This window comes from Diorhabda carinulata, chromosome 3 (genome assembly GCF_026250575.1).
Source record: "Diorhabda carinulata isolate Delta chromosome 3, icDioCari1.1, whole genome shotgun sequence".
Classification (NCBI taxonomy): Eukaryota; Metazoa; Arthropoda; class Insecta; order Coleoptera; family Chrysomelidae; genus Diorhabda; species Diorhabda carinulata.
Window position 1 is genome coordinate 12,935,218 of NC_079462.1, and position 72,089 is coordinate 13,007,306.

At 31.1% G+C, this 72,089-nt stretch overlaps 4 protein-coding genes across 5 annotated transcripts; 1 reads left to right on the plus strand and 3 right to left on the minus strand.

Moving 5' to 3' along the window:
- Positions 1 to 635: 635 nt before the first annotated feature.
- On the minus strand, positions 636 to 57,723 carry LOC130891080 (sodium- and chloride-dependent GABA transporter ine). 2 transcript variants are annotated; one of them, XM_057795607.1, is made up of 10 exons: positions 56,956 to 57,723; positions 21,429 to 21,622; positions 20,434 to 20,568; positions 19,572 to 19,794; positions 16,665 to 16,932; positions 14,021 to 14,249; positions 12,692 to 12,804; positions 12,489 to 12,629; positions 1,478 to 1,855; positions 636 to 963 (listed from the first exon to the last, which is right to left on the minus strand). In XM_057795607.1, exons 1-10 carry the CDS (start codon positions 57,501 to 57,503, stop codon positions 664 to 666), a joined length of 2,529 nt encoding a protein of 842 aa, XP_057651590.1. In that variant the 5' UTR covers positions 57,504 to 57,723; the 3' UTR covers positions 636 to 663. The 2 variants fall into 2 exon arrangements, with proteins under 2 accessions (XP_057651590.1, XP_057651591.1); XM_057795608.1 differs by lacking the exon at positions 56,956 to 57,723 and adding an exon at positions 32,023 to 32,142.
- Positions 57,724 to 65,507: 7,784 nt separating this feature from the next.
- LOC130891517 (zinc finger BED domain-containing protein 4-like) lies at positions 65,508 to 68,967 on the minus strand. Its single transcript, XM_057796327.1, has 6 exons — positions 68,952 to 68,967; positions 66,939 to 67,168; positions 66,442 to 66,832; positions 66,189 to 66,368; positions 65,872 to 66,144; positions 65,508 to 65,725 (listed from the first exon to the last, which is right to left on the minus strand). The coding sequence occupies exons 1-6, from the start codon at positions 68,965 to 68,967 to the stop codon at positions 65,508 to 65,510; spliced, it is 1,308 nt and encodes a 435-aa protein (XP_057652310.1).
- LOC130891594 (uncharacterized) lies at positions 68,625 to 71,241 on the plus strand. The gene is made up of 4 exons (XM_057796425.1): positions 68,625 to 68,759; positions 69,189 to 69,433; positions 69,557 to 69,689; positions 70,664 to 71,241. Exons 2-4 carry the CDS (start codon positions 69,189 to 69,191, stop codon positions 71,177 to 71,179), a joined length of 894 nt encoding a protein of 297 aa, XP_057652408.1. The 5' UTR covers positions 68,625 to 68,759; the 3' UTR covers positions 71,180 to 71,241.
- On the minus strand, positions 69,684 to 71,864 carry LOC130891593 (putative nuclease HARBI1). The gene is made up of 2 exons (XM_057796424.1): positions 71,260 to 71,864; positions 69,684 to 70,509 (listed from the first exon to the last, which is right to left on the minus strand). Exons 1-2 carry the CDS (start codon positions 71,671 to 71,673, stop codon positions 69,784 to 69,786), a joined length of 1,140 nt encoding a protein of 379 aa, XP_057652407.1. The 5' UTR covers positions 71,674 to 71,864; the 3' UTR covers positions 69,684 to 69,783.
- Between the last annotated feature and the right edge of the window lie 225 nt (positions 71,865 to 72,089).

Below are 72,089 nucleotides of genomic sequence, written 5' to 3' on the forward strand. Positions count from 1 at the left end.
TTTTTCGGTGAGCTACTGTTGGTTAACATGATATACTTAATGGAATACGAAATAAGGTATTGAATTTAATCGATAAGTAATTATTGCTGAGGCGAATTTGGTGAAAATATAGAACATTTCAGTGCCTCCTAACATTAAATGTTGCTTATACTATTTTTTTAACACTCTAAATCATTTTTATTTTTTATTTTCTCACTATAATAGAATGAGAAAAAAAAAATATATATATATATATATATATAAGCGTTTTCTTATTGGCAACGTGGCAATGAAACACCAAAGTAGACTAACTTTAATATATTTTCCGAGCTTTCGAATACTTATTTGTACATCGTCTGGGACTGACATTATGGTCAAGTACAATATAAAAAATATGTATAAAGGTATAACAATAATAAAATTTACTTACAATAATTAATTAAGATTTGCGGTGCTTTAAATTGTATTAATTTTTGTAAAAACAAAATGACGTATGATAGGAATATTTATTGATCATACCAAGTTTCAATAAAAGTTGATAATTTTAACTTGTAATCACCACTTTTTCGTAATCATAGTTTATTTGAAGAGATCAACTTGAAGCCAGAAATATATTTTCTACGATTGAATATAAGAAGGTAAAAGAAGAAGAGAAATTTTTATTTATACTTTATTAACACAATATCATTCATTTTTTACATCATTTTCAGTTTTTTTCTCATGTTCTGCAACATTATCATATTCGCTGATTGTTTCACTTGGTTCTACATGCTCAGTTTCGACATGATTTTGAAGAATTGTACTACTATCGATAGTAGGAAATAATGGTTCTGCAGTCTTTTCTTCTTTAATATTCTTCATCTCAACTACTGGTTTTACAATAAGCATAGGTCCTTCATCTTCATCTAAGGTACAATCGCAATCCATCTCACTACACTTAGGACATTTTTCCAAAATATCTGATTTGATTGAGTTTTTCAATTTCTAAAAAAAATATTTTTTTCTATTAGTTCTACAGTTATGCTATTTAAATTTAAAATAATCACTCCTCAACTTTATGTTGGAAAGTGTTAATTGAATCTGTTTAATTTAGTTGTCTTCTTCAAACTACAAACTTATCATCAATAGAATTTTGACCCCGCCCAGAAAATTTTAGAGTATATTTTCCTACTCTCTGTATACGATTGAATTGACCACACTATTTACACCACCTCTACACCAAAACTCATAATTACACTGTCTGTGTGTAAACTGTTTACCTTCAGTCTCTGAAGACGATAACTTGGTTATCGAAACGCGCGTCAGACAGTGTAATTGTGGGTGTTGGTAAAGTGCTGGTGTATACAGTGTGTTTAGTAAGAATCTCCAGAAATTCCAGCTTAGTTACGATTGAATTGATCAAATAAATTGAGACCTCAATATTTTGATATTTGAGTAAATACACATTCTTTACTATTAGTCTTTTGTAAATTTCTATCACATGAACAAATATACTAACCTCCTTAAATGTGGATCCAGGAGATTTTAAAAACACAATCATCATTGTAACAGGAATGCACAGAATAGACATTGCAGCTATGATCCATCCTAGTACCACTGCCCAAACGGGATAATGATATACTCCATTGTTGTAAGTTGGTGGTTCGTAGTCAATTATTAGAAACACCCATAAAGCAAAAATCATTAGTGGTGTTGCTATCAACCAGCAAAATTTTATGAAGTAACCAGGATGCCTTCCAGTCATAGTTTTCACATTTTTGCTAAGCTTCCAAGCTCCATAAAACCATGTTATAGCTATTACTTCGAAAAATGCGAGGTACATAATGGAAATAGATGCTGCATAGTGGTCTATTAGTTGGAAAAAGTATATTCCACCCTAAAACAGCGTAGACATGATTTCCTCCAAAAAACATGAATATAAAATTCATGTGACTATATATTAGATATGGTATTTTTTATAGGTTTATAGGTATACGATACGATATGTTCCACTCAAGTAATACTTGTAGTGAAAGACTAGATAGGGAGATTGTCAGTTTAAATATGACACGTTTGCAGTGTGCATTATTGTGTATTATTCAACGAAAAATACTGGCAATCTTTTTTCACACATGATGGAACCATTAATCTACATAACTAGATAACAAGAAACTGGGATTTTCATTTTGATTCATTTTGAAAGTAGTAGTTATACAGCTTACTGATAGAAGTGACTAAGTCATAATTTTTGGATTTTGTGTTTAAGTTAATACATAGATGTATATAGGGAATAGTGTCAAAATCTCTTCCTCCATTAAGTGCGAAGCTGCTATTGATGAACAATGTCTATGTCAATAACTACATTGAACAAACAGAAAATATGCCTAAGTAACATGGTCACTTCTTTGTAGTAAGTGAGAATTGAGTATTGCAAGTAAAACTGACTATGTGCCTGGGTCAATTTCTAAAGTAGGTAAAATATTTGTTTACTCTAGTTGACAGTTTGTATACCTGACTTGATCAAAAATTGTAATTCAACCCTTGCTGGTAATTGTTGTTTTTATCATTTACACTGTGTTATTTTCAGTTTCTGTGGAAAAATAATTGATAATAATAACAAATAGGTATTTGTTGGTACTGTACAATAATATTTGTTTGACCGATTAATAATTTTTAATATGATTTTAAGAGACAAAATACTTGTTCAAGTCAAATGAAATTTACCATACGTCACAAAATATTGTAAATAATGTGAAATTAATTTAAGATGTGAAAGTGAATTTTAATACTACTTTACTAGACACAATATTTTTAATTAATTCTCTAGGGGTTGTTAAACCAGATTTGTTGTAGGTGCATTGTCACTACTAATTACATAGATGTCAGACTTCTTCAAACAATGAAGTAGTATTCCATTATATTTATGAAGAAGTCGGAATTAATGTAATTAGGGATAAACCCAACCAGATCTGTTATGAAACTTGAATGTATATACCTACTATAGCTTTCTCATAAACTACGTTTATGTTTAATAAGCCCTTTTTATATTAATATATCTACTGTAATGAGTATTCTACATGATGTTAGTCGTAAATTTAAAGATTCTTATTTTTTTAATGAAAGTTTTATGTAGGAGAAAAGAATTATAGAAAAAACCGAGCGAAACGCTCCAGCAAATGATCTTCCATAAGTGTTGAGAAGCATACTACTTCTTAAGTGAGAAGAACACGTTGGTCAAAACGTAGTGAAGAAAGTTGGATATCAAATCAAAGACAACAATAATTAACAGAAAACAATTAATAAAATGCCAGTTCCAAATGTGTCAGGAGCAAGATGTATAAGTATAATGTAACATTTATTAAGAATATTAGTAAAGCAGGGAAGAAAATAATTTGGTAATCTGACAAGGATGTTACAATATTTCCTCACATACACACGCTGTGTGCATAGCTTTCACCAATTTCATACTTGGTACCACTCATTACTGTCAATTAATAGAAAGGAATTAAATCTTGAAATTGAAATTGACAATTTCAACGGTTCTGAGAATGACGAATAGATTCTCTTTACTTAAAAATAATTTTTCTGTTTTGTGATACTTTCTCTCTTAATTTTAGGCAAATGTACCATTTTTAGCATAATTATATTATAATGTGGCTAGTATCTACCTGTAATAAATATATTAATAAATTACTTCTCAAATGAGGTCGATGTTTATTTTATATTATTATAATGAGTGATTTCATCACATTCATATTATGACTCATTTCGCCGAACCTTGACCAAATGATGCCTATTGAATAACCTCATAGTTATGGTCTATGGTATGGTCTCAAATTACTTATTATACTAATCGAATGAAAAAGAGATGCCTTATCGTCTGAGAAAAACGGTTACTTCAAATCAAGACAGAACGTATGAAAATGTGTGATGAGTAAAACCACTGAATCCGTACTATTCAAACTTCTCGACTAAATCCAGCGCCACTGTCATTTTGTACTTGTCTTTGTTGCTGTCCCTCAGTGCTCTCAATAATTGAGAGTTTCTTTGTTTACTTCGAGTTGTATACACAATTCGTGATAATTATTAAATAAAGGTAAGTACCTTTAATATCTGTGCAGTTTAATTTTTGTAAGGTTACATAGATATTTAAATAAAAAATGTATTTTTGAATCATAACTATGTATGTATGTATAAATTTGGGGTCTCGTATGCACTGCGACCTAAAGTATCTATTGATATTAACTATGAAAGTTCGTACACACACACACACACACACACACACACACACACACACACACACACACACAACGCTGAAGAAGTCATGGGCCTTGACGAATGGGTAAACAAAGATGAGGTAATCAAACTTCTGAAAGACCATATCCCAGACCTAAAGAATCTCACCACCGACGCACTACCAAAGATAAAGCTGGTCCTCGTCGCAAATTGCGGTGGTCTGCCGGCCGTCCACGCGAGGAAAGCGGCAATGCTCGGTAAGATCAGAGTAGGTTGGGGCACAGTCCGCATCCGTGAGAAAGTCTCACCGAGCAGATGCTTCAAGTGCTGGCATTTCGGCCATAAAGCCCTTCACTGCTGAAAGAAAGTAGACCGCAGTAAAACCTGCTTTAAGTGCGGGCAAGACGGGCATAACGCAACAGTGTGCAAAAATCCTCCTAGCTGCATTCTCTGCAGGGAGAAGGAGTCACAGAGTGACTGTGGGCATACGGCCAAGGGATGGAGATGTCCTATCTTCCAAAACGCCAGAAGAGCTGTGTTGAGTACGGAAAATGAGAGTGCTCCAACTTAACCTCAATCACTGCAGGGCAGCCCAGGACTTACTCACACAGCGAGTTAGAGAACTGGGCATTGATGTAGCAATGATAATGAGGGGACTACGAGTACCTTTCGTAAAGGCGCCGCGAGCTCCATCATTGACCTGACGTTCTCGCAGCGCCCTTGCGAGAGGGGGATGTGAATGGAAGGTGGATGAGGAGTTCACAAATAGCGACCATCAGGCTATAATCTGGGAAATCAACATCAACTCCAGAAACGGGCAGCGCCAAAGAGGTATAAGGAGGCAGACAGTGGGCTGGAATAGCAAATACTTGGACGTAGAGACCTTCAACCTCGTGATGAGGGGATCTGCAGCGCATCAGTCAACAACTGCTGAAGGCATCACAGAGGAGATAGCAGCGGCCATTGAGGAAGCTAGCGACGCGTCAATACCAAGGTGTCGCCCAAGTAACGGCCGAACACCAGTCCACTGGTGGAACTCGACCATCGCACAACATCGGCGAGAATGCCAGGGGGGAAGAAGGCAACACCAGAGGGCCCGTAAGAGAGACAGGGAAACGACTGAGGAACTGAGAAGAAACCATGCATAGGATCAAAAGCCTACCCACAACAACACCAACATGTCCCGACACCACCCAGAGGATGGAGATATGGATATCCCAGGAGTGACCATGGAAGAACTCATGAAGGCCTGCAGCAGATTGCAGAACGGCAAGGCACCAGGTCCAAGCGGCACGCCCAACATCGCACTCAAGATTACAATTGCCGCGAGACCGGACATGTTCATAGACATGTACAACGCCTGCCTCCGACAAGGTGTATTCCCATCCCGATGGAGGCAGCAAAGGTTGGTTCTTCTCCCAAAAGGGAAGAAACCACCGGAAGACCCATCATCCTTTCGTCCACTCTGCATGCTGGACTCAGAAGGAAAGAACATGGAGCGGATGGTGGCTGACAAATTAGAGCAGTACATCAACCCTCAACTCTCCGAATTCCAATTCGGATTTAGGAAGGGCAAATCTACCAACGACGCACTGGAGCTCGTCACGAACATCGCGAAGGAAGTCATCTCAGGAAAGAGATGGGAAGGCAGTTCCAAAAAGTATTGTCTCATCGTCACCCTCGACTTCAAGAACGCGTTCAACTCGGCCCGCTGGGATCGAGTCTTGGAGGCTCTTGATAAAATGGGCGTACCCTACTATCTACAAAGGATGGTCAGATCGTATTTCAGCGATCGACTACTACACTACGAGACGGAACAGGGACCAGTGGTGCATCTATATCTATGTATACACCCTGTACACTAACTGTTAATTATTTATAACCATGTCACCTATGTTATTATGTTCAGTTTGCTAGTTATAGTAGGACTAGAGCTTAGAAAGGGTTACCACAGAGGTTTAAAACGAGACATTTCGCGAAGTATGGTTTTAAGATCACAGGCCACTACCGCTGATGTTTAACGGAAGTGTCAGATGGAGAGTGTGGACCAGTAGCAACCGGGGTGGCAATACATCGTACAAGGAGTAGTAGTATACTTAGGTAATAATCCCAGGCAAAAAAAAGAGACCCTACACAACGCAACGCTGGAGCTGGGATGTGATTTTAGTATTTTTTATGGAACGTTGACGGATGGACAATTTATCACATTTCAGAATTCTTTTTGAACAAATATAGACTATATATAATTAATTAAAGTTTATGATGTAATATTAGTGCCTGAGCTACATATTTAATAACGCTCTGTTTTAAAATAAATTTAGGTATTTTTTTAAAAATTAGTTACGTTTGTTAGTCGTGCTAGGTTATTTTATTGGGCTTTAGTAGTATTTATATAATTATTTTAATTTATGCCTCCTGATTGGGAGTCGGTCTTTACAAGGTTATCCGATATAAAAACAATCATAATTAATGAAAGAGAATTTTAAAGACATTAGTCCCCAAATCAAGTAGAGTAAGAAACGAAGTTTTAAAAAAATTTGATTTATAACTATAATAAATTCATTGAGATAGTAAAGAAAATATTCCCCTCATTAAATTAAATGTGAGCAAATAGTCAATAGAACAAATAACATCCGAATAAAAGGGGTTACCAAAGGCTATACAAGTTCCATTGCATCCACCAGTACAAAAGTTTTTCTTAACGGTATATCATATTTTTCATGTAGTTAAAAATGAATTTCCAATCCCTGTAGATGGTATACTAGGAAGGGACTTCTTATTAAATATAAATGTATACTAGATTACGAAAATTGAGCTATTTCAGTGCAGATTCATAATAACCAAATAGTTTTGCCAATTTTTAATAGCCCATATGACGATACTTTTATTATTCCACCTCGTTGCGAAGTTATAAGAAAAGCAGAGCAATTATGTAATCTAAAATCGGACGTAGTTATCTCAAACCAAGAATTGGTCCCTGGAGTTTTTATAGCCAGCAGTATTGCGTCCCCGAATAGCCCATTTGTTAAAGTCTTAAATACGACATTGGAAAATGAGACAATTAAAAACTTTAAAATCGAAACTGAAAATCTGCAAAATTTTAACATATTATATATTTTAACATATTATATATATATATATATATATATATATATATATATATATATATATATATATATATATATATATATTATAAAAGAAAAAATTGTCACAGAGTACCATGATCATCCACTCCTTGGTGGTGGTCATTGCGGGCAGAAGCGACTCTCAAAGAAAATTGGAGCTAAGTTTCGTTGGAAAAATATATAGGACATAGCCAACTAAGTCAAATCATGCCAAAAGTGTCACATGAATAAAAGTAAAATTGGCCATAGGGAACCGATGGTACTCACACCGACGCCCCAACGGCCATTCGATATTACGTGTATAGACACCATAGTACCATTTCCTAAGAGATCGGACGGAAATTGTTACGCGGTTACAGCTCAATGCGAATTGACAAAATATGTTGTCATAACACCGGTACCCAATAAAGATGCCTTAACTATCGCAAGGGCCATAGTTGAAAACTTGATTTTAATTTACGGTCCTTTGCGCGAGATAAGAAATGATATGGGAACGGAATACAAAAACGAAGTGTTAAAACAAGTTTGCAGACGAACAAAAATTCTCCACCGCGAACCATCCCCAGAGTATAGGTGGCTGTGAAAGAAATCATCGGGTACTCAACGAGTATGTTAGGATGTACGTTAACGATACACACACTGACTGGGATAAATGGATAAAATTTTATAGTTTCTGTTACAATACGACCCCCAGTATATATCATGACTATACACCCTTTGAACTTGTTTTCGGGAGGAGAGCTGAGCTGCCAAACGCCCTGACTGACAAAATTGACCCGTTGTACAACCCCGACAACTACTACCTAGAACTTAGACACCGCTTACAAAATTCTCATCAGAGAGCTAAAGATTTTCTAATTATGGCAAAAGAGAAACGTAAAATAGAGTACGATCAAAATTCAAAATATCTTAACCCAAATCATGGAGATTTTGTGACGATAACAAACGAAAATAGATCAAAATTCGATCCTTGGTATAAAGGCCCATTCTCAATCGTTAGCTGCGACAATGTGAACTGTGATCTAAGAAACCTTAAGGACAATAAGATTAATACAGTGCATAAAAACAGAGTGCAGTTATATAGTGAACAAATTAATATATAAATAGTGTGCGATTCGGAAGTAATTTAAGATTAAGTACTATTTATTAAGTAGGAATAGGAAACATATTTTTGGGTAACAATTATTTTTGGGATTTAATATTTAGTTTTAGAAAAAGGGATCCCTATATCATAAGTAAATATTTCAAAAAAAACGAGCTTTTCTTTTTTGTTTTGTTGTTTTAGATGTGGAATATGAATTGTATTTCTAATGTTATCAGCAACACATTTCTCTTATTTCTTTTTTCCGTGAAACTGAATGTTTTTCATTTACCGACCGAAATGAAGTCCATTCTTCCAAAAGGGGGAGATGTGGTGCCCTTTAAGTCAATTATTTTATTCTTTTATATCTATATCTATGTATACACCCTGTACACTAACTGTTAATTATTTATAACCAGGCCACCTATGTTTTGGTGATATTGCAATTTACTGTCTACGTAGGTAAACTATATCGTACTTATGAACCAATATTATGTGTCATCAATTCATTGTAAAAGATAATTCCAATCTATTAAGACAATAGACAAATGGTGAAGTTCAATCGCTGTTTAATTTCTACCCCTCGTTATGGCCCAACATTACAACGGGAGGGGTACCTCAGGGTTCTGTCCTGGGGCCACTCTTGTGGAACGTGATGTACGACGGTCTTCTCCACCTAGAATTACCAGAGAACACAACACTCGTTGCATTCGTGACGAAACATCTGGAGGAGCTACAAGCAGCATTCTCCACAACCATCAAGAGGATAAGACAGTGGATGCGTTCAGCTGACCTGTCTTTGGCGGAGCACCATTAGAGTAGGCGAAAACGACATCCAGTCAGTACCCAATATTAGGTACCTTGGAGTAGTCTTGGATGCCCGACTAAAATACAAGGAGCATATAGCTAGCGTCAGCAGGAAGGCGTCAGCAGTCCAGAGCGCGCTTTCACGGATTATGCCCAACATCGGAGGCCCCAGACAAACCCAGAGACGACTACTGGCAACTGTAGTCAGCTCCGTACTGCTGTATGGAGCACCAGTGTGGGCAAAATCGCTGGAGATAACATCATACCGCTAGACAATGTCATCAGTCCAGCGGCTCTCAGCGATCAAAGTAGCGTCAGCATCAGCATACCGCCTATTGACATCTTGGCAGGAGAACGACAACGGCAACATAGGAGGAAGAAGGAAGAGCAGCGGAAGGTCCTCTGCGACGAGGAGAGGCCTGAGAGTCTTTGTCTCTGGCAAGAGAGATGGGACTGCTCAACGAAAGGTCGGTGGACACATCGACTTATCCCAGACAAGTCGGGTACTACATCACCCAGCTCTTGACTGGACATGGGTGCTTCCGGGCATACCTACACAGATTCAAGAGAAGTGACTCCCCAAACTGTCATCATTGCGGCGATGGGACCGAGGATGCGGAGCACGTGTTCTTCCAGTGCCCCTTTTATGAAGAGACACGGGTGGAACTAGAGAGGAACCTGGACCACACCATCAGTCCAGAAAATTTAGTGGAGCACATGCTGAAGAGTCAAGCAGCATGGAACAAGGTAGCGGAGTACTCAGAGACCATCATCAAGGACCTCCGCACCACGTACGAAGAGTAACAGTAACATCATATAAGAACGCCCCGGCGAATTAGTATTTACAAAGAGTGCCGCCGGGGAACCACCGTTCCAGGAGCATGGTCAGAGGTGTTAGGGAAGGTTTAGTGCGGTAAGAAAGGTTCATCCAAGCGAGTACCTTTTGAAGGTTCCCCACTGCACCTCATTAATCTAAACACAAACACACACACACACAGTCAAAAAAACCCTGCTAAATCACAAAATAGATTATAAAAAGTAGAAATTTTTATTTAAAGTTTTGTTAAATACACCAACTACTTTCTTTTTTTTTATGAATTTTTCTCTCTTTCCTCTAAAAACACACTTATTTATACTCTAAGGCGACGATATATCAATACTACAAAAATAATTTTTCTGTAAAAAAAAACTACATAGGCCATCCTACCATAGGATGCGCTTATGCGACAACCATAGTTGGGGTTTCGCCCCTTTTTCATGTCCTTATCGAAAAATGTTGATTCAAAGATTTTATCGATTGAACACATGTATCAGTGAATTGTAGTGAAAACTGACTCAGGTGGTATGGTAAGACCCTGATAACTTTTTCCTTTTGCAGGTAGCTACGCTTAGACACCGCCTTTCATTATATTATGAATAAAAATGCGTAGAAACAGTGCAGATTTATCCATTTTTAGAAATAGCATCGAAATTTTTAACAGCTTGCTAGAAACAATTCAATGGATGGAGGCCAACCTGGCAAAACTTCTAAGTAAAAATATGGAAAAATCGCAAGAAAAAGAGGAGAAAACACTCCGTCCTACCTCCAATAAAATTGAAGTCTCCACTCATGTGTATTGCAATACGGAAGCAGCTAGTGCAAAGGAAAATCGATGTCCAGTGTAAAATTGGAATTCACACTGCGAAAAGAACCACAACGACAAAAGAGGATTTCAACAAAATGAAGATTCTCCTGAGCGAGCATAAAGATATTGTATACTATCCGTACCTATTAAACAAAGAGAAGGAAAGGAAGCTAGTCGTAAAAGTACTAGCAGTAAACCCCTCCGCGTCAGAAACAGCTTAGGTATCTATGCCACACAAAAATAAGTGTGGTTGAGCGGAAAAGGCACGACATACCTCTACAATGTTACTGATGCCAAGGATTTCACCAAGGGCAAAACACGTGCAATATGGATGTGCACTGCACACTACACTACACCCTCAGCAGGACAGGGCCAAAGCGTAAGAACTGCGGAACAAAGCACTCGGTCAACTACAGAGGGTACCTAAATGAACACCAATCAAGCTGGAGGCAGCTACGCACTAGCTGCTAAGAAAACAGGTAAAGTAAAACGGAGAACAGCAGGATCACAAGGTTAAGTTTGGTTAGTAAAAAATTTACAAAAAAAAACAAAAAATTAAAAAAAAAACACGAAAAATTTTTTTCCCAAGAGGGACAAGAGAACACATCATAAGCCAGTTATACATCGGGCACAATTGTAAAGAAGGGGAATAGATCTTTTCTTGCCGAAGAAGGTTGGAAAGTGTGCAGCGAAAACACACACGCACACATTAAGACGTAATAAGGAGACAAGAGTGTATAGCTAACAGGCTATAGATTATAGTTCCCAGAATCTTCCATAGATCTCAGGGGATAGGGAGGAGCCCAGGCGCGAAGCTGTGACGTGAAAGAGGAGGAGGATCTGTCGAAATGACAGGAAATGATGAAATGTTATTCTTCGCATCCATCCGCGGATTTATCCGGGGGTGGATGCTTAGAGGGACGGGACTAATCTCGCGCACGTGTGTGTATTGCTAGAACATCTGCCCTCTCCTTTTCGTAGCATACAGGTTAGTTTTTAGGACCGATATTGCAAACACAATTTCACAAAAGGGGGTCTACTGAGAGACTTTAAAAAAACTTGCATTCATTTTAGGACTGTAATGATTATATTACCAAATTATTTCAATTATTTCATGCACAAAAGTATTGAATATCAAAGGAAATAAGTAATGAAAAATTTCACCTCACTAGATAGGAAAAGATACCTATAATACCATTACTTAGTAATTGATAATTGTACAAAGCTGGTTATGAGAGTCATTTAATTTGAAGAGTCGCATCAATGTACTGGATGTTTGAAATTCGGTTGCTGCTAAGATCTCACTTTAACAAGAAAAATATTTTATCAATATACTATAACATACAACAGTATGCTTATTCTACATATTTATTTGAAACGTGTTTCATGTTGCATGTTTCAGCTCTTACTCTGATTCCTTCAACATCATCCTTAACAGTTATGTGCTAAAATTATGAGTATTATTTGAAAGAGATCTGGATCATTATATTATAATTTTTTTTGTTTACTCTGTAGACAAATTAATGGTTAATTCTGAGATGAAATGACCTCAGAATAGATTCTAAATTGATATTGAATAATTCATCAAATTGGCCTTCAACTTGAATCATGTGCGTACATTTAGTTTCATTAATATAAATATTAAGAATTACTCACTCTAGTGACATTAGGAATCCCGCATAGTAAGGAAACAACACAGATAATCAGAACCAGAATTTCATGACACATCAGGTTCCTAGATATCCAACCAGGAAAACCATCTTGTATGGATGTCACTACAACTTCCACTATGGCAAACTACAAAAAATCTTAATGAAACTTTATACAGCTAATTTATCTAGAATCATTTGATCAATTACTTGGCTATTTAGAGCTAAACATATCAGCATAAAGAAGAAGAACACTGCCCATAATTGAGCTGCTGGCATCTTAGCTATAGCTTGCGGATACACGACGAATATGAGTCCTGGTCCTATATGTATGAAATATAAAAATACTAATTTTAGAAAGCTCTAACAAATTTGGAAAGTTTCAAAACATTCATTAACCTCCAACTATGAGTATAATTCAAAGAAAAGCCACTTATAATATTATAAAAGATTATCTTCTCGTTAAAACAAATGAATAATTATTGAAAGAGTTGATTTTTAATTTTAAGTACTATTTAAAATGGAATCATTTTTACATAATCGCTAATTGTATATCTCCTAAATAAGTTTTTACACCCATACATGGTTAATTGATTATTTTAATTATCTCATTGAACAGATTCCCAAGACTTCACAATTGTTTTTTTTTTGTTTGAAGGAGACAAATTTATTACATAGCAACATTATTCTGGAGCTCATGTTAATTCATGAACTTATAAAATAAACAAAGTACTCCAATTGAAACAAACTATTTTTTCATCATATGAAGTTTAAATAGTTTTCTAACTATTTATCGTTTTTGAACATTGATATAATAGATGGTAGGTTACTATTTTGACTTTAACCGTCATTTCCATTAATAATCGGATATTCAATCTACTGTTATAATTGTTTTAAGCAGGATAAACTTTATCACACAATGAACAATAGTTATGGTTTATGGCGTGCTATTGTATTAATATTACGGTAAACTTTCAACTTTACTGTTTAATAGATTAGAATTAACACTGTTTTGTATTCTGTCGATGTGAAAAGTGAATACAAGCAATAGATTTCAGAGGATCACGTATTTCTTCACAGCGAAAGAATGGATAAAGTTTCAACACAACTGATCTCAGGAGATGCGATTTCAAATTATAGCTTAGAGCAGACCTTTGTTTCGATGCTGTATGGATTCTCCACTGCACAAGCACAAGCAAGAAAATTTCACTTTTAATGTTATTCTTTACAAATCATGAATATAGACAAATGAATAACTGAAGATATTATGAGTATATTATGTCGTAGAGTGATTATAAGGTTGCTCCAAATAATTATATTTATCTAGGATATGTGGTGATTTTTACCATCTCAAATACCGCTCTTATAATCTCTTTATAATATTTCGTTCTTAATTGACCATAGAAACACCAGTAATGAATAATACCTATAGTTTTAAAAATCATAGCAATGTCAGCTTATGAATAGAACCAAATGATTGAGTATTACTGTTCTTAAGGAAGATTTGTTAGGTATCATACAAAAATATTCATTTCATACCGTCATCTACAACATCTTCGATGGATGTTCCTTGTTCTGTAGCTATATTTCCAATTGTTGCGAAGGCAAAAATGCCCACAATTAAACTAGTTATACTATTTACAACCCACACTGCTACTGTATCTGGTAAAATACTATTATTGTACTTATTATAACTTGCGAAACAGATCATTGATCCAAAGGCACAACCCATAGAGTTGAAAGTTTGACTAGCGGCGTTCACCCAAACCTGAAAGTAAAAAAAAAGACGATTCAAATTTGTTCATATTTTACAATATTTTCATAAGTAATAGAGTAACATGAATAGAGATTAGTTTGATTTTTACTATAAATATTCTATAAATACTATATATATATATATATATATATATTCAAAATGTCTTATTATTTTTTGAAATAAATAATTGAATCACAGAACACCGACAGGTAAGAATTGTTACTTTATATTATTTCGAATATTGTTTCTTCAATTAGTAAATCTTAAAATGTCATTCCAACTGATACCATCCTCATCTTTTTCTCTCTATTTCAATAGCTCACACCTTACCAATAGAAGTCAGCTTGTAAGGGTTGATACAACGATGTCTTCTTGTAAGCCAATAGAATGTGGAGTGCCCCAAAGCTCAATACTAGGCCTTATTTTGTTTCTTCTGTTTATAAACGACATTGCCTATCTAGACATCAGTGGTAAAATATGTCTATGTGCAGACGATACTTGTTTCTCTTGGAGCAACCCTGATATCATGACACTTCATATCTAGTGACATAATCACCCTTAAATCATGGCGCAATTCTAATCTTCTGTGTGTCAACGTTTCTATAACCAAAGTTTTATAATGAAAAAAGATTTAGCCTTTTTTATTAAATAACACCACCATGGCGTGGTTGAATTTTTAAAACTCTTAGCGCTTGAAATGGAAGTTGCATACTGCCGCTTCACCTAAAGAATAAAGGTCATTCTGTTTTGCGCTGAGATCAGTTTTCAAAGAACTGAACTTATCCACCTCCCTAACAGTTACTATGCCATTAGTTAGTCGCATCTCCGATACACCCTTCCCTTCTGGAGTGAATTTTAGTAAATTTGTGGTGATTTTATTCTTTATATTCGCTTGTAGTTTTTTCTTTTTTTTATCATTTTGCTCACAAAAATTCCGGTTATCTTCATAGATTTCCTTTTTTTTTTTAGACAACTTTGTATGATAGTTTTCATATAAATTCATATTTTCTATTTATTCAAAATGGATAGAATTGAACATATTCTTATTTGGTTATGTTTTAAAAAATATAAATCTAATTTTTTTCTATGTTCTTTCTACTCATTCCTTCTTTCGCAATTCCTTCCTCATTTTATTTTTTTCCCCCAGTTCTACAGCTGCCCAGTTGGGAGTTTCAACCACAAAGGATTCAACGACCAAACTACAAATTCAAATTACTCCAACATCTTGGAATACAGTTGAGGGCTGCAACTATCCCGGATAGATAAGTACCAGCCTTATATTTAATATATAGACGTTGTGTTCTTGTGGATACACAGTTAATGCGAAGATACTATTTTTTCAATAAATTTAATTGAGGTTGAATATCACTTCCTACGTCTACAACCCGGGACGTAAGGTAATAAGAGATACTATGGTATTCCATAGTAAAAAGAAAGTCAATCAAACATTGAACATTGAATTTTGTCACCTGTTTGCCTGTATAGATCGATAAGGGTGAAACCAAAGTTTATGATGCTATAGTATTAACTATTAGAATACCATAATCATTGCAATTTCACTTAAAACGGCAATTTCCATTTTCCAGTTAGTGGTTCCATCACTGCTCAGATAGGCTACTATATTTATATCGCACTAATTTTTGGTTCATGTGAATTGAATTTTGGAACGGTAATAATTACTACTACTATCACAAATGTAAATTAAATAAGTTCTATATTTAAGAAAACTATCACATTTTCAGATACTATTTTCACGAGAATCTCTTTCATAATCAGGGTTTTCGAAGGAAAACTTGATTAACTTAATTAATAATCTTCTACGTATAACAGGATAAAATGCATCGTTTTAATATTATATACATAATCAATGTTTTATATCAACTTTAACAGGTGGTTCACAATATTAAAAAACTTCATCTTTGGCAAGTTTCTCCAAAATTGCAGCCCCCCTCCCATGAATCGCAGCTACTTTTATAGGTTCATCGCTCCCTTATTTTTGATAAAAAAAGATTCGACAGCTTTGGATATTACCAATAAAAATAGCATCAATTCGTGGATTTGGAATATGTTGTTACTGTCGGCAATGGAATATTATTGAAATAAAATTGTAGAAATGTACTGAAAGAGTCCACAATTTCAGTTTACCAGCATTTGTCATAATCAACTTGAAAGATGAACATAGTTCTCACGAGAGACTATTTTTATGATAAATAAATCGTTGCCAAGTTTTTTTACTCACTCCAATGAAATGAAATAAAATAATTCTGATATGTCAATGGAAATAATTTTCACTGAAAAAACAAAAATTGTGTGTATTATCTTGGAATATGATAGATGATTTACTCGTGACTAGTTTTATCTCATGATCAATCTTACTAAACGATATGGGTAACAATATAGTTAGGTGAAAAATTTGAAATGACTTACCTTTGCATTAAGGAGTAACTCGAATTTAGGTTTGAAGAAATATCTCATACCCAGATCAGCTCCTTCCAGGGTTAAAGATTTAATGAGTAGAATAATTATGATAACGAAGGGAAATGTTGCAGTGAAATAACGAACTTTAGCTGAAGATTTTATACTTTTCCAAATAGCAAAATAAATCAAAACCCACGCGCAGATCAAGCATGCTACCAGTTCCCATCTAAGAAAGTTTGAATCTTCAATCCCTTTGCTTATCTGAAGAACTTTAATGCTAAAAACGAAAGGTATAATTAAGTTAACGATGATTCATTAATATTAAATAATATGCAATGACTATGTGGGGATTCAATATTTGTAGATTTACGAGCAATATTTAATTATGAATCTATAAATTATAGTAAAAAATAGCTAATATGTCGCCTTAGCTGTAATCTTAATTATTAACTTCCCGTATTGTATACAAATGGATAAAAACTTCTTTTAATTTTTTCCTCATTAATGGAAGCTATCTTTTCAAATGCATATCTTCACTTAGATAGGTAGTATACTATACTACCAACACATTGAATCGTTTTCAAAAAATATTCATACTAAACATACTAACACTACACCAACCTTTCAATCCTGTTTATAAAAAAAGTATAGTAAATAGTTTAAAAAACGTAGGTTGGAAATTAGTTTTAAATCTATAAATACAATTGTCATACTTAAGAAAAAATACTGGAAATGGAAAAAAGAGGTATTTATTGGACTAGGCGATCTATTAATGTCGCTTTAAGCTGCTGTACGAGTAAACTATGGACGGACGAAAACGTCGGATATTTCCAAGCATGTCAGTTATAATCATGCAAAAAGTATAAATAACGAATGAAAAATTGATAATGTTTCTAAGATTACATTGACTAAGAGTAGATTGCAATTTTTCAAATAATTTAATCGGACACGAAGGAACTCGTTTATTAGATAAGAATTAAAAGTAAAAATTTTCCGCCGAAGTATGTTTACCCGCTGGAAAAAATACATTGTCGAGAAAATTTAGTATGCTTAGATAGTTTAGCTCAGAAAGTCTTAGTTTACCTTCATCTTGATGATTCAGCTTTTTGATCGTAATTTAAGTTCATGCAACTTGAACTTTAATAAGCTCTTAATTTTTTTTTACAATGAAAAACATTCATAATGAAAATCGCTAGGAAATCCACCTCCTGCGCGGATTCGTGCCGATTAACGAGAAAAAAATTATTTCCATTCAGCTCTTGCTTTTTTTCAAATGTTGTTCCTATAAATTCCAGTTTTATTGTTTTGAATGTTTGTTTATAACTTATGAACTTATTATGTCTTTAATCCCCATGAATTGTAAAAATTGGAAAGGCAATAAAAAAATAAAATTCAGTATCGAGATAGCATTAATAGCCATGAACAAAAATCACGACGTTTTTAATTTTTTTAGAACAAACCATATAAATTTCAAAAATTATGACTAGGTATATGGATAATGAATTCACAATCTTGGGTTCGAAAGTATTTCTAAGGAAAAAAGTTCCGTGAAACAATATATAAATAAAATACTGTTGGCATCCCTACGAATACACCAATGTGACTAAAGTCATCCTGACTACAAAGTGCTGTTGTCGTCTATCTCGACAAACAAGTGGAATTTTTTGAAGAAATAAGATGTTTGTTGAATAATTTAACAGCAAATAAATTATAGAGGTAAAACAGATAGAAAAGTGACATACGTGAAAGAATGAATAAATAATTCTATGCATTTTATAAATGGTTGGTAAGTTCTGTTTTAACTTTATGGAGCAAGGAACCTAAGTTGGGAGAGCCTAAATAATTTCTCTGGATGGGTAAGAAATTGTTGTGGAAATTCGAGAAATCCAGCCCCAAATCAGTTTTATAATGCCTTCAAAAAATTATTTACATTGAAATATTTTGATAAGGTTGAAAATGTAAATTGCATAAAAGATATTAATACTGCTCCAAATAACTCCTGACATTCTAAAAAATATTTGTAAATATCGTTGTACCAATGATAACGAGTTATAATTCTTTTAAAAGTTTTTTCATGCAACTATAGAAATCTTTTACATCCGGACGGCAATGCTATTGTTTATATTACTGGCTATCTATTAAAAAAATGTATTCAACAACTCTTGTACTACCTGTGTAATAATTAATGATGAAAATATATTGAAAAAGAAACTACAATATTTTTAAAACATGGCCAAGTAATATCGTAGAATATATCAAACAATTAGAAACACTCTTTTTAAAAAATTCAATAAATTGTCACAGAAATATCGGAGCAAAACTTGGAAGAGTTGTGCCTTCTATGGATCCTTGTGAATAGTTTCTTCATAAATGTTTTTCAAGACTCTATATCATGCTGCGTATTTATTTTACACTTAAATTTGCAAACCCAAAATATAAAACATAGTTATTCTTCCAAAAAATTGATAAAACCAACATCAAATTAAATATTTTATAACATTTTTAAAAATCTGTTAATTTTAATTGGGGAAACATTATTGAATTCATTTGTTTACGTAACCCGTATTTCACTGTAGCACTTTGCTAATTTGGAAAAACCTGTATAAATTTTCTAAGGGTATGTATTATTTTTGTATTTTGTGAATTTTTATAACTATAAATCTTGCAAATTATTATTTTTATTTCGAAATGTTAAGATCCACCAAATGAACAACTTAAAATTTTCTTCCTTCGTCTTTTAATATCATATCATTAATATCAATAGTATCAGCACGCTTTTGTAAGCCCAGCTTATTTCTATGAGAGCGACTCTTCGTGTCTTGTTAATATTCGGTGGGTTGATGTAGGATAGTAATATAGTATAGTATGTTAGGTACATGAATTTTACCATATAAACTTTACTTAATTACCACTTACTCGTAAAACTCTTCGGCTGGCGATTGAGTATATAGAGGTTTTGTCTCATTGCGATAATGTTTACTTTGATCCCAACAAAACTGAGTGTTCCATCGATGTCCACAATCTGCCCATGGTTGATTCACTCTAAACGAGGTGAAGAAATAGAAAATGCCGTATGCTATTATCACGCTGTAATATGTTGACAAAAGAAATGAAATCACAACACTACCAATACCAGTTCCTAAAATAAGAAATACTTATTCATTTAGTTACGTGCAAAGTAATTATATACAAGGTTATTGAAACATTTAAACGTCTAATACAGACAAATATGGTACCAAAATATTAACAAGTGTATAATTAGGTGGTCTTAAAAACCGGAGTGACTACAATGATGAATGTTTGAACTAATTGATACAAATGAAAAAAAAATTTTTTTTCTTAAACCCTAGCTTTTATTCATCATTTACTATAATTTAGAGAATGCATCATGCGTTAAATAACAACTAAACTTCTAGTACAATATCTTGTGAAAAAACCCTAAATCTCCGTTTAGAAGGATGTTAACAGTCTGTTGGATATGATGTCGTAGCAGATGTTTACATTCCCTTAATCTTTTCTAACGTTGTTAAAATTCTAATTTTTTATAATCAAAGTGAATTCTACACACAACCTCTAGCAATTGCAGCCTTACACAAACTAGAAAAACATGTTTGTCCAAATTAATTCAAACAGCACAGTATAATATGAGGATAAATGTCTTATAAAAAATATTCAAGATACAATTTTTTTAATAACCTCAAGCCAGAACAATACCTATCGTGTTACTTTGTAATCTTATTTGTATTGCAAATTAATTAGCTTTTATATGTAAACAAACCTTTAAGTAATGGACATAAATATCCAAGAGCTCCAATCGGACCCCTTCCTGTAAACTGACCTACGGCTAACTCCATGTACAGCATTGGTCCGCCAATAAAAACCATTATAATCGCATATGGAATAAGGAAAACCGCTAAAACATTAAATTATATTTATTTCGTATTCCCAAAATCAGTGTACATACTACATCGGTTAATTAGTTCAATTCAAACAAAAAAAAGATTTTTGATTATTCACTCCATAATATATGAATACAATATGAATGGAAATGTGAACAAAATATTGGGTATGAAAAATAATGTACACTTCCATACGAGGGTTGCTACTTAAGTTTTGAGATATGGCAACACTAATGTGAATTGTTGTTGTGCGTAAACTGACCTTGCAAGATTGCCATGTGAGAGATTGAGGCATATTTGCATACATCTAATAATTAATAAACTTTTGGCTGTAGAAGAGAGTTGTCCGCGTTGGATACCGCAAAATTTGACAATCGCTCAAAAAAAAAGCTCGTGTCGATTGTTGTTCGAACAAATCACGGAAACCAAACGCAGAAGACGACAATGCGAACTCGCATACATCGATTCAGACAAAAACATTTTTGAACAGTCAAAACATCAAATTGATTTCTTCTTATTCCCGCAGATTAAGAATGAATTGCGAGGTCAACGGTTTTCTACACCTCAAGAAGCATTCAAATTACATCCTTTGGAGGTACCTCAATCGGAATGGAAAAAATGCTTCGACAATTGATTCAAGCGCATGCAAAAGTGTATTGATTTCGATGGAGGATATTTTGAAAAACAATAAAGCTATATCCAATTATAAATAGTTGTTTTTATTTGTCTATCTCAAAATTTAACTAGCAATCCTCGTATTATGAGTAAGATATAACTCTACTCAAATCATATTAGCTGTGAAAGAATAATAGCCTACGGTTCCCGAAAAGTGATTTCAAATTTTATCATAATATGATACTTTGAAATATACTACCTCCTCCACTTTTGTAGCATAAATAAGGAAATCTCCAAATTGACCCAAGTCCAACGCTGTAGCCAACAGAAGCAAGAACAAACTGTAACTTATTTGACCATTGCTGCCTTCTTGGTTTCACAAATTCTTCAATATCTTCATCGTCGCTGTCATTATCTGTATCATTATTTACATTATTGTATACTTCTGGAGGTCTACAAAGAGAACGTATTATGTGAATGAAACCAATTTTAAATAGAATTATTCTTATGAATTCACACTCGATTTCAGTGAAGAATTGCGTATTAACGAGAAATAATCTTTCCATCAATTATAACTTAATCATAAATGGTCACTCTTCAACAATCACATATATGTACGTGTGTTTGTATTAGTCACATACATAAGAGACTATCTCCTTGGGATATTTCCCAATATAGTTTTGCCTTTACACTCTAAATTCATCCAAATAATCTAACTCATCATATACAGTACGAATTAGAAATATCATAGTTATATTTGACTACCTAAGTTAGAAATACAATTTCTGTCTAAAGAAATTTTTATTAGAAATGATCGAAATCGACCAATCACAAATATTATTTTATTCTAAATTATTAATAAGATTTTCAAAACACAACACATCGGTGTCATTAAGTTATCTGTGAACTTTCACAGAACTGAAGATTTTGTCCTATTCAATTTTCTCTTTAAATAGTCTTGATCGAATAGCGAGTGTTAATTCGATATGTAGCCTGTCTTTTCAATTTAGTAGATCTAGTGATCCTTCATCAACTGTCGGTACATCTTATGCTAATTAACTTTTCGAATATAGTATGCAACTTCCATAAAAGCATTCAACATTAATATTTCAGCTCGAAGAGGAGTCGAAATAAATATTTCTTACATGAAGCCAATTTTGGATGTCTTCTTTCCAGATCGATGGGCTCTGTTTAAAGATTCGCAACCAACTCTTCACTAAAATATTAATATCTTTATTCTTATTTTTTTCGATTTAAAAACAAACTATAATTAATAAATGCTTGTATGCTTCCTAAATGTGGAAAAATAAATCGACGACCGATCTTTAACAGATATCTGAATACATTTGATATTCTTGTATCGTTGTTATTTGTTTCCCTTCTCGCTAATTTTTAATTCGACTGACAAATAATTTATTTTCTTTGTAGTGTGACATTTTTTCATTGTTTATATTATAGAATGTTGTTTCACTCATATTTAGCATATTATTAAGTATATATAAGATTTTCCACTAATATTATGTTATAAAAACATTCACCTTAATTTGAGGATTCAGGATTTTTCTGTGGTTTTTATTTTATCCGTAAACTGCTAACATATTTCAAACTCTCCACCTAGTTGTTGTACTAATAGTAATATATCTTATACTACAGACAGCCATTCTCATTTTTTTGTCGACGTAATTTTGGTCGAAATTATATATTATCTCCACAGCCATCACCGCAGAAAAGCCAGCTTCTCAAAGGCAGAATCCTAGAGAATGTTCTATTTCCAGTGAATAAAAGGCAAATTTTACATCCGTGTGATATTCAGACATATTTATCACAAAATTATCTGTAGATATCAACGCTCGTAGTGAGAATATTAACATTTATCCTCTTCAAGTTGAGAAACCTTTGGCAGCAGCTTAAAATGGATCCCAAAAGATCCCAAAATTCGAAGTTTAACAGAAATTAATACAATCACTAAAACTCACTAATTCAGGGGTGCTCAAACGGTCGTTCGCGATCGACCAGTCGATCGCGAGTGCTTTTTGAGTAGATCTCGAGAAAGAAAAATTTTTAATAAGTAGGTAGGTAACTAAACTACAAAAATGTATTCGTAATAAAATAACACTGCTTGCGACAAAAGGCGGCTTTATCAAAGGAACGCGCGGCACTTCTCAAAGAAAAGCCGCGTTGTTTCTAGACTAGACTGTACTGTCTAGTTTTGGGCGGTGCGTTTGACGGGAACATTCGAGACTTTCTTTCACGCCGATATAAATGTTGCGCCTGCATGAATTGGAGTCATTCTGAATTGTAACTTGATAGCGATACTACGTCGATACAAAGTTTATTATTAAATAGTGGAAAATGAGTGCAGTGAAGAAATCTAAAACGTTTAATCATTTTAATAAGGATTGGGAGGAAGAATTTTTCTTTTGTATGGTGAAGGATAAGTGCATTTGTGTTATTTGTCGTGCGTCAGTTGCAATACCTAAGCGTGGTAACTTAGAGAGGCATCATAAAACGGTTCATAAAAACTATCAAAAGGATTTTCCGCCACAGAGTGAATTAAGAAAACGAAAAGTAAGTGATTTTATATCTTGTTTGAAAAAAGAACAAACCATGTTCACAAGACCAGCCAAACAATCAAAAGCTGCTACGATCGCGTCATTTAAAATATCTCATATATTGGCGAAACACAAGAAACCATTCGAAGATGGATCGGTGGTGAAGGAAGCATTTATTGAAGCGGGTGAGACTTTATTTGGAGATTTTAAAAATAAAACAGAAATCATGTCTGCTATTAGAGAACTTCAGTTATCTCGTCCGACTGTCACAAGGCGTATTGAAGTCATGAGTCAGGACATCGCAGATAAACTAAAACATGATATCATGGAATGTAAATACTTTTCTTTACAGTTCGACGAATCCACCGATATGACAGACACTGCCCAGCTGTGTATTTTTATTCGGATGGTATTCAATGACATGCCGGCTAAGGAAGAATGTTTGACAATCATTCCTCTGAAGGGGAAGACCCGTGGCGAAGATATATATGAAGTTTTCTTTAATTTTGTAAAAAACTACGAGCTACCAATATATAAATTAGTGTATAAATTACAACCGATGGAACACCAGCAATGACTGGGAACAAAAACGGTTTTGTGGCATTGTGTCGAGCTAATGAAGAATTCCCTTCATTTTTTTCATTCCATTGCATTATACATCAACAAGTTTTGTGTTCCAAAGTTTTAAACACGGAGGAAATTATGGGCATTGCAACAAAAATTGTGAATTCCATCCGTGCACGTAGCTTGCAACGGCGGCTCTTTCAGTTGCATTTGGAAGATAGGGAGTCAGCTGAACACACTGATTTAGTTCTTCACACAGACGTCAGATGGTTGAGTCGCGGAAAGTTCCTACAAAGGTTTCAAGAATTATTGCCCGAAGTAACAGCTTTTCTAGACGAAAGATGTGATGACACTCAGATTTTGAAAAACGAAAAATGGCTGACTGATTTGGCATTTTTGACTGACATCACAATGCACTTAAACATCGTTAACTTGGAGCTTCAAGGTAAAGGAAAAACTATTATTGAGATGATTAGCGCAGTAAACGCATTCAAAAGTAAATTGCAACTTATGATAGATCAACTGAAAAGATAGGATCTGAAACATTTTCCGTCTTTGAAAGCAAAGATTCCTCAGTTTAATTATGATACGTATGAGGCTGAATTATCAAATATTTTGGGACAATTCGAAATGCGTTTTTATGATTGCAGTAAATTGGAAAATATAGCATCATTTATGAGTTATCCTTTTTCATGTAAAAACATTGAGGAATTAGCTACTGAAATAGCAAGTCAGTTTAATATGAACTCATGTTCTGTTGAAAATGAGTTGGTGCAGATTATATCAGATATACATCTCAAAGCTACAGCATCTGATACAAATTTCTGGTGTTTTATATCTGAAGATAAATATCCGAATCTAAGGCAAATCGCCCTTCAACTGACGACATTGTTTGGGTCAACTTACTTGTGCGAGTCTGCATTTTCTGAAATGAAGATAATTAAGTCAAAATATCGCAATCGACTAACTGACGATCATATGTCATCATGCTTGCGATTAGCACTCAGTGGTTACGTACCATCTTATGAAAAGTATGCTGAGGACATGCAGTGCCACGCTTCAACATCCAAAGCCACTCTTTAGTTAGGTTTAACACCATATGTAACTCTTTTGTTTTGTAACAACCAATAAACTCGCAATTTTGAATAACTATGAGTTTTTTCATTGATATTGTAGAGAAGAACCTAACTAAACCTAACCCAAACCTTGACTAAAATAATGTACCTATATTGTGCAGAAAGCTAATATCTATATATGCTACGGTACACCCTGCCTAGGTAGGTAGGGTGTATCGTGTATGTACAACAACCCTGCATCACACATACTTGCAGCCTCTCAGAGTCGATCGTAAGTAGTCTAAAAATATTGAGGTAGATCGCCAGCAGTTCAAGTTTGAGCACCCCTGCACTAATTGATGTTCTGATATGATTCGCATACTGACAATCACATTGTCTGACGCGCGTTGCAATAACCAAGTTATCGCCTTTAGAAAATGAAGGTAAATTCACACAGTGTAGTTATATGTTGATTTAGTGTTAGTGTATAAACTGTGCAGCACCAACAATTTCAGAGATTCCAGCTTAGTAATGGTTCGTATTGATTTGAATAGTATGTTTGGCTAAAATTTCAAAGAATTTTCAATTCTCCTTGAATTTTAAATTTAGATTGTACTTCGTGGAAAACAAAAAGATTTTCCAACTTAAAAAGTTCAATATATTACAATGCGGATATTATATATTCGAGCTTCTCTGGATGTACAAAGCTTTTAACAGTTTTAACGTTTACATTCTCTCATATATCAAATTACTTTTGTATCAGCCCCTAATAACGATTCTCATATAAACTCGAAATTGGTCACAAAACTTATAATTTCCGGTTTTTCCAATATGGTCCTAACACTATACTTTTTTTTAGATTTTTATAGAACGTATTTTGTGAACACAAAGGTTGCTTTGTTGGAATATTTATTATATTATCGTAACACATGAAGATCAAAGAACATTAAATTGGAAAATATGTATATGTATTTTAAAGTTTAACATTTGTTTCGAGAGTTATGATAACAAAAGTATATTTTTGAACGTATTTATTCTCAAAAAGATGTTGTTAGTTGTGGTAATCTATATGCAAATAATGTCATCACACCTTAATCCATACAAAGCCCTGTTTTGCGTATGTGTGCCAGGAACTTTATTTTTACTGACATGGAACGTTAGCTACTGTAATATAGGTGACGTAGGAAGTATGTTTCCTACTGTTAACAGCATTGGTTCGAAAATCGTTATAATTCGAAAGATTTTTTGAGTCACTTTTTGTGTTAATAGATTTTGGATATGGAATACATACTTCACTTATGTAATATTCCTTAGTTTTTTATCTATATATCCCATAATTAGTAAATACTATAAAAAGTGATGCATACTTTCACCATAGACATTCTGAGGAAAGGGACATGTTCACATTTTTTGACGTTAACAATAAGCAGATTTTTGACGTCGTTTAATTGAAAAGTAACATTGGTCCTTACCATTTTTTTCTTAATTCAAGGCTATAAAAGTTCTATTGTGTTGAACTACAATGGATATTGATAAAAATTATACACGCAGTATTATCCATAATGTTTTGCATCCATATTCACCTGATAATATTCATTCTTAGTGACGAAAGCTATTGAGTTTAAAGTATTTTTCTCAATCTTTTTGAAACCTTCGGATAATTTATACGTCAAAAAGTAATTTTGTCTCTTTAGGTGATATTTACTATTCTCTTTACTTCTATTCCTTCACATATTTGTTCGTTTCATAGAAAGTACGAAGCACGTCTTGGAGATTTTGGTTGCGTTGAGAGATAAATCCATTTGCTTTCAGTGATTCTTGTAAAATTTATATACTGGTCCGAAATTCGAAATTAGCTTTCGAAATACTGCTTTCGTTGTTTTGATTATCTTATTATATACAATTTTTATCAAAATGAAATCTCTATCTCTTTTCCCGCTTTATTTGGGTTGATTAAATACAACGCTACAACGCAAAGTATTTTCTATTTTAAGAAGAGGTCTTACTCTAGAGGAAACTCACCAAATCACTTTTCATAACGATGTAGATCCGAGGTTACCGTCATTTATGAAAATAAACACAAAACCAAATTGAAGACGATTTGTGACATGACACACTAAATGATCTTTTGAAATACGATTAAAACAATAAAATGAGGATCTATTTTACAAATAGAATATTTATATATTAATCAATTATAACATTTCACTCAAAATGCGATGTTTACATGATTATGAGAACATACGAGTCTACAAATTAAGTGAATGGGACTCGTTGAGAGAAAAACACAGTAAAAAATGGTTTATAGGTGAATCTCACAATTGCATATATTGTTTCATAGTGTAGAGCGATTTTATGGTCCAAATTAGATGTTCAATCTGTACCAAAAATTGTTTGTAATAGTTATTGAATTTCATTATTCTGTATTACATAATGAGAAATTAAAAAGGTTCTAACAATTTTTTTTTAATATTTCATAAATTTAAACAAATACTTTTTCTTTCAATTACTCCCCAAAGACGTTTAAGTAACTTCATAAAAAATTAAACAATCGCTATGTTTATATGTATATAGTTTTTGCGAAACTGATCTACTTGTTTATTACTCACTTCCCTAACAAGTTTTTGTTAATTTCTTTGTTTGATTTTTGAATTGTTTAAATTTCTTCTAAACGGATTCGATGCAACATGAAACGTTGTCGGTACCTATGATTCAACATGCAGGTACCGCCATGACTGTAGTTCATATCTTTCTCCTGCAGTAGATAATAGATGAGATCAACTAAGTCGCAAATTTAAGATACGTTATTGCTAACAACGCCATGTATCAGATAATTTTTGTGAGTGTAGAGGCATATATTTTTTTTGTATTATTAGAGAAGGGCGTTTTTACGTTTGATTTCAGTCAGTTTTAATTCTGCACAATAAACCCGTATTGTCCGGATATCAGAAAACGCTTATCATATCAGTAGAAATCCGCAAAAACGATCAGTGATAGAAGTATTCTAATTAAAAAATAATATAGAAAATTACTATTAGTACGGGCAATTGTGCTAAACCTGAGGCAAGTGTTTGAGGAACTCAATAAGTCGAGGTAACCCTTATTATTATTAATAATACAATTGGAATGTCGAACAGGTACAAACAGCATCTTTTTCCATATACAGAACACCCACCTATTCGCCAAGCCAACGTCGCTAATCAAGTTTTGCCACGTCAGCAACAACGATATTTCTTTTAAAAAACACCATTGGCACTTCAGACTAGATACCAAACTTTTTAATTTATTACTTTAAGCAGCTATATCAGATAATGAAATACCAATATCCAATACGGAGTACAAACTGAAATACCAGTTTCCTAGCACTACGCAAAAGAAAGATGAAGAATGGCAAACAGTCCAAAGTAAAAAACGCATAAAAATTAGCCCAACAATTTTGATAACTTGTACGAAAATAGACAACTATTGGCTAAACACACCAAACGTAAATATATTTATCATTAGCTAATGAAGACTCGAACTACAAGGAACAACAAGAAACTGGAAAGGTATGGAAAAAGGAAGAGAAGCTCCCACCATTTTTATTGCTGCTCTTAAAAACATCTAACTACTAAACCAGCCATTAAATACTATAGACGAAGGTATACACATAATCAGAGTATTAAACTAAGATCAAGTTACCTTCGTGGATCTAGAATACAAGAAAATAATTGGCTCGACATCTAACAATTTAAAAAATTTTAACTGCGATTGTTTGTGAACGTTTTGTGATAGAATATGACGAAATCAGATTATTTTCCGACCTAACCTGGCCATGTTAGGTTAGGTGAGGTTAACATGGAGCACACAATCATTATCGTAAATAACGCTGTAGTAATGGCGTCGCAAACTGTTTTGATGGTGTCGCATTATATCTAGAAACGTCTTCTTTCATTTAACCTTTCTTTGAATCCGATCGCGATAAGTGGGTGCTCCAGCGTTATTTTTGAGCTCACCAACATCATCATAAAGTCGCATTCTATCCCAAAACTATCACAAACGCATTTGAAATTTTTGAATTTGGAAGATGTTGTGCTCCAAGGTAACGAAACCAAAATGATTTTTACTTTTTCGATCAAATTAAAATTATTATTTTACTATCTGATTGACTACTATTTATATATTGTTGCAATAACTAAGTATGAAATGCCATAATATTGATGAGATCTATAATGAATATAGTAAAAACGGGATTGTTACTATGGATGTTGGTCAATATCTCTAAGAAAAAAAAAATTTTTCAATGAAAACACGAAAACCAATTATATTGTTCTTAAATATCTACTTCATATAATGTTTTTGTTTACAACGCGTTCACCCTTAGAAAACCATGTTAACCTCACTTGCGGTCATTTTAAACTGGTAATCGTCAACAATAGATATAAAATTTTCAATTGGAATGAAAAAAAATGATTGTAAGTAATTAATAATAATATAAATGTTAATTTGAAGAAAAAAGTGGTTGCAATGAATGTAAATGGCAAAACTCTATCTTGAGCTAGTCTAAATAATTGTCCTGCTTCTCTTATCCCAGTCTATTCTCTAATATTCTTAAACCAAGAGGCTTGTTGGAGGATACTAAACCGGTTACCACGCATTTTGTGTCCCGAATAAACTATTTTCTTATATTTGATGATATCCAACATCTCACAAACCGCATTTGCTCTGTTACTGTTAAGAACTGCATCATTTATTTGCATAGCTGTCCACGTCTATATAACCACATGTCAATAGCGTCTAAGCGATTTTTAAAGTCCATGCTTCGACACCATATAAGAGAACTGATCATATGTAACATTTGATCATCTGTTTTCGGAGTTGAAATTTTAAATTATCATTAAAGAAGAGTGATCTTATGTTAAAAAATGTTGTACGAACTACCTCAATTCTACATTTTATTTCCTTATCGGGATCCAGTTGTTCAGTAATGTACCAACCAAGATATTTGAAACTGGACACTTTTTGAATCGTTTGTCCGTTTACCTGTTGTTGTGTGTCATGGTAAGGCAAGCGATTAAATACCATATACTTTGTTTTCCTAACAGTACAACTGTATCGTCTGCGTATCTAATTGTATTTATAAGTTTACTGTTAATAATTACTCCATATGATAAGTTTTAGCTAGCTTGCTTAAAGAAATTAGCAAATTAAACAGAAGTGGTGAGAGTATGCAACCTTGTCTGACTCCTCTTAAGATTTTGCTTTCTTCTGTCTATTTTTTGTTGATTCGAACGCCCACTCTTTTGCACCAATATAATTTTTCGATTATTTTGACGTCGAAACTCCTTTTTCCCTTAATATATTTATTAACCTGTCGTGTTGTTCTCGATCGAATGTCTTTTTGTAATCGATGAAGACTGCAAATACATCTTTCAGTTGGTTTCGGCATTGTAGTAATATATTCAGTGCAAAAAGTGCTTCTCGTGTTTTCAACCCATTTTTGAAGCCGAATTTAGTTTCATCATGATATTCTTCGCGCTTTTTTCTGATTCTAGCGTGGATGATTCTTAAGAATATTTTTATAGTCAATTAGAGTCATAATACAGTTCTTTGATATACACATACCAAGTTATTAGAATTTCTTCATTTTCTATGATTATTTTTCGATTTAAATCCCTTAAGGTATGGGCCAGCTACTTCTCTGACTTTTTTAAACATATTAAACGTCCCATGTTTGTCTTGTAACTCTTCCATTTCAATGCATTTATCTTTCATTCAATTTTCTTGGGTCACTCTTATTTTTTGTTTGATTATTTTCTGTATCTGTTTATATGTTTCCCTAAGATTTTTCTGTCATCTTCTTTGCTCTATCAACTCTAGGATTTCGTCGTCATCAATTGTTGTTTTGTTTTGTTGTCTTGGAGTCATTTTAATGTGTTTTTCGATTATTTTGAAAATGTGATCCTTAAAAGTGTTCCAGATTTCTGTACTGTTAACTTCATGTTTTATTTGTCTCAGTAAGTTGATTGTTGACTTATCCTCATGCAATGAAAATATTATATAAACTCCTAAATCCGTTTATTTCTGACCATTCTTTTATGGATACTGCTTTACGGTATCGTTATCTATCTACATGGATTTGAGAAAAAAAATAAAATCTGTCTTGATTCATACTTTAGAGGTGATATTTCAATAATAGATTGAAGAAACTTTATTATAATCAGCTCTCAAATTTTTTTTTGCTGAGATGGGAAAAATCTAAACGATCAAATACGTGTTCAGTTTCGATGAAAATATCAAAATTAATGACTATTATTTATGTACTTCTAGAAATATGACCATGGCGCTTAAGCACGTAGTGTTATGGTTTTACAGTTTGTCTTCACCCAAAGAAAATCCGTAGCTCTTTATTCTTTTATTCATATTTTATCGAACACTTTTTGCATTTTTAATGAATCTTGTGAGCGAAACAATTCTTTTCGTGAAATCTCTAGGACTGTGCATAAGAGAAGTTCCTCTTATAACTTAGAATGTTTTGTTCAGAAAATAGTACACATTAATATGAACTTTTAATTAATTGAATGATTAAAAAACAAATTGAATTTAATCATCATATGAAAGAAGAGGAATTTTTGTTATTCTTATAAAAAATCAACTCATAAAATCTAAGTATAAAAGTATGATTGATTGCTATACTACTTACGTGTGTGTTGGGAATAGAAATATATTTTCGTCTTTCTTCCCAATGTATTTACTTTTGGGTAGAATGTAAAAAATATTACTTCTCAAAGCTTCTGACATTCTTTGAAGCTAGATATGTACTGAATTAATTTTCAGATATTTTATTGAAAATTTCCTGTGAATTTAATCAACCTTGCTGAATTTGTCAATATTTGTATGCTAATAAATTACGTAGGTATGACTTTGTACCACAAAAGAAAATTTATTAATTACTTTGAGATCAATTACCATAGGCTCGATAATTAATTGTATCCCACCAACCATTCTTCTTTTTTTTCACTTTTCTGATTTGATCACACACAATAATATAACTCTTTACACTTTCTATAGCAAATTAATCATGTCGAAATAATTTTTGGAATCTATTAATTTACTAATAACTTGACCTAGTGTGAATCCAAGTTCAGTGAATTCCACATTTCTAAGCTTGAGGTTCTGTCAGAACCATGTAATAGATAATGAAGTGATTCTTATGGTAAAACATCAAATATGTACGAGTATAAAACCATTCTACAATGCATTGCAAGAAAATTATATAGTTCGCCAACAACATCAAATGCAACAATATAATATAAATTGTTAAACCACGATAAAGTTTGCGGGAAAAGAAATAATGCCTCTCATTGTATCCTAACTAAGGAGTTATTAGTTAAATTTAACTCATTCTGAGGTTTTTACCAATTTTTCACTAATGAACTATCTCGAAAAGTATTCAAAACATTTACTCTAGAAAAGAAGTTTCTTTAGATCTTGTGAAAAATTATCCATACCCTATAAAAATATTGGTAATATTTGTGAAAGTTTTTTTCGCCTTCATGACTATTTCATAGGAAAATTTAGGTTTCATTGAAATTATAGTTTGTTCAAATAAGTTCAATGTTTTGATAAAATTTGAGGGATTTAGTTAGAAATTAGTAACTTTCCGACGTTTCAGATTCCACTTTAAAACATTAAAAGAGAGGGTGTTGGAATGGTTATTTTTTCATTAATCCCAGACGTCATATAATTTCGTGGTCCTTGTTTTAGATAATTACTTTATCAATTAATTTTGACCAAAATTAGGTCGAAACGTCAGAAATATTATCTATGAAAAAAAGCAATACTAATTAAAAAAAATAAGTCGAAATAAATATTAAAAAGGGAGTACTTTGATATTTTTTTGTCACAGCAAACATCTATGAAGAAATTAGTCGTAGTGAAGTTGTAAAGTCAATTCCAATGTTATATTTTAAGTCATACAAATTTATTATTTCATACGGAATTAATAACCACAATCCTCAATTAATTGATTCCCCTATGGTGAATACATAGGTATTGGAAAAATATATATAAGAAAGAAAATACACTCTGGTATTATTTGATTGTCACTACCCCACAACAATCATTTTTTTATTGTGGTAGCATAAACTTTTATTTGTCTATAATTATAGCATTATCATCTATTTTTTCATATGAATCCTACATTAATTCTTCACTTCTCTCAATTTTTTTAACGTCTTGGTTATTTTTTTAATCGCATTTTTACGCCTTTCCCTTTTATACTTTATATTGATTGTTTCAGTTCTGTTCTATTTTCTGTATATTTATTTATTCAGATTCCAGATATATTTTTATATTTTTGCACGCTATCACAACTATCTTACTTTGAAAGTGAAGAGAAGAAATATAATTTATATTTTCTGAAGGTCGTTTTGTAATAGCAGTAGTTATTTCGGAATTACATCCACTTTAACAATGTTTTTCAAAACAAATTACTTGATTATGGAACAGGAAGAGCAAAATAAACTGCTCTTAAATATCAAGTCTTATTAGGCGTGGAAATTATATTTTAATTATAGACGATCTAGAACCAGTGCCCTTCTGTGTACTAAATAAATGGCACAATTTATTTGGGCGATTTGGTCAGTGAATTCTGAAGAGAAATGAAGAAAAAAATGATGAATTGTCGCTGTGTACTTACTAAGTCCAGCACCAAAACTATTTTGTTTTATATCATAGTAGTAAGTCTAGGCAAGAGATATATATTGATAGAACAAGACAAAGGCAAAACGTATCATCTGAACAAGTAATGAAGTAAACAAAAACGGAAGAAGCAATAAAATTAGTAGTTAAACTAACTAAAGATATGCAAAGAATACTTGGAAAGAATATAGGTGCGATATTAAATAGGTTTTTTTATTTTGATTTCATTTTATGTAACAAGGTTTGCTTATGTGTGTAACAGTTCAATTGCAAAGATTTCTTCTTCAATATGTGTAAGATTAATATTCTCACAGAGATTCTAATCTTTGAGGATATGCTTCATGGTAATGTTCAATCATAGATAAATACTGAATATTATTTTTGTAAGATACAGGAGGAGCATTTTTCAACTAAATACCTTTTAATAATAGACTGAGGTAAATCTTAATTATAAACGTAATTGCATTACAAACTTAAATATAAATGTTTTCTCAATTTTCAACATTTGACTATATGTAATTTTTTTCAACAACTATTTATCAAAATTTGGAATGAAATTGTTTAATATATATATATATATCAAGTTTCGTTGTTTTAATCCTACCTTAAGAAATAATGTGGATTGTATCTTTGGAAAAGAAGAAAATGATACATATCATACATATTTCGTGTAGTTTGAACCCACACTAAAATTTAGAAATAAATCTACTTATTTGCACAATTCAGATTTTGACAAATTTACGTCAACATCACGTTTGTTAGCATAATTATTCGAAAAATAATTTCATACTGTAACATCTCCTTTCATATTTACACAAAAAATCACGATAAGTATGTAAAGTTATCTGTTTTTAACCATGATGATAAATATTGAACGAACTCATGAGCATGATAAATAATTGTCATGAGTAAAGCAATTTATTATGACTGGTGTAAATTATATTTGTAATTATTTGTGAGAAATTGTTATTAATAGAGGAAATTGTTGTTAGCATAAAGCTCACATTTCCGCTCATTGTAAAAAATAGTGATTCATTAACGACTATTCCAATGATTGATTCTATAATATTATATAAAATACAAACATACTAACATAGTCCTGATGTGCTATTCACCAGTGATAATGTTCACTTGATATAAATTATTAATAAAGTTTGAATGATGTGATCTACACAATAATTTCCAAAATCGTACACATGGGTTGGAAAATATATCGAACCAACAACAGATATTCTATAGAACATTTTTACTGAATCACATACTTTAATAGACTTTGAAGCTTCTCGTGCTCAATAAAATATTTTCAATATTCAAATCTAAGTGAATGCGGAAATGTTTCTCGGAAATAAAAAATTTTCTTCAGGACTTGTGAATTCATCAGTTGCACAGTGAGAATAACAATCGTAGAAATAAACGACGATGACTATAAATTGGGAATTGTACGTAAGTAAGTCGGTAATTATGTAAGTTGAATGAAGAGTGTAAATGAATAAGTTATATAAATATAAACCAATATAAATCATTCCTATACTCTATAAGTAAGTATATAAAGTTTACATTTATGTATGGGGCTGCATAAATAAATATGTACTTAATAATTTTTGTCACTTGGTGATGTAGAAGAATTAATAAGACACTCGATGTGGCCAAGAACATCGAAATCACGTGGATCAATCACACCTAAAGAACTTAATGTAAAAGGTGACGAAGTATTTAAGTATGATGGGAATGTAAGTTAGATTCGTTAATCTATCAACACTAGAGAGCAAATCTCGTCTTTTATTGACCTACATGACCACCGCATGCTGACTATGCTCATACGAAAAGATTGGTCGATATATTGACTACTGTGTAGATATGAAGCAGCCAAAAAAACTTTGGTTTATATAGAAGACAGGACAATATAAGAAGAAAACAGATTAGATAAGATCAGATCAGATTGTGGCGAACAGGAGCATGTACATGGTTAATATAAAGGTGTAAGAAATTCCTTCAAATAAAAAGCCTCATTCACAGGGCGAAGGATGATAACCCCTAAGATTAGAGAATGTTTCTCACCTAAATTCAAATGTTTCAAAAATCAATATTCACATTAACACATGTCATAAATAAAGATTGATTCTGGTTGCTATTCAAAATTAGGTTAAGTCATTATAAATGAAGTTGAATATTCATTGGTTAAATTCTTATAGGCTTGATTATTTTAGGTCATAAGTAAAGTTAAATTTTATAAATTAGGTAAGGTTAGTTGGTTATGGCGTTGCGATTTTTATAAAGATTTATTAAGATTATTTGTATCTTTTTTTACTATATATGCTGTTAAAACTTTGGCAGGGAAATAATTTGCTATCATTCTTGTAAGAGGGTATCCAACTGGTAAGTGACCTCTTATTCTGACCAACGTATTTTTTATCATTATCTGAACAAGGAATTTCTTGAACTATGTTAGTCAAATTGACTATTATAGTTTCATTTATTCTATTCTATTCTATTTTATTTATTAATTGGTGTTTTACCTTTTATTTTACAAAAACTGGATATTAATGATTTAGATTTGTACACTATCTTAATATTTATCTTATGTTGTTTAAAGATTCCGCAAAGTTTAGGAGTCACTGATTTTATATAAAGGGGAAGAGGTATATATGTAGGTAAGATAAAATTGTCAGAATAAGTGTCAGACAGTAAGACTGGTATGATGTCAAAGAATCTGTTTTATTGTCACCATTCCTTATGGATTTGGTATCAAGGAAGGAAAAGATTGTTCAGTATTCATTCTTTCTATAGTGTATTTAAATAAAAATCGAAATTATTGAAGTGAAATAGCAAATAAAATTATATCATAATTAGATATTTTTAATGAAGAATAATTTGAAAGGTAAATCAAATAAAACAATGTCCAAAATTTCATCTATTTAATAATCTGCTATATAATAATTTAATAATAAAAATGTTTTATGAATGAAGAATGAATGCTATTAGTTCTAATTAATTAGCTTTTTTAGGTTTGTAATTTTCACTTACATCACTCCATTTGTATTGTAAACATCTGTTTAAACATATATTTAAGGGAACATTAGTAAAAAGTGATATTAGCGAACATAAATCTGTGGTAATCTCATATCATCGAAAATTTCATTCATTTAAACAAGTCTCTGTTATTATAGTCCTAATTATAAGATTCCGTCAAAATTTCAGTTACCCAATTAGTAAGTATTGTTTGTTGCTACAATTAGTCTAGCTGATAAAACAGGTTTAAGGATTTTTGGTAAACAATAAAATTTAGTATATTAATATTTCTAATCCAAAGTCTTCAGCATTAAGAGCAAAATGAAATGTTCTCTTAATTAGATTATTGAGTTAATTCCTACGTTTACTTTCAATTGAAGAGAATAATTCATGAGTTGTATCAATTATTTATTTTTCAATTTGAAAAAATTACTTCAAAGTCTGAATATTGTTTTTTGATTACAGACAAATTAATTATTCAAACACTTATGTAATAACCTGTTACGAATGATTCAACTCTCAAACCACTAATACGAGGGTTCCTAAGAAGTTTTGAGATAGATAAATAAAATCAAATATTTATAATTGGATATGGCTACATGTTTTTTTAGAATATTCTCCATTAAAATCAATATACTTTTGCAAATTATTTATCTCATTCAGGTTGAGGATCTCCAAAGCATATGATTTGCATGCATCAACCTCTTCTTCAGGTGTTCATATGCATAAATCCATAATTCTCTCCTTTCACCTTTCACAATATTATAGACCTCTTTTGAAGCAGCGCCAGTGAATTTTTCCAGCATTTCTTTGCACCAAGTGTGCCTTAACCTCACATATGTCACATGTCGATCTTGCAATATGGATGGATGTTTTCTGGCACAACCGCGGGTTTTGTACGAAATTAATTCTCTAGCGAAGTGCGACTATGATTGAAATAGAAAAACCAGCGAAACACGGTGTTTAATATAGTGCTTTATCACCAAATTCGAAGCAATTTTATCGGCACTCTGCTGTTGATTCATTCCACGTCGAAAGTCATAGAAACTCATCCAAGGAAAATTTTCGCGATTTAATTCCATTTTTTTGACCAAGATGAATGTTTCAAGTATCTCAAATAACACACGTATGACAACACGTGCTGTGTACATTCACCATTAAAAATATCAAATTTTATGATGAAAATGTCTGATTTGATATATTCACATTAGTGTTGCCATATCTCAAAACTTAAGTGGCAATCATCGTAATTAATTAATTAATGAATTAATAGAAAAGGATTTAATTTTAATTGACTCGTATAGGAAAAACATATTCCTCGAAATTTATACTCCAATATTTTATTAAAATAACCTAAAAATACTTTACACACTTTTTTCAGTTATGACAACAGAAAACAACTACAAAAACGCCTGTTACATACATAATATCATTGCCTTGTACTTTGAACTTTCAGTAACCTGAAACAAAAATTTCAGTACTTGAAAATTAGATGGTAGTTAATATCCGGCAATTTCATGATGTGTCTTTACAATCAAAAATATATTTTTTTTTATCTTTCTTATCTAAGACTTTACTAACGGTGTATAGTACTCACTAACTTTCACTAAGCAACCAGAATCAATAAGTGTAATATTTATATCAAGCGTCAATTTGATTATTGATTTTCAAATTTCATGAATTTAATATTTTTTTAAAGGAATTAGAAAATTTAATACACCGCAATTCTTAATTAATTAATATATATAATTTCTCAGTTCCTAGACCTTTTAATATTTTTATGTTTATAATTTTTGAATGGTATGTATATAAAATTGATTTCGACTTTTCTTTAATTCTTTATCAAAATATGTTATTGACACTGACAATTATTCACATTGACTTTGATAGAAATATGTATTGATTAATTGAAATATGTATTCTGGTTACTATAGGATATTTTATTAGTTTTTGATTGGTTTGATGTTGAATGACGTTTAATTTATATAGGTTAGATAAGGATAAGTTTTAGTGATTCGACTGACCAATGTACTTTCTGTCACAATTTAAACAGGGTATTTCATATACTATGCTAGGCAATTTATTGATTGGTGTTCTATCTTTTACTTTAGTGAAAATAAATTGAATATTAAGTGTTTGACTGCATGCTATTTTAATATTGTGTTGTTTAGAGATTCCAGAAAGTTTAGGAGTAACTGATTTTATATATGGTAAAGGTGTAAAATAGATGGAGTAGAAATGTTAGAAATGACGTTCAAAAATGATGATTTAATGTTCATTTGTCATTTTCAGGAACATTGAATCATCATCATATCTGCCCTTGTATAAGATCTCCATTTTTTGTTTAGGTAATCATGCAATTGAACCAAGTATTTAATCTTTCACCTAAATTATATGAGTAAATTGGAGGTCATATTATCGCACAAGGTCAAACATTTTGTTGTATCCTCAACAGGAAATCATCGTTTTATTCCACTTGTTCGTTTGTATTCAATTTGTTTATTTCATTGCTGATATCCTAAGCTGGAAGGGCAGGAAATCTTCAACTTTCATAATCTATGTCCACGTAACCTTTAACTAATAATATAATGTATTATTGTGAAACAAATAAGAAATTACTAACTGAAGAGTCGTTAACTTTGGATAGTTTTAATATCCTTGGGTTATTCATTTGGTCCTAGAATTTTTACCTATATGATTTAAAATTTTCAACTACGACGCTGAACTCAGTTACACCTTCAGCTTACGTCCGATAAGTGTGTCATGATTATAAAAAAGTATTTGTCTCGGAGCAAACTCCTAATCGTGTTCTTAGAATAATTATTTCGCTTTGATGGAGAATGTTCTCGTGAAAACTAACACAGGATAAACGACATTATAAACGTGAAAAAACATTTATTTGTAATGACATTATGATGTAATTATTCTCTCTTTAATTAATAGCATTATTTAACTTCAAAATCATTATTCTAGAAAATCACAAACAAATTCGTGAATATATTCATCTCAAATCAACAAAAGATGAATTTTAAAAGTACTTTGGATAGAATAGTAAAAAATTCGCTAAAATCATTATAATTCTTCTTTTTCTTAGTGATATGGAACCATTATTGAAGTAAGAATCATATATTTTATTACACATACAAAATACACATTATTTTTCATATACTCGATATAGGCTGCATCGAAATTAAATGAACTTATAGTGGTTCAGGTTTATAGAAATTACAACGAAAAAAATATTTGATGTGAATATATCGATGTGGTTCCAAACACAGTTTGTAAATTATTGTTGTGCAAAAAATAAATTATATCTTAGAATATATGACGGCGAAAAGATTTGCAATACCTCTTTTTTTTGCAATTGGATTCAGTATACAATTTTAAAATATCATGTAACATGAAATGACATCCCGAAATTAATTAAATTTACTAATACCGGAAACCGCACGTTGTAATAAAATTCGTTCATAAATATCTCATAGTAATATGTTAGTTGTTCGATAAGATAATTTGGGTGTGATATATAAACAACTGTTGTATTAATCATTTTGAGAAATGTAGGAATTTAAGCAGGGACTCAGCATTTTCACTAATTTTATCGACGTCAACTTTAATTGAGCGCTGACTGTTGCCAACTCATTCCATATATCTACAATGTAGAATTTTACTCATTCAATGCATCAATATTCAACATTTTCTCTTTAAATAAGAAACGATAATTTTCTAGCTACTATGATATGGTCCTCTCTAGTTATCAATATTATGTCTTTAGAAGCTTAAGAAGCATGAAATAATTAGTTCTCAACTGGAACTCTTTTACTGAATATTCCTTGAGCCTGTTTAATTTAAGGGGTACATTTACAAAAAGCTACTGTAATTTTTTTATACCAACTATTACAGCATCAATTTCAGTTGATTCATAAAAATAAATATATAAAAATGAAAGTATATATTAATATATTCAAATACTAATACAAGGTGAGGCAAAAAAACATTCCAAATTTACCCACTAAATCTAATCTTACTCTTTAACAGATCAACACAATATCAGTTCACTATCCGGTTCAATGTGATATTGAATAATATAACTTAACGGTTAATCCACGTGAGTTTAATAAAGTTCGATGAAGGAACAAAACGTGGAATGGTGATCCCAGAGATAGATATACATATAAACAAACAGCTTAAACGGAATTATACTATAGTCCGTTACTAAATTCCAGTTCCTGATACTATACAATTATTTTTTATTAAATCATGAAACAGGCTGGTCAACAGTGATTTATAATTTACAATAATTGCTAAGTCTGATTACTTCTCAATATATACTGTTTCCAAACTTAAGTAATTGAGATCCTCCCTTCCATAGAGTTAATTGAGATTTTTTTTTCAAATATCTCTGGAGTTCATATTATGCAATCTTCCATTAATTGTAACATGTATTTAAAGTTTCACTGTAAAGGTTTTACTCAGTAAAATGATTGTATAACTTGGAAATCAAATTCATTGGAAAATCGAATCCAAAAATAACCTTTTTGTGCAGAGAAGTCTAAGGAAACCAAATAATATATACCTTTGTTTACGATTTTGTTAGATTATTGGTATATTTAAATGATTTTTTCTTTTCAACACTAGTTATTCTTTATCATATGTATCTATAAAGATAAAATTTTTGATACGGATTATGGAAAATTATTATTTAGGACAAAATTTAGGAAGGAAACGTTCCAACACTATTCAATACTCCATGCGTCGTGAGCGCTAGCAAGGGTCATTGAATTCATTGTCCATTCACACAAATGATCTACATTCTCATTGTTCTTTGGTTAGTTATTGAAACCGAAGATAGCAAATTTATAGTACACGTTTCATTACCGAGTGAAACGAAAAGTATATAATATACCCCTACAGTGGTGACATCGAAGTATGATACATGATTCTCGCTATCTATAAATACATAAATCCTAATTAATTGAAAAGTTCAACATTAGTTAATGACAAAACGTATTGAATTTTTTGTTTTGTTGAGTTCCAGTAATGATCATATGTATCAGATACCTACATCCGCCTTCATTATATTTATTTTTAGACAAGCAATATCGTGTGTTCATTTTTAATATTTCACGTTCGGCGACAGCATTATAAGGACAGAATTGATAAAGCTCTGGAAGGAGAAAATTGAATACAATTCAAAATAAAATAAGGCCTTCATATTTTCCCGGATATATAATTTATTTCCGTTCGTAACAGTGAAATTAGTAATTGAAGAGATGCGCACCTCTTTCGAGATATCAACCTCAAAAGGTAGTAACTAAAATTGAGTTTTTATTTTTTATCTAAAATTACAAGCTAGGAACTTGAAATTCTGTAATTTCCGTGCACTCGCAAAGAAGTAACCACGGGTAATATTTTAATATTCCTGTTACATTATAAGGGGGTGAAATTAGCTACTCTTACTTTCATATTAAAACATTTTTTCAAGATATGAAATAAAATTATAACTCAAAATTCTTGTTTTATTCAAAAATATTTTTTATTTCTAAATTTATCTCCCAAAACCAATAGCTGCAACATAAAAAAATACCTATAATTATTCCTTTGCGAGTACACGAGAGTTACTGACTGAAATTTTAGAAAAAAGTTTCAGTCACCAACTTTTAAGGATGATACCTTAAAAAAATATAGGAAAAACCCATTTAAGGAATTTCCAATTGCCTAATAATAAAATTATAATTATTTTTCTGATACAAATTTATAGAGTTTTCTCATCATTCTATGATTTTATCACATTCACATATCTCAAATTGACGGATCTATCTGCTTCAAAAATTTTATATGTTCGTTTTGTTTCATAAATTCTTAAATTTAAGTTATTTTCTGATATTCACTATTTATTATATCGTTATTGAGATGATATTTTTCTGTTTAGTAATGTAGTATTTCCACATTGTTGGTGATACGCTGTGCAAAGTTGTACCTTGACGATAGAAGTTTAAATTTCTATTTTGTTTGGATATCTCTATCAAAAGTTTATATAATATATTTCATTAGAAATATCTGGAAGCCTCCTCAATTATTTTCAATAATAGAAAGTGTAACTTGCAAAGTAAATCTGGTAATACGTCATTACATTAACAGAAAATAGTGTAGATGTACTTATTACGAAAGGGAATAAATTGATCATTACCTGCAAATCAATATATGGAGGGTCGTCTCTACTATGTTTTTGATAACACCCCAATTCAACGTGTTACTCTTTTTCTTGGACATAGCCTATATCTTAACTCTTTCCTCTTTATCATTGTTTCAAAATGCGAATGTCGGTTCTCACAGATTACTTTCGGTTTTTTTTGGAATTGATTTTCTAAGATTTCTGGAATTTTGCACAGACACCTTTTTTCTCATATGATAAACTCTATAATTATCTCCGTGGCTCGTGTGTCTTATCATATATTATTTTTTTGCTGGCAACTTGAAGAGTCGTTCAAACCAATACCAATCATTCGAACCAATCCTTCGAACTAATTCAACTATTCTTATTCTTATCACGCAATGTTTTCCTTGGAGATCTTTTCCACGACAAAATTCAAATTTTAGGTAGCAAGAAAACTTCATTTCACGCACAAAATTTTTCGAGTATGTTACACCGATACCATTATAAAATTGGATATTTATCAAGAAAGCATCAGCCGATGTCTCAAAACAAACAGAAATTTGTACACCCATTGCAAGATGACGAGTTCGAATGTGGATATTTTTCACCATATCAGATAAAATATTTGAACAGCAGACAATTTGTAACCAATGTGTTGTTCACCAACGAAGCCACGTTCACAACAAATTCAGTAGTATCTTACAATAATTGTAGCTATTGGCAACCGATACCTTCAATGAGTAATGAACAGTAAAATCTCCTAAAAAACAATGGCTGGTATTGGATAGATACAAATGATTCCTTTTGCACAATAACAGATAAGATAAAATATTTCACCTTCAATATAAAAATAATATGAGACAACCTTGAGAACGAAAGATAAATTCAAAAAATATTATTGATAGAATCGAGACAATATATATTTTCTTGGAGGTAAAATTATAATGTCAAAATTAATATTAAATACATATCATTTTATTTGAAAAGACGAGAGAATATCACATGTATGAAAATACACCTCTGAATTGAATTCAAGAATAAAAACATTTTAAACGTAGACGATTGATTACCAATCTATAATATATCAACCATGATAATTAGATTATATTAGTGAAAAGTTTTAAAAAATTATTTACATTAATCAACAGAAAATTGTACTCAATTTTGTTATAAAATATAACATTCATTCATATTTAGTTTGTAATATTTTATTGATTTGTTTTTTGAAATTGAAATCTGTCCAATTAAAAATCCTTACGAATTACGTTGAATCTTTATTAAATTTGTTATTTCAAAATCTAAGAGGTATGCCTATATTAAACTTTGGTTATTGTTGTTTCTAAAATCAAGATTTTTGTAGTTATTTTCTGTTGTTTTCAAAGAAAAAATTGAAAAATTTGAAATATGTATTTATTTCATAAGATATAGTTGCTGTTGAGTTTAATTTAACCATGTCAAGTATTATAGTACATTCAATAAGAGAAGATTTGAGGAAACTTTCTTGAGCAAACTTAATTAACCAATTACTAGTTTATCTGATTCAGCTTCAACTATAATATTTCGATTTTAGATTCTATTGGAAAAGCTAAAACTGTATTCAGAGAAAATTATTATCCCGAAAAAATAATAAAATAATAAATAATAATATATTGAAGAGATGAATGAATGAATCCTCTAATCAATTGAGAAACATATATATAATACTTTATAAGAATATATTACTTAATTTAAATCTATAATACCCAGAAATAAGAGACGTGATTTAATAAATTTTTATTTCATTTTTATTTGTTTTTAATTTTCTAAATATTAAAATACTTGCTCCTTCTCTTTCTCTTTAAGTTAGTTGGTGATTGATGACATTGATTTTTTTTAAATTTATTTTTTTCCCAAAATCTAAAAGATGGGCAAATATTACATTAAAGTTAGTTGAATCTTATTAATGCATTGATCATTTTAGGAAACTATGTGGTTTCTAAGAATAGACATTTTTGTAGTTTTTTTCAGTTGTCAAAACTTTGACAAATTTGTAATCCATATTATGTCTTTCACAATAGATATGACGCTATGAACACCTGTCAGGATCTAATCTTTGGAACACCAATAGGATCTTCAATATCCCCTATATCATCAGATTATGTCGTGGATTATATATTGAACTTTGTAAAATCACCCTTCAAATTATCCTTCATTGAAAAGTATGTGGACGATATAATTTTATCCCTTCCAAATAATGAAATTGATAATTTACTATTTTCCCTCAATAGCTTCGATCCTCATATACAATTCATATAGGAAAGGACAATACTTAAAAATCGCTGACTTTTTTGCCACTAACTTTATTAGAAGCTAAGAAAAAATTTCAAATGACTGATATAGAAAATAGTAAGTTCTAGAAGACATATAAATTATTATTCATATCATCCACATGATACTAAGATTAATTTAATCATGCAAATACTTTATAAACGTTTTTACGAAAACTCATTGCCTTCATATCTTTTGAAACAAATTCTGTATAACCCATCCAATAAATTGTCTAATATAGTATATGAAATTCCTTGTTTAAATTGTGACAAGTAAGACATTAGTCAGTCGAAAAGGTCACTCACCAATCGGTTAACCTCTCACGAAATCGATAGCAGATTATATCCTGACAGGTGTTCATTAGCCAAAGTTTTTAAAACTGATGGCATTGATACTCTAACAGCTAACTCATAAAAATTAACAGCGATTTTTATAATAACCACAATCTATAACCTTAACATTTCTATCAAGCGTCAATTTGAATTTTGATTTTTGAAATCTATGAATAAAATGTTTTCAAAAGAAACAACAAAAATTAAAACGCTGAAATTCTTAACTAATAGTTTTATACATATTTTTATATTGCACTTGACCATACTGTCAGTTCCAGACAATGAATACATAAGTATTTTATTAAAGCTTCTTGAGATCTGGTTTTGATTTATATTTGGATTTCATTTTATTTTGACGTTTTACTGCTTACAAGAAGCATTATGAAAAGAATTATAATTGAAATGATTAGAAAATAATTAAATATGAATTGGATAATATATAAAATAAGATTATTTTTGTAATTATTTTTTAAAAATGTCAAAAAGTAATGTCACAATGTGAAAGACAAGAGTAACATTAAATATCAGTCTACATATCTTAGATAATACTTAACTATATATAATCTTGAAAATTCAATTGATTAAATTATAATGCATTTTACTCAAGTTTTTGATATCTTGTTAATCATTAACCTATAATTTATTTTGTTTTATAACAGTTACAAAAAATCGCATGTTATTCACTCTATACTGTGTGTAAATTGTACCAAAAATTATTATATATTATATATAGTCATTTCTGACTCTACAATATCTAGAAAATAGGATAAATCGTTACAAATATACTTATAATAACTTGTATATTTCACAGTCAGTACAACACATCGAGACTTGCCGTAACCGCGCCGGCTGCCGTCCCGCCCGCAACGCTTGTTCAGACCGCTTGTTCAGACATGTAAATTAATATGACTTATGGTATATGTGTTTGCCATCTTGCCATCTTTGATTCTATGCAATCAACCAAATTTAATTGAAAATTTGTTTAGTTGACTTTATCAACAAACAAATAACTCTGTCAAGGAATCAATTCTAACCTTTAGTTTTTTCGAAAACTGTTAATTCGTCGTTGAAACTGAGCCACAACGCAAGTTTCCATAGATCTAATCTCCACTTTTTGGCGAGAGTTTGAAATTGGTAGGAATGTAGCTTCATGGGGTCCACTAGATCAGCCAAATTTTGAAATTGGTCTATTAATAAAAAAAGTTTGAGGACCAATGATTTAAAGGAACAAATGATTAAATTATAAATGTGGAAAATGCTAGTACGCATTAGTTTTATATGCTTTTTATAGTGATACTGAAACAATCCTGATGCTACAGTTGTATCACACAGAGAGTTAAAATCTACAATACATAATGAGTTTAAATTATCACACAATTGAATTTATTCCTACTGACCTTCAAATCAAATCAACTGTTTTATAAACAGTGTTGTGCAACCTTTATGTACACTGTTAATAAACTGCCACTGATTTTGACTGAAAAGGTCAGATTGATAAGTGTATTTATAGAATTGAAGATTGTGGCTTATTTTTGTTATTGATCTATTTTCCTGATTTTTATCAAGTTTTGTACATGACTAAATTTTTGTTGAAATGTTTTTTCAGAATAGAAATTAAAAAAACGGAGATCGGCAAATCATTATAATAAAAAAATGTAGAAACAATTAATATACAAAAACATTTTTTGGTCACCAATTTTAAAAGAATGTGGGTTGTGGTAACAGGTAGTCAATATCTCATTTAAAGTACTCGGAGACCAATAATTTGATGTTTTTTAGTTGGGTGGGAAAACAGTTTTATAGAAAGAAATGCTCTAATCTTCACATTTTTCCCCGTATTAAGGAAGAACATATTTCATTAGAAACCATCAATTAATGGTAGAGTAGTGATTCAGTTTTATTTCTAAACCAAATTCCGTCTGTTCCAGGATTTATCATAAATATATACAGTAACCAAAATGATGAATTTATTGTATTTGGCTTTAAGCACAATGTATATTAAGTTCAGGTCATTTTTTCATATTTACACCGTAAATTATTTAGCTTTTTATACTGGTTATATGCTTATTAATGAAATTCCTAAAGTTTTTAAACTGACTAATGCGCGATAAACTGTGTAGGCCTTTTCCTCGTCACTCGGTCAAACGCCTTTTTTACATGAGCCAACTTCATAAGATTAATTGGGAATAGTTTTGATTTTTTCTTATACATTATTAATTTATAGTGGAAATCACTCTGATTGAAGTGGATTATATTAAGTTGATTGATCAAAAACGCATTTTGATAAGAAGAATTAATTTGTATGTACATCAATTCGTTCAAGTTACAAATTTTTTACATTACTTTTGCCAACAGCGAACTACACTCGTATTAACAGCCGGTCATTAGTTTGTAATTTCAAAGCACGTTATTAATAAATGGACGACAAATATATCTTTTCAGTTTTGAATACAATCCAGCTATGACTATAATAGTATTGCATACTAGTTTAAATTTAAATTAGAATGTTAGGTGAAGATAGTAAATAAAATCTAAACGGAATTACTTTGTTCATATCTCGATTTTACGGAAACCATTTTTCTTTCTTCGTTCGATGACATATCTAGGAAACTGGCACATTACTACTTGAACTACATGCTTCTATGACTAGTTATTAAAACATAATGATATATGTTTTTTCAACATTTTTTGAATGACGAATGAGAAAAAATCAAGTGCATACAAACGCCTCAAGAAGAAAGATGCACACACTCCAACGTATATCAAATTGACGATTGTGCTATTCGGGCATATTTCATTCTTTTTCTGTTATGTGGAGTATTGCATAATGTCTTAACTAATACATTAAATTTTAAATAAGAACAAACCGTTCAAACAATAGAAAATAGAAGAAGTAATAAAATACGGTTTTTCGGAAACTATGATAAGATTATCTTGATTATGATCTGTATGATAGGAAAGTAATCCAGATCACTGTTTCGCCAATATAAAGTTCAACAAGCTACATCATAAAAATTAAAAAAAAAACTTACTATTTTAAAAACACATAGTGTGTCTACTTAAGCTGGAAAACTTTTTTATTAGTGGTTTTATGGAAAAAAGTTATTCTTGATAAAAAGTACTGCATGGTCCAAAAATTTGAATGCAATCATCAGATTTTAATTTTTTAAAGCAGTATACGAGGATTGTCAAAAAATTTGAATTTTGCGCAAGAGTAAATTATCTTTATTTTTTACAATGCAGAAAGTGTTACAAAGTAAAGTTGTTTTGAATTAAAAGTTATATTCAAATATGCAATTACAGCCTTTTGTTATGAAAACTCAGGTTTTGTGATTACCTATTTACTAATCATTCCCTATTAATTATACTGGCGGGATAAAATTCAAAGCAATCTATGATACCCTGACATGGATTATGTGACAGTGAATGACCGAGTGAGTTATTGTTTATAAAATTACAATGAAAATGGCAAATTTGCTAAATCGTGAAGAAAAAATAGAGCTTATGTTAATTGTTTTTTTTTGACATTCCTTAAATACCGCAAAATAACACAATTATTGGAAAAACAAGTAAGTGTTTTTTTGCACGACCTTCCGTTATAAGAAAGTATGACAGTTTAGTTTCAACAAGACGGTGCTTCCATCCATAGTACATTAAACATTGAAGTACTCCTTGAAAACATGTTTAATGGAAAGATATTTTTGGCCTCCTTAGTCTGCTGATTTGACTCCCCTTGTCCTTTTATGGGGTTACTTAAACAGTAGTAAACTTTACTTCATAACATTTTTCTGAATTGTGAAAAATAAAGAAACTTTAGTCTTGCACAAAATTGAAATTTTTTTACAAACCTCGTATACTGCTTTAAAAAATTGATATCCGATGGTTACATTTTAACTTTTGGACCATGCTGAACTTTTTCTCAGGAATAACTTTTTTTCCTAAAACTACTAATAAAAAAATTCTCCATATGGGTTCAACTAAGTATGACATAATAATTTGCTTTTTTTACTTATGTCAAAAGACGTGGAATGAAATAAATAAAATGATTGATGTCTTGTTACATTTTTTTAAAATTACATATAATTAATTTTAAAACAGAGAGACGTAAAATCAAAAAAATTTAGAATCATAAACATATAGACAAACTCGACTGTTTTGACAGAAAACATCGACGCTATGCGTGAACTGATATGGCAAGATAAATTCTGAATGGTACATCAACATTTGTTTGCCAGAAGAGTTCGAAAAAATCATGAAATCAATCGCAGAAAAATCATTCTCCACCACGACAAATCGAGCTCTCACACACATTAGTTCAAACAAAAACCTTTTTGAACAATTATTGGATTGATGGATCACCCGCCGTACAGTCCAGTCCTTGTTTGGCATCTAATGATTTCTTCGTATTCCTTCAGATTAAAAATAAATTGCACCTGAAGAAGCGGTTAATGCGTTCAAATGACATGCTTTGGAGTTACCTCAATCGGAATGGGACAAAATGCTTCTACAATTGGTTCAAGCGCGTGCAAAAGTGTATTTATCTTAAAGGAAAATATTTAAAAAAACAATGAAGCCATATATAATTATAAATATGTGTTACAGTTTGTCTATCTCAAAACTTAAGTAGCAACCCTCGTATTGTAATGATACGATTTTGTGTTAATCAAATAATGTATCATGATACTTTAATATTTCCGTTGAATCAGAAATAATAATGCAATACCACACTTTATATTCATAGAATTACACTTGTTAAATGTGATAACCTTCAACAAATTTATTGGTCTTATCCTGCATTAAACAAACAGTTAGGATATTTGAAAGTTTTTATTTAAAAAATAAATTACATCAATTTCATAATTTCAAAGAAAATAATTAAATAGGAGTTTATTTGGAAGAAATTTGGTTCAATATATATAAAAATATAAATATATTTAAATATTAGAATTAAGGTAGTTAAAATTTAGTTTTTAAAATGAATATGAAGTTGATGTAAAACATTTTTCCGTATTGTTATTATTATTGAAGAGATGTTTAAATTACTTTTTGTTTCGCACTAACTTCAGCATGCATTATTGGGTGTTTCTGGAGATTTTTTGTATCAATCACGCATATTAGATGTTGCTTTGAACTATAGACTGTTATTTCTCAAGTAACGCTTTATCAATTCAAATTTTCAATAGCAAATCATTTTTATGGATAAAAATAATGTTTAATCATCAATCGCTTACTGTGAGAGGTAACAACAATAGAATTTATAATATCATAAACTTGAGTAATTATGATTTTCATATTATATTCATGTTTGAATGATTGGAGATTTGATGTGATTTTTCTAGTTAGTTTTCAATATAGATATATATTTATATATTAGTAAGATTAAAAGTAGTGGTTGGACTAAAGGTTATTAAATCATAGCTACCCACAAATACCTAGGAGATCATATATAATTAAACGAAACTTTATTATCTTCCTTTTTCATTCCTTACACATCCAGATGTTATACTTCCATTGTTAAACAAAACAAACAACAAACCATCCAATATCCTTTACCTTGAAAGTATATGAACTGTTAGGGGAAATTTCATTGTATGGGAATTTTTGAAAATAGTTTCAAAGGCAAGAGAATATCGCTTCACTTGGAGCTGTAATTTGTGAGATGCTTATCAAAAGGTTAATTGTTATCTTTGTATGAAAAATAGTTTCAGACCTGAAGTGTATCAGCGTTTGTATTTATAATCATTTATCAACTTCTTATCCTTACGAAGTGCTATCACTCAGCCGCGCTATCAAATATAAATTAACTCATATTGGAAATAGTTCTTGTTTGTTTATTTGAATGGAGAAATAAAATATTACCGTGGATTTTCAAATGAAACAATTGAGATAGGTAATAGTTACAAACAAATATGACAGAATTAAAACCATTTCTAAGGTATAGAAAAAATTTTTTGTAACTTGCCTCTAATTTTTCTAAAACTAATTGCGCAGCATTTGTGAGAAAACGATGCAAAGTTATTATCAAGTTATCAATAACTGATTATTAGCTATTTCGACAAAGTATTATCCAACATAACATTTATAGGTTAATTGAAATTTCCAAATACTGTTTTGCAAACTTTGAACTCAAGCTGACTGGATAATTTACTCTTTGAAACACATAATAGATATACCATCATTTAAAATTATCAACATCTATAAAACATCTTCTTGGCAAAATTCTTTCTACGAACCAAAAAAAAAATACAACACCGAAAATAATTTTTTTGATGAAAATATCTAACGGGTGACCGCTTGAGCATCTTCATCATTTGTGTCCATTTACAGATAAGATACTGATAGTGGTGAGTCACGTAGATAACCTTTTATAACTATTAGTTAACATGTAGGAATTATAGGGATTCGTGGCAGCAGCACATTTTCGCCTTGGAATTTTCCATTCAAAATGATGACTTCAATAAGGTTTTTCATTAATTATTTAATGACTAATCGTGTGCCAATACACAGCCGTGGGAAGTTTCATTTGCGAAGCAGAATGATCAGAGATCCAACCTTCAATGCCTCATGCCTAGCAAATCCAATGAATTTAAAAACTCTATTGGATAATTAACACTTTCGTTGGTATCACAAACTGCATCGATGAATTTGTATGACACCAAGTCCCCAGGCAACAACTGTTGTATCTTTAAATTTAACCCATTAACGTCCACATTTTTTGCTGCAAAAAATCGCTCTTTCTGTCAACCACTTATGGTTTTCATATATATGATAAATTTGCAGAAATCCGTCTGTAATTTTATGCATCCAGTATTTTCATATACAGCAACTTTCCCATCGCCAATATCTAACAGTTGTTTAGAGAAAGCTTCGGCGGATGAATGCGGGACCTCACAACACGTGTTACATGAGATCGCTTAATTAACTGAGAATTAAAAGTATCTTTATCAGTTGTCAATAAATTGTGAATAAATAATTATTGCACTGAAAAATTCGTTCATTAACGATTTATGTCTATCGTGAAAGACACAATATGAATTATGAATTTGCTAAAGTTTTGACTGAAAAAAACTACAAAAAATGTCTATTGTTAGAAACTACATAAATGGCCCAAAACTGATTTAAATCACCTTAGTGCAATTTATTCATATCTTTTAGATTTTGAAAGAAATAACCTCACCTAACCTATAAATTTTAACTTTACTTATAACGACCTAGCCTATAAAAATGATTATCATTTAAATTCGAACCAATAAATATAGAAATTTACGATGAGAGTAAAATTAATATGAGAGTTGCAAAAAAAATTAATACGTATAACAATCACTGATACGATCGTTTCACAAATAAAACCAAAAAAATGGCTGAAGACTGTATAGTGAGTAAGACAGGAGAACGGCTTCGTTTTCATCCCTTCATGATGTTTTCTGGATGACAAGTGACAACGGTAGACATCTGGCAGGGATAACTGATCGATTAATAATTGATTGGTTATCTACCGGCTAAGGCGTAAGATCAAATTGAATTGTGAAAAAAATCATAATTAAAGGAAATTATTGAAAATAACAAAAAAAATCGCGATGAAAAAATAGGGGTTAATCGTAGAGGTGTGAAAATTGAAGTTTCTATTTATTTTTTTCAATAAAAAAATAAAAAAAAATATTTTGCTAGAGACCTAAAGAAAAATCGAAACGTCAATTTTATCTATCTCTCAAAAATTATTTAAAAAACAAATTTTGAAACAGAAGAGACCTAAAATCAAGAAGATTTAGAAACAAGTAGTTTTTGTCTAATATTAGATGGAAAATTTACACAGCACAATTCAAGCGGCCGTTATATGTGGTCAAATTACGTGGTATTCTACGATACCACCCCAAACATTCATGAACCGCCCATTCTGACCAAGCAATTCACACATGGCTTGTAGAACAATAACGTAAATGATTGAAATAGTATTTAATACAATTGTATTGTTTATTTTAAAATTCTTCAAGAACTATAACTATTATAAGAGAAATCTAAATATATGGGAATATACAGGTTTCGCTCTTAAAAATCGTATATTTGCTTTGTGACGCAGCTGCGGTCTAATCATCCAATTTGTAGTTATCAGTATATTGTAGAGATAAGAAGCATGTCATTGCCTCCACTTTTTCTCGATAACTTTTGTGAAAAATTCCCATAATAAAGAAGTTATGGATTGATGTCTTAATAAAACACACCCTAAAGGAATGTTTTTGATTTTTGGTGTATTTCTACAGTGATATTGTAATCAATTGGGATTGTATCGATCTCTATGGAAAATTAAATGTTTATCAAGATCAGATTTAAATAGAATTTCAGTAGTAAATTTCATTATCGGGTATTTCTGATGCTATCAGAAGTATCCTTACGGCGGAATTCTCTAAAAATTGAAATAGAAGAAGATAAATAGTCTAAGAACTATCTGTGTGCCCAACTTTATCCAAATCCCTTCAGCAGTTTTTCCATGATTCAGTAACAAACACCCAAGGTATCTATCTGATATCTAATATTACTCTTATCTGTCATTTTCTGATATTACTTTTTGACATTTTTAAAAAAACGATTCTGACAAAAATTATATTTCACATTTCCTCGAGTTTATATAACATTTTTTCATTATAACTCTTCTAGTCACAAGCGAAACGTCAAGATAAAATAAAATCAAAATCAACGTATGAGCTTAAAAAGTTTTAATAAAAAAAATTTAAAAAAAAATATAAAGATCGACAAAAGGGTCGATTAACATCACGCTCTTCAGAGGAATTGTGATTGTGAATAGTAGAAATCTAGAATGATACACGAAACCAACTAGGTACTAATATATTTGAACTTCGATTCGTGTCATCCAATGTCACAAAAAAGATCAGTGATAATAAATTTGGCGGTTAGATCTATACAACTATCAGATCCTGAATTTAGATGCTTATCTATTCAAAAAGTAAAAACTGCATTAAAAGAAAAAAATTATCCGGAAAAAATGATAAACATATATTCAAGAAAAGAATAAACAGATATAGTACAATCAATTAAAAAACAAAACAGAAACGAAACATCAGACTTAAAACATTTCTCCTTACCATATGTACAAGGACTTTCCCAACAACTGTCAAATTATTTCGATAAAGGACATAATACATTATGCAAATATTTGACTGAACTAAAATCTAATACCAAAAAATAAAAGAAATATTATATATCTAGTAACGTACTAATTGTGATGCTGTCTACATAGAGAAGACATCTCAGTATTTAGAAAATAGACTAGGTCATAAATACGATAAAAAAATAAAATTGCATTAACGTATCACGAATTATCAAAAAAAAAAACAAATTCAATTATAAAGATTCAAAAATACTTGGAACCGAATCTAACACACGAAAAAGAGAATTTTTAGAAATTGTTACATTCATAAGAACGAAAAAGCTATAAACTATAAAAAAGACCTAAATTATTTATAGCTATAGCTATAGCTATATTATACTACTCATTTATAGTACATAAACTTCCTCCAACTGTTCAAACTATTATTTTCTGACGTTGACACATTGACTTTTGGTTCGATATGTATAGTATGTCGTAATGCGCACAAAATTTCTCTACTGATAAACAACCGTTTTCGATCGAATAAATTCGTACTGAAAAAATTACTAAGCATGTAATTCATAAAAGTACCATGTAATTCAGTGAACTTTCTAATTTTGAAGGAATTACGAGAGTTATTTATCGATTTGAACGTAGAAGAGAAAGAACTTATATTTAATCAAGTTTATCATCAATACATAATATAGACGATTTGACTAACTAACAAATATGTTTACCATTAAGCGGGTCATGTACATGTGTGAACAATTTATCGTCTTCCACAAGAAGAACAGGGGCTCACTTCATTGAGAAAAAAGCGATGTGCACCATGATCGCTTCACTACTGTGCTTTTCCACGCTCAATATAATTTAATGCGTATTGTTATTCACTAAAATGATGAGCGGGGATAAAATAACGTCGACAGTTTCACAATTGATAGGAAAACGAGATTCTCGAATGTGGGTACAAATATTCCGTATCAGCAGTTGAATATTCGTGTATACTAGAATAATATATAAAGATATCATTTGTTACACCTTTTATACGTTTAATTAGAATTTTTTCCAATTAATTTTGATTGTAAGATAATAATCAGAAGTTTTAATTATTTCAACCCCTTTTTGTCTTGGAAAAAAATGTTTTTGCAACCAAAAATTTTACGATATATTGTAAACTTTAAGTTTAATTATATATTTATATGTTAAATGAACTGTAATATTCATGCACAATATGAGAATAAAAGTTTCCAATTTCACCTGGGAAATATTTTGAATTTCAAAAATAATAGATAATGTTAAAATGTACTTAGCTACATCATAAGCTTAAAATTTTTCGTTTATATAACAAAACCCGATAAGAAAAAAGCACAAGAAAACCCACGTAAGTACCAAAAATTAAAAAAAAACTGTGATTTAAATAAAACAATCGGGAAACGCATATCTAAAACAAAACTTCGAAATGCAAAACGTTTCCCAATATATTGTACAGATGGATTCCCACTTTTCATAACGGTATGTTCAACATTCAAATGATCTTGTTTGGATTGTTTAAGAGTTGTTAGCAATAAGAATTTTTTAGAAATTGAGAAGAAAGCATTATAATTGAACTGTTGCAAAATTCAAAGAAAATCTAATACCTGGAACAAATTAAATTGAAAAAAGAATAACTATTTTTCCCAAAATTATTTGGATTGATCTAAACCATCAACTGATAAACGTCATATGAGTAAACATATTACATTTGTAAACTAGTCCATAAATAATTATTGAATCGATGATACAAACAAATTTGTGTCAGTCAACTACTCGAATATGTAGATTTGTTACAACGTACTTAGGAAACCTTGTAGTAATCAAATCATACCGTGTAAATTCCGATAACAAACCTTATAACGCGCATTTTTATATATCACAGTTACTTAATGTAGGTTTTTACAAAAATCTTGTAATATTATTTTAAGTCTTGTTATGACTGGTGGGTAGATTCATAAGTTTTTTTAGCTCAAGTAATAGATATTAACTTACGTTGGAGGATTAACAATATTAAACAGTTCTACGGGTGATGTTGGTACTCTTCTCACAATCATTTTCTTTCCATCCGTAGACCCCATACATACAGATGACCATGACCTCAGCGAGGCTGCATCAGATGATTTTGAAACAATTCCTGACTCACTGCTAGGAGGTTTTTGACCCAAATCATTCATTAAATGGTAATAATTTTTCAAAGATCTAATACTGTTATTTCTTTTGAAATTAGGACTACTTTGATGAGAAGGAATGGAGTTGAAACTGTGATTAGATATATCGGAATGGTGCGTTCTAGAAGCTTTACGCAGAGACCCAGCCGGCGACGGCAATTTACGTTCTAAAGGTTCTTTAATTTCTTTATGTACTGCTTCTACAGGTTCTATATCACAGTCGTTTTCTTCCGTCTCTTCCACAACTGGTATAACTTCTATTTCACTTTTCAACATTCTCTTCATTATCGTATTGTTTGATTTTATTTCTTTCATTACCAATCCGCAATCCTCCATTTTATTTGCTTTTTGTAAAAGGTTGTTTTCAGGCATTTCTATGTCAAATTTGTTAAGAGTTACGCATTCATATTCTAGGTTTCACTTTTAAATTGCATGATATCACTCGAGTATAGATAAGTTAAGTTATAACCTAATTTTGTATTTTAGAATCGCGCACATCGCTCTCGGCGAAAGGTATAAACAGTCACGGCGTGCTTTTTTAACCGTGGTTGCGGCGAGACTGATTACAATTCAACTGTTCATTATAAAATGCAAGGAATGTCCCACTCTTTTTATATTAGTATACTATACTACATATTGTAATATTATTTAACGTTATCTGCGATTTCAGATTTTGGAATGATTTATTGATGTAGAAGTGTAAAAAAAGATTAATGGTCGGTTGAGATGAGGAGTTTTAAAATTATTGAATTTGTGATACTTATATTAGTAACTGGAAAAGTAAATGGAAAAGCTGACAAAAATTTAAAACCGAAAAGAACCATAAATGGAGATTTTATTAAAACGAGTGTGTGTATGAATAAAAATAGATTTGATTTTAAAATTAGTCTAATATGAATTGATTCATTCAATTCGAATAGTAGATACATTTGAATAACTATAAAAAATATAAATTTAGTTGTTAATTTGGTTAATTTCTGAGAGCACCTAAAGAAAGTGATTAGCACTGTTGCTTCGTGAGGAAATAATCTGATATAATTGCCGGTAAGCGCAGCATTTCACAATCTGAAGTTATTGTACGTATGTTGACAATAATATATCGAACAAACAAAAATCAGAGCTGTATTACTGGGTAATATAGACATGTCCAACTAAAAAAAAATTTCGTCGTTGCGCCTCCAAAAGCCGCTATGTACCCTTAAGTACATAGGGTATTAAGGGTATTACCAAATTATTTTTTCATTTCCAATATGCAATATACAAATAAGAAATGAGGAATTGAAAAAAAATATTGATATATTATTTTTCGAAGCATTATTCTAATTAAAATTTCCTTTTGTAAGGAAAATATTTTATTATTTGGTAAGCACTTAGCGAATTTTGGATGTTTTTTACATGCACAAAGCTGCTTTTGGAAACTGAAGAAGCATGAGAAAGTATTACAATGAAATAATTTCTTATTTTTTTTTAAATAAATCAAGATATTCAATGAAGTTTATGAATAACAGAATTGACAATCATCGTCAAGCATAACATAATAGTTATTAATTATTTCACACGAATATTGTAGAATTTATTTTTATTATAAATCTCACAGGAAATATGATGGTCCTAGTGTATTGAATTTAAAGACAGCAATTCATTTCATTTTGACTTTTCGATTTCCTTTTACAATTTCTTTGGAGGATTGGTATTATGAATTGGTCCACGTTGGAGCCATTTACCGCTATGATTGTGTTTGGAAGAGACTACCAAAAAATGTTTTGGAAAACTCTCAAAGCTTAAAGAAAAGTATAGTAATTCACATTGTTTATCACATAAGGCTATGTAGATCTCGCCTGTCTCATTCTGCTTACATATTATTCGACGGGCATAACGCTTTGAAGTAATTTTCTAATGATGAATGTACAGAATCTATTTCTTTAATAGTATGACCTTTTTCCAGTATAATTTGTTCAATTTTAGGTGCTGATCTGCTAGAGCACTGTCAGGGATCTTATTTTATCAACTGTTTCTTGTCCTATTGTTTATCGAATAAGTTAAGTTATTATTTTTGTAAATTGTGAAGTTATGTATCTGGAGTTTCTGTTGGTAATATTGTTCAGATAATAATGATTTCGGACAAAGTTCACTATATATCATATATATATATATATATATATATATATATATATATATATATATATATATATATATTCAACTAAATCGAACCATTGACTGTGATTCATTCTTGAAAAGTATGTCTCGATTAAAATATACATTCGACACATTCATGCACATTTAATAAACATCGACCTTAATGTTATGGGCGCCTCTGGAAAATCCGTTGTCATTATCATATAACTGTGAAACAAACACAAAAAATGTTCAGTTATAATAGGGCTATAATTTGATTCAACAAATATAGGTTTTATAACCACCTTTATCACTGCCACAAGGAAAATATCTGAATTTCTAATTATTTCTCAATAAAAATTACAATAATCATCGAAGTGAAATCTGTGATAAAATTAGTCAAATCGAATGGGTGGTTATCTAGAAATTTTTTATAAAATTATAGTTAATTCTGCAGCACTGGGTTTTTTACAGACTAATATATAATGGTTGATGTCAATAAAAATGATATAGTCATACAAGAAATTTGTTGTCAGTTTTTGTCAGAAGAAAATCTCATAATTTGAGATGACTAGTAAATATTTCAAATGAATATATTTTTTTCTGAAAATTATATAGAAATATATAATAGTTGTCATTTGTTTCATAAATGTACTCTACCAATCAAATAGTTGGTAAAAAACTTAATGAGTATATTTTCTAATTTCACTTCAGCAAGTTCACATGTTTTTCATAAATGTAAAAGCTGTTTACCAGATCGTATCAGTGAATAACTTCTCATTCAAGTAGAGGCGACGAAAAAATTAAACCATTAAAAAGAACAAAAGAACAATAAGGTGTATCTTTATTATACTGTTATACTGGCCGCACTTTTGTATATAATGTATATATTATATAAAGTGAATTTTTATAAATATATAGTGATAAGAAAAATTGAAAATTTAAACGAAAACATATATATATATATATATATATATATATATATATATATATATAGTATATATATATAGTATATATATATATATATATATATATATATATATATATATATATAGTATTCACGACTAGGTTACTAAACCTCAAGGAAGTAGGGATGCAACTCCCTTCAAAATATGTTTTATAAACGTAAGATATGCTAACTCAGTTGAATTCAATTTGATGAACTAAAGCCTATGCCTGTAGTTAGTTTTTTTGGTAGTAATATTCTCTACAATTTTCCTCAAATAGTTCTGTCTCCTCATTCAATACCTATTTATTTTCATTGATTATTAAATTCTAAAAACCTATTTTCACATTTATGCCTCTTGCTCCTTCCTCCCTTGAATTTTGTCTAATTTTCTTTTATATATTTCTTCCTCTTGTACTAATATCATCGTAAATTTTTGTGTATCTTACTTGTTCCTTCTATATCATTTAAAAATTTTTTGCGTTCATTATCCCAATTTTTTTTATATTATCTTTTGTTCTATTCGTTTCTTGTATTTGTTGCTTGATGCCACATTTTCGTGTTTTCTCTATTATTTCCTCTTAAATCTTTTTGTATTATTTCGCTTCTTCCCTCATTTTACTTTTATTGATAAGTTTCGTATCCATTTCCTGTATTTTTCGATAAGTTGACAATTTTTTTTTACTTTTGTCAAAAATTTCATCTTCGGACGTTCTTTTTCTACTATTCCTATCGTCACATGAGGTGTCGTCGGTGTCCAACATTTTAAATGTTTAATTATTCACGGAAAATAGGACGACCGAATCAACCTCTTGAAGTCGAGCTCACTTCTCAACATGCAAATTCACTATTCATTTCTTTCATTTTTACTCTAAACTTGAAATCTGGCAACACCAGTTATTTTTAGGGTAGCTTTTCGTACTGATATGTTATCACTTAACCTCACCGATACCTACAGCTTTTATCACTACACTATATGGATCCGGTTTTATTTCTCAGTTTTTATTATTATCACGTTTATTTCAATATATGATCTTATGACTTGATGTGTACTTATTTTCACTACACCCCTAGGTTTAAGAGGTAAATATAGGCGAAAGATAAATAATAGTTCTATACTTCAACGCTACATTGCCAACTTCTCGAACGTAAAGATTTGGCAGACAATCCCACGAAATCTCTGTAGCTTTCCAACCACCTTGTAGGGCTTGCTTCCTGCTATAATAGTAGAGCCTTGAAAACAAGTATCTAAAAGTAACGACAGTGTTTACCGTGTATGCTCGTCCAGGTAGTATCCTCCTTTTTGAGTTCGCCTATTCCATTGCTAAAATTTTGTAGCGGTAATTGGTAAATCTTCCACGCTTGAAATTGAAATATTCGTAACACATAAGATCCTCAAATTCAAAAAATGTCATCTTGTTGACAGGGATCGTTTGTTCTGGGGGGGAAGGATTTTAATATTTAACCGAACTAAAATCTGAAACACTCAAAAACCAAAGAAGTAATATTGTTACCTTGTTTTGACTTTGACATTGTTTACATATAACAGACATCTAAATATTTGAAAAGAAGATTAAAAAGTCATCAGTACAATAAAAAAATGATAATGCTTTAACTAACTTAGGAAATCAAAAATAGAAATCGGGAAATATGTTGAAAAAAATATAATTTGATATGTCATTGCCACAATTCCAGATCAATCACATTCATTATCTCGTTGGCAAAGTCTTCATTCGAATTTACTTTACAAATATTGAGTACTTTCAAAACACCTAACGAATTTATTGTCAAAACGCAGATAAAAATTTAAAATCATGGTCAGAAAGTCAAAATGTCGAAAAATGTAAAAAACATTATTTCTAGTTTTCTACAAAATAAATCTGACATATAGAAAAATATTCATACGTTAGAAACAAGAAACCAAAAATAATTATTTGATCGATAATACATAAACTTTTACGTGTAATTGATTCAAATTTGGAAATTCTTTTAAAATTGAAAAAACAAATAATTTATGTAATTGATGAATTTATTTTTGAAAATTTTTCTACCAGTCAGCAATTTACTCATAGTAAATTATTTCATCAAATTAAAAGCAAACAAAAGAATGAACTTAATAATTTTATTAAGAAAAAAACTAATTCAGTTTTCTAATCCCAAGAAAATTGGATAAGAATATTTGAATTATAGGCAGTTTCTATCACTAGGTCCTAAATTATACCTATAATTTCTGAGGATATTCCATTTAAATCTAAGCTAGCCAATATTGTTTACATATCCTCTCTTAAACAAAATGAACAAGAAAGAAATATGGTTATAGCCAAAATAATTAACATCTCAACTAACTATATTCATGAATCTAAACAATCTTCTATATTTAGGCAACTGTAAAACCAAAAAATTTTTCGAAAGACAATCTAATTTTGATAGTCATACCATCTGACAAAAGTAATATCACCGTTATAATGAAGTGAGAGCACTATTAAGATTTATCTAGAAAAAGATGGACAATAATACATAGTGTAAAAAACTTACTAAGGATCTATTACTATTCTCTATCAAAAATTCATGAATACATCATCAACTAGACAAATTCTAGCATTAATAAACTCCCCAATTGCACCTCTTGCTATTTAGTTATCTGAAATGTTTAACATCCTATAACCATAACAATGAATAATTATATCTCCTTCACTCTTCACAAATCACAATGAGTGACAATATGCTATTACCATATCATCAGGCTTGTTTAAATGCAATTCCCTCAAAGTCGCTATCAACAATTTGCGCAATTTTTGTATCGGGATCCAGAAATTTAGGGAAACAAGCTTTAATGAATGTATAGCAAGAGCTAACGAATTTATAAAATATAGCAGCTGTGGAATTCTATTGACTTTTGGAAAAAGGCTTCACAATGTCCAATTATGAAGCTGTGGATGAGCCAATTGATTCCATTGAAATCAAAGTCCGAAAAAGAAAACCTTTATCCAATTTATATGCTTTTTAGTAATCTCTCACTAATCAAATATTTTTTTTTCACTATCCATAATAGACATCAAAGCATGTTTGGTAAGATGAATTTTGTAGGCAGATCTTGAGAACAGAAGAAAAGGGAACTCGCCGATGCGTTATTATATTCAAGAAAAGATAAACAGATACTACAATCAATTAAAAAACAAAAAAAGAAAACATTTTTCCTTGCCATAATTATGTACAAGGACTTTCCCAACAATTATCGAATTGTTTCCATGAATATGACATTAGTATAAGTCATAATACATTAACCTTACATGTAAGAACTAAGGAAAAATTATTTTTTCTTATTAGAACAAATTTCTATTTTGATTTTATTTTTATTTTGATATTCATGATGAAAATGATCTATTGGTTAATATAAATACGCAAATTGTCAGTGTGAATATCATATTTTGATAAAGACTTAAAATTAGTCGAAACGTCAATATTTATCTTTCTTTTAAAAATTTTAAAAAATATTAAAAAAAGTAATTTTGGAACAATAGAGACCTAACATCAAAAACATTTAATAAATATATAATTATATATATATATATATATATATATATATATATATATATATACATATTTCTTTAATTTCTTATTTCTTAGATATATTAATGCATCTAAATGTTCTTGATTTTAGGTCTCTTCTGTTTAAAAATTAGTTTTTTTTTGATAATTTTTGAAAGAACATCAAAATATTTTGATAAAGACTTAAAGAAAAGTAGAAACGTCAAAATTTATCTTTCTTTTAAAATTATCAAAAAGAACTAATTTTTAAATAGAAGAGACCTAAAATCCAGAACAGTTAGATGCATTAATATATCTAAGAAATAGGAACTTAAAGAAATTTATTCATATATATATATATATATATATATATATATATATATATATATATATATATATATATATATGTATTTCTCGTCACATTATCTCTAATATTCATAGAAGTGAGAATTTATTGAGTGTACATTCAACCTTGACGTTTGTTCGTGGTAACATTTTATCAGATTGTTATATCATTTTTCCAATGAAATAGGAGTTTGAAGCCAATCTCGCTCATTGCATTTGGTTCGGAAATTAAGAAATATTCATTCCAAAAGAATAATGTATGCAATAAAGTGAAAAACTTTTTCCTAAAAAATAGAATATTTTGTCGATTCTTCACCTAAATTGTTGTATTCATAATCCTTTATTAATTTTATCTTCATATTATGTTCAATAACGAAAAACTTTTGTCGACCAATCAATATTGGAATTTCATACATTAATACCAGTTTTGATAAAAAACTGTAAATTACAAATTATTTTACTGAAAAAATCACGAAAAAAGTGTTTCGGATGGTTTCTCGTTTATTAGACAATTTGCTCTAGAGATGGTACGAAATACCTGTCACAGGTATCGACTAGGAACAACTTGTAACAGGTACGGATCGTACTCGTACTCGATTACTAGCGTAGACGAGTATATATTTGAAAACGCGTGCGTACGACGTTAACGTAGTCGATCCGCTCCGGACCCGGCGGTAAGAACGGTGGGGCTCGGATAAGTTCGTGTCAGGGTACGCTGAAATATGGGAGATATCGGAATGGAATGGAATCGAACAGTTATACGGACATCTGGGGATTTCTTCATTTAGCTGACATTGATTTGAATTTTGAATATAAATTACTAGCTGTTATAAACTTTTTTATTAAAGGATCACAACCACATTCTGCAATCAGCAGGTCATAATAATATTCTTCATAACAAATAAAAATATATTCTTAAAAAAATAGTTATTTAAAACAATAAAACTCTTCTTTGGAAATAAAAGGAACTGAATGATTGCGGGAATGCCTTTAAAGAATAATTTCATAATTACTTCATGAACTTACTATTCATATTCAAAAACAACATTTTTTGTAGTTTTTTCGCACTTAAACGAGTACGTTTTTCATGAAATAAATTTCCAGCTTTGGAAAATAGTCTTTCACATGGCACCGATGTTGCCAAGGCACAACATTTTTGCCTCACCAGCTTACTCAAATTAGGGTACATATAGCTACAGTCTTTCCACCACTGCATGGGATTCTTATTCCTTTCCAAGAGATCATCCTCCATATATCTTTGTAACTCCATTAGAGCCCTTGAAGTTGAATTTTTTTTTATGCTACCATGACCACTCGCTATCTTGTCAAGTGAAGACCAAATAGAAAATTCAGCAATAACTTTTTCTTCATTCGTTTTCGGTTTTTTTGAAACAGGTTCGTCGGATGAATTGATTTCATTATTTGATTCCGCGGAATCAATTTTATTTTTTTTCCTTAGAATCTATTATTTCTACTAAAGCGCTAATAACATTTTTACGAACCCTTTCCACGGCATCTGCATTTTTAAAACCAAATGTTTTGAACCTTGGATCCAAAAATGTACAAATAGCCATTGTATTGCTGTATTCCATATTGCCCAATCGTTCTCGAAGTCCAGTTTCACATTTTTTCAAAGCAGACTTCGATATCTCTGACAAGTCTGGAAACGTGACAATTCATTGCACACATCTAGTAAACCGTTGGTAATTACTATAACTAAAGAGGCCGACATATAGTTTTCTCCGCTTACAGAACGAGTAGCGCTTTCAAAAGGGCGCAGAATTTTGCATATATCTTTCATTATACCCCATTCTGCCATTGAGATTTTTGGTAAATTTGCATCAAGTAGAGCAATTGTAGAACGCAGTGGAACTTCCAAATCTATAAATCTCTCGAACATATAAAATGTGGAGTTCCATCTGGTGACCACATCTTGAAGTATTTTTTTTGGAACTTGAATTCCAGAATTTTTCTGGATTTCATTCAATTTAGCAGTAGCCTTGGAACTTCGTTTGAAATGACTCACTATAGTTCTAAGTTTATCCAAAATAGGTTTTATTGTGGGTAATTTGAGAGCATCTTGAACAACGAGATTCAAAGTGTGAGCATAACAACCTAAAAACTTCCATCCGGTGCCATCCCTTTAACATTAGATGCATTATCCGATACAGCTAGTATAACTTTTTTTTCTAATCCCCAATGTCTCGTAACTTCGATAAGTTCTCTGGTTAAGTTTTCGATAGTATGACTCTCATAAAAAACTGCACACTTCAAAAGTGCCGAATGTATCTCAAACTCTTCATCTATAAAATGCACAGTTATAGCCATAAAACTCTCATTATTCAATGATGTCCAACAATCAGTAGTCAGACAAACAAAGGGATCTATTTTTTTTTAGTATTTCACTCAAACTAATTTGACACTTTTCATACAAATTCGGAATCATTCTTTTTGATATTAGTTGTCTGGTAGGTAATTCATAACTTGAATTCAAAGCTTTCACGAAAAGTCTGAAACCCTTATCTTCGACTATTCTGTACGGCTGATAATCCAAATAAAACAATTTGACAAATTCATTATCAATCTTTCTTTTTACGGGTACGGTAAGTTTCCTCGGTATGTAATTGTCAATTTTATTATTTTGCCGTGTTTGTTCTATTTTTCTTCGTGTAATTGTTTCCATACAAGAAGAGGAAGTTGATTGTGCTGACACTGCTGACTCTATTGACACGCCATCGTCATCTTGAAGAGACACCAGAGACTCGCCCTATAAAGTTTAAATAATTGTTGACTACTCATGCATTTACTATATTATTGAAATTCGGAATATTATTCGATATTCCAATACCATAAATATGCAATATATAACTAACTGGTAGCAGCGTTCGTTTTGTAGAAGTTATTCCGGTATCTTCATGATCTGTATCCAGTACTTTATTTTCTGTCTTATCTGAATTGACATTGCTAATAGTGTTAGAAGATACAGGAATTTTTACCGTAGGATGTTTTCTTTGAAAATGCTTCCTCAAATTTGAAACAGATGATTTATACGAAAGTTTTTGTTTGCATAAATCACAAATTGCAATCTGTTTCTCGTTTTGAACTACCGAGAAAAAATTCCACACAACACTTGACTTCCTATTCTGCACATTCATTTCTCGAATGATAACAACAATTACCTACTGATATAACTTGATGATAGCTTCAACATTCAACGGCTTCAAGACATAAATGCAAAACTAATGAGACTTCGCCACCGTTGGACGTGAACCAAATCGGGAATCCACCTATAAACGATGATTATCGAAATACGCGCGGGAGTATTTCATATTTCATAATCTACAGACTCCTGGCAACTTCTCGTACGCATGGTACGGGGGCGCGCTGTTCCAACAAAGAGTATTTTTGTGGTTTCGAGTCCGAAAAGTACGATACGAAACGAGTCAGGCGGGAGCGAATCGTTCATGGAACAGGTATTCTTGGAACAGGTATCTGTCACAGGTATGACTTAGTAACTGGAACGGAACGTACCTGTTACTAGAAAATACTGGTTTTTAACATCTCTAATTTGCTCTCTGCTACGACTTCTAAATTTTATATGGAAGCTAAACCTGGCAACGCTGCGACCACGAGGGCCCAGAAGAGAGACAGCAAAAACCCAGGGCATTCAAGATACACACCACAAGAGTTGCAGACGTAAAATTTATAAAAATTTGTTAAATGTATAATAATTCAATATCAATATATGAGATGCAAGGATAATATAAGTAATTAAAGTTGTGCGTTTACGAAATACAATAGTGTATCATTATTATTATAATAAAAGAAGAAAAGAACAAACACCGACACCTAAACATTTGGTCCTTCGAGCCGCTTGAGACGATATCCAGCTAATTCCGATGATAAGCCGACAGACAAAAAGTGAGTTTTTTCCTTTATTTTGCTTTGAAATCCTTTCAAATGTGGCCTTTGTTTGAAGAGTAAAGTTAATTCAACCTTATATCAATTTGAATTATTTCATATATAGTTGAAATTTTAATTTATATACTATATTGGCGTTGCCTTGAGTTGTTGATTTAATCATAAAAATAAAATAAATTGCTATCGCCATATCATAATATTATTTACAATTGATTTATTCTTATGCACACAATTCATATTTATTTATAATATATTGGTGTAGAATAGAGTAGAGTTATCCACAAAAAAAGGGTCGCTTTCGCCGGTATATTTTGTTTACGATTTTATACCTAAAGCAGAGCATACACGGTCAATAATACTGACAGTATCGAAAAATATTGTCAGTAATACTGATCGTGTAATCCGAGGTATTGAAGTACTGAAGAGGGTACTGAAGATTGATGCTTCAATCCATTCATTCCTCAGTTCTGGTCGCCGAGTAGTGGGGATACTGACAGTAATAATGACCGTGTGGCCGGGTTTGCTTCATTCTTCAGTAATGAGGCGGGTTTAGGTTGTGAAAACACGTGCCATCTAATTGATGAAATCTTGGAGTTCGACGTTGGTTTGCTTTTTGTAGAGTTGCCGTTTATTTTCTCTGAAAACGTGAAGCCTGCTTATTTTCTTACGAATTTAAGTTAAATTACGTTATTTAAATTAAGTTAAATTAAGTTTAATTACGATAAATTTATCTTCCTCAGTTATTAAATTGTGCAAAAACTCGTGCATCCAAAGTAAGTACAAGATTATTTTTAAAATACTGTGAATTTAACCCTCTGGGTACCACGGTCCTCATGAAAGTCAAGTACCACAGGGGTCCTTTTTGGACCCCAAATATTTTTTTCCATTTTAAATCTTGGGTTATTGAATAGGAAGTTGAAACTTGGTACTTTCACATGTTTTTGAATGCTAATAATGAATTTTACCTTCAAGTTTACTCATCTTTTAACTTATGCCCAAAAATAAATAAAAGGTGCAACTTGTTTTTTCTTGTATTTTCTGAAGAAACAATATTTTAAAACGGAGTTTACAAAGGTCATACAGCAGAGAAAGTTAAATTCTCGTAAAAGTGTTGGGTCCCAAAAGGACCCCATGGTACTCGGAGGGTTAATAACGAAAATATTAATCATAACTTCATTTACATTTTGTTAAATAATTTGCAGATGGAGGATAATATGGACGAAGATCTTAAATTATTTATTCATACTTTTGAATCCATGCCCGAATTGTGGAGCTCCACAGATCCAAATTACATGAAAAAAAATAAAAGGATGGAAGCCTTAAATAAATTATTGCCTTTGTACAAAAAAATAAAACCTAACGCGGAAATTTCCGATGTCAGGAAAAAAATAAATACATTAAGATCAAATTTTCGAAAAGAACTTAAGAAAATTGAATCTTCGAAAAGGTGAGAATATATACCAACATTTTGATTTTCTTAGTAAAATTTTATTTAGGCATTAGGTATAGTTGTTTTTATAATAATTATATAAAAAAGAAAATATGAAATGAATTTATTATGTTATTAAAGGTCTGGATGTGGTACCGAAGACATTTACACTCCGTCGTCATGGGTATTTTATGCTCTTCAATTTCTTGATAAAATCGAGCAGCCATTCGAAACCCACTCGTCGATTGATGTGGAAAACGAGGAAGAGGAACAGGTATGATTTTGATTGTTTGGTTTTTACCATAAATTTCAGTATTAAATTTTTTGAAATAAAAAATTAACATTTGCAAAAGTATTATGACAAATTATTATGTAAGATTAAAATATGTACAATATTTATCCCTTGTGGATTTTGCGTCGCTTGCATTCCTACTATGTTCTTCACGAAGACTAGCCCCTACATCTATGCTTTCAATTTCGTTTTGTGCACTAAAGTTTAGAGATTCCTTTTTTAAGTAATTATGCAGATAGCAGCATGCTAGTGTAATTTTTGTTGCTTTGTCAGGACCAAGATTTATTGGCTTTTGAAACACACCAAATCTTGATGCGAGAATGCCAAAGGCATTTTCGACTACACATCGAGCTGTGGACAGTCGTTTATTGAAAGTATCTTGCTCCTTTGTACATTTTTTTTGAGGGTATGGTTTCATAAGGTTGCAGTGCAAAGCAAAGGCCTCATCTGCCACAAAAACGTAAGGAAAATAATCCTCTGAACCTGGTAACTTTGTGGGAGGTGGAATATGCAATTGCTTTTTTAGAAACAAATCCCAAAATTTTGTATAAAAGAGGACCCCACCGTCGGAGATCCTACCATTAGCTCCTACATCCACCATTATAAATTCCTTATTTGCATTGACCAATGCCATTAAAACAATGCTAAAGTGTCCTTTATAATTATAATACAGAGAGGAGGTATTAGCCGGTTTTTTTATGGCGATATGCTTTCCATCAAGAGCTCCGAGACAAGTAGGAAAGTGGCAGTTCTTGCTGAATTCTGCTGCAGTTAATAACCATTCCTCTTCTGTTAAGGGAAGCTGTAAAAAAAAAAATATTTTTTAAATAATAATAAGATTGTTATTATTAGTAGTAATAAAAATTTGCTGTAATTAGTTACAAAGAATGTCAATCATTTTTAAAGCATGAAATATGAACATCGAGGAATTTTTTAACTCTTGTTTTATTTTTTAGGCTCAAGAAACTACAAACATAATTCCAGAGGACGATGTTATCACTCAGCCTTCGACTTCAATAAATTACAACAGAAAATCCAAAAAACAAAAAAAATGTAATAAACAATCAGATTTGCTGAATTTAGCGTGTGAGTACCTGACCAAGGAAAAAGAAGGAGATTACAATCTTAACTTAGCGAAAGTTTGGGCTACAAAATTGCAAAATTTGGATGCGTCCCAAAAAATACTTGCCGAAAAGGCCATAAACGACATTTTATTTGAGGCTACAATGGGGAATCTGCATCACAACTCCGTTAAAATCAACGAGCCGCAATCTTCCTGCCTCCATTCATCAAATCCTTCCCAAATACTGAACGGAACCCTTCCTAGTCCAGTCCATGTCCCTTCTACCACCACCACTTCCCCCCAAAAAATTATGATTTTAAACAATAATAACAATTATGATCCAATCGATGATAACGGCATTTCATCAAAAAATAACTTGAAGGACTACTATCATACATTTTCTGAATAAAATAAAATTTTGTAAAGTGTATAAATGCCTATACATACTAATAAAATATTTTACTAATTGAATTTTTTTGTTCAACTTACCTTGATATAATCTCGAAGCACATAGATGAGAGTTTCACATGTTTCAATTATCATTGAACTAATTGCTGCTGGGGAAATCAATGCTGAGAACTTGAGGTCAGCAAAATTTCTTCCTGTCGCCAGGTATCGCAAAGTAACAGCGAGTCGCTCTTTTGGACTGATACTTTGTCTCATATTAGTGTCTTGCTTTTTAATATGAGGTGAAACCATGTCCAATAAAGTTAAAAACGTTGTTTCACTCATTCGAAAATAATTTTTGAAATCTGCAGGATTTTTAACTACTATTTCATTCAATAGGTTTAAATGGGTGTACCTGTCTCTTTCCAACAGCCAATCCTTAACCCATATTCTTCTTTTTTTTCTTTTTTTTACAACAGCAGAAGCTATAACTATTGCCAAACAGGCTCTATCCATGTTAAGTTATCTACTAAAGGATGGAAAGCGGGAACTGACGAATAATATTGACAGTAATAATGACCGTGTGAATTAAACGAACATCAGTAATACTTTCAGTAATAATGATCGTGTAATCACAGAAAATACTGAAGAAGGGCACCTTCAGTACTTTTATCAATACCTACTGTCAGTTTTATTGACCGTGTATGCTCTGCTTAACACGAATTATCAGTTTAGTTTTTTTTGTTAGAATTCTTGGTGTTGTTGCGTTCATATTACACTGTTGCCAACAATTTAAATTTCGCACAAAGATTATTATTGCATCATTTTCAAATTAAAATGGCTGAAGATCTATTTAAAACCTTAATTAAAAAACGAGGTGTTCTTAAAGGAAAAGTTTCTGTTTTTAGCAATAGAATTACAAAATTACAGGA

What these genes read in the sequence shown, in the direction of transcription:
- LOC130891594 (XM_057796425.1), top strand. Translation starts at nt 69,189, where the DNA reads ATGGAGGATAATATGGACGAAGATCTTAAATTATTTATTCATACTTTT. An exon ending in AAAATTGAATCTTCGAAAAG is followed by an intron (nt 69,434 to 69,556) that starts GTGAGAATATAT and finishes ATGTTATTAAAG; the next exon opens with GTCTGGATGTGGTACCGAAG. An exon ending in AAAACGAGGAAGAGGAACAG is followed by an intron (nt 69,690 to 70,663) that starts GTATGATTTTGA and finishes TTTATTTTTTAG; the next exon opens with GCTCAAGAAACTACAAACAT.
- LOC130891517 (XM_057796327.1), bottom strand. An exon ending in CAAAACGAACGCTGCTACCA is followed by an intron (nt 66,833 to 66,938) that starts GTTAGTTATATA and finishes TAAACTTTATAG; the next exon opens with GGCGAGTCTCTGGTGTCTCT. An exon ending in AGGGATGGCACCGGATGGAA is followed by an intron (nt 66,145 to 66,188) that starts GTTTTTAGGTTG and finishes TCGTTGTTCAAG; the next exon opens with ATGCTCTCAAATTACCCACA.
- LOC130891593 (XM_057796424.1), bottom strand. Translation starts at nt 71,673, where the DNA reads ATGGATAGAGCCTGTTTGGCAATAGTTATAGCTTCTGCTGTTGTAAAA. An exon ending in TGCTTCGAGATTATATCAAG is followed by an intron (nt 70,510 to 71,259) that starts GTAAGTTGAACA and finishes TTTTTTTTACAG; the next exon opens with CTTCCCTTAACAGAAGAGGA.
- LOC130891080 (XM_057795607.1), bottom strand. Translation starts at nt 57,503, where the DNA reads ATGCCTGAAAACAACCTTTTACAAAAAGCAAATAAAATGGAGGATTGC. An exon ending in TTTATGTCCATTACTTAAAG is followed by an intron (nt 19,795 to 20,433) that starts GTTTGTTTACAT and finishes TTCTTATTTTAG; the next exon opens with GAACTGGTATTGGTAGTGTT. An exon ending in CTGGATCCACATTTAAGGAG is followed by an intron (nt 964 to 1,477) that starts GTTAGTATATTT and finishes TATTTTTTTTAG; the next exon opens with AAATTGAAAAACTCAATCAA.